The sequence below is a fragment of the Thermobia domestica genome, chromosome 7 (assembly GCF_964235325.1).
Source record: "Thermobia domestica chromosome 7, izTheDome1.hap1.1, whole genome shotgun sequence".
NCBI lineage: Eukaryota > Metazoa > Arthropoda > Insecta > Zygentoma > Lepismatidae > Thermobia > Thermobia domestica.
This window is the reverse complement of record NC_137460.1, coordinates 120,198,819-120,270,907: the sequence shown is the minus strand read 5'-3', so window position 1 is coordinate 120,270,907 and position 72,089 is coordinate 120,198,819. Positions and strand designations below refer to the sequence as shown.

Sequence of the window (72,089 nt, the reverse complement as noted above, 5' to 3'; positions counted from 1 at the left end):
ATTTTTTCACGAAGGAAGATATTATGAAAAAAATTAATTGGTGGAATGAGAATATGGAGGCTAATATGGAAACCTCAAGTAAACTTGCAGATAAAATATTATCGATAACACACATGCACACACACACACATATTAGATTATCAAATAATCTACAGACCTATTGCATACACAAACCTATTGCATGGTTTAATTTGAAATCAAAAATAAATAAATAAATAAATAAAAAAAATAAAATCTTTGAGTTTTCCGTCCCACGATTATGCCGGTAAGGCTAAAGGAGACGGTAATGATAAGAAATTAATGAAATGGTGGAATGCAGAAAGTGGGAGGAAACGGAAGAACCCCGAGAAAACTCACGGTGTTTGTCCACCACAAAGTCCACGCAGCACTAGCTGGGATCGAACCACGGACCCCAAGCACAGGATGTGGACGCTCTACCATTGAGCCACCGCGCCATCGAAACTAATATATTCCTTATAACAGAGTTTTATTTAGATTCTTTTAATAGTTTTGGAATGAGACTTTGATCGACAAAACATTAAAATAATCAGCCCCACCACCCCGAGTAGGGATGCACACAGTCGAGACACAGCTCTTCCAATAGAAAAGAATACATTTTTTGAGTCGAGACATCACTTTTACAGCACATTTTCGAGACGAGACATTCTCAAATCTTGTCTCGTGTGCATCCCTAACCCCGAGGACCCAATGACTAACACATGTGTTAACTTTACTCATGTTAGCGGGTTTAATTCACAAAGAGTGTGCTTGCTTAGAGTAGATAACCGTTTACTTCTTGATTGAATCTATTTCAAATGGTCCTACCTCACATAGATCTGCAACAAACATGATACATTATATTCTCACCATTAAGTCAACGATGTTAGCATAGTTAATACATTTTAAATAACATATTCTAGGTGTGACTGATATACAGTGAAATTTTGTTTTTCACGGCATTCAGAAAGACAGTTTTTTTTTTCTTTAAAGTAAATATGAATCCTTAATTTACCAAGGAAATAGCACTTTCCTTTCAAATGAAAACACTTACATACAGACTTCGTGACTAAAGGTATGTACTTCTTATGAACGATCTTTCACATTGTTTTTACATCCATACTTATCTAGTTCCATGTAAATTTTTGGTCAACCACTTTTCGTGCAAGAGAGAACACATGCAAATTGTACTATTTGTGAAGTGAAAATATCAGGCGATTTGTTTGTTTACATGTGAATTTGCATTGTCAATATGAACCATGCAACTTGGGAATTGAACAATTAGACATATATTGTCTTCACTATTAAACGAACCATAGGCGCTGCAAAGTGGAGGTCATTTATTTTAAATAATGAACATACAGACACAAACACGTACACACACACAATTGATTCCTACGTTCCTTTAGAAAGTAATTTCATCAATAAGGATTAGTTAGTTTACTTTTCATTTAATAAATACTAACACACTGAAAGTAATTTTGAAACTGGCTGTATGTCATAATTTAGTATAATATTTTTCGTGTTACTACGATATCTCAATTTTTAGTAATGTTTATCTTGCAGTGCCTCGTAACTCCTTTGTCGTAATTACGGCAACTACATACCGACAACATCGACCATAATGAATGGTTATAGAGTAGAGGGGGGCAAGAGTACGTGGGGGGTAAGAATACGATTCCCTAAAATCAGGTGAATATATTCGCGTATCGCAATAATGCGTCATGTGGAGTTTGATGTTAACGGCGTCTAGAACCTAAACAAGTTTGAGTGTGCTGCTGAAAACTACAAGCTATCTAGGTAAATATTTATGTTTTTCTAATAGTTTGATATAATATTGGGACATAAGTACTTAAGGAATAACTTACACAATTTTTTAACGATTTCAAAGTACTGTGATGCATTAGTTTCTAACATATCCATTGTTTGACAAGATGGAGTAAATTGACTTTCTTCCAACAGTTGGCTGTACAACATCACGGGAAAGTCAATTGTGTAGTGAGGGGGCAAGGGTACGCAGATCCCGACGGGGCAAGGGTACGCGTGCGTACTCATGCCCCTCCTGTTCTATGAAAAAACAATTCAATTTTATTTAGATCTAACAATCAAAAAAGAATGTAGATACCATTGTAATAGAGAGTGACGGCAAACTTTACTAATACTGGTTCCCATATGTAGCCTCTAACGTTAAGAATCCTGAAGAAGCCTGATATTTTCTTATGTACGAGGGATAAATTGTTATTCTAAATACCACTCCTTACATAACAGTATCTAAGGTGGTGTTTGAGTTTTCGAAACAGATAAACGTGTGAGATAGTTAAATCTGCAGTTATTGAATAACATTACTCTTGCTTATTTTATTCAGGTTTCAGAAATGCTACGCTTTGTCCTCTTTTATCTTAAATGTCAGTAGTTTTCAGTAATAAATTTCAATGGGCCTTATGCAGAGTCGTTCTGACGCGCGATTAGCGCCATACTAAAAAGTTCGACTACCATGTTTCCTGTAGTAGTCAGTCCTTTAGTAATTATACGTTAAAACGACTCTGCATAAGGCAGTATTAGTCCAATGATTGGTATGGAGTCTTATAAAGATATACGAAGTTAACCTAACCTAACATTTGACAATATGTAGCTTCACCAAGGATAGCTCGAGAAGTTTTCAAGTTACCCTCGTAGGTGACAAGCATTCTGTAACTGATGGAATAAGCTGGAAATATATTTTTATAAAGGGTCTAAATATTATCTGATTTTTTTTGTATCCTATGCATTGCCATTACTGATATAAGGAGAATTAAGAATTTTTCTTTCTTTTTCTTTTTCTTTTTTTTTTTTAATGAGAATCTGCAACGTCTTTAGGCAATAAAGCCAGTAGGTCTATTTACCGAAGAAATGGAGAACGAATTAGTGGAATATATCATATTACTGGATCAATTCTTCTATCACTTAACTTTAAAAGAACTAAGAAGAATGGCATACAATTTTGCTGTTGCCCAATATCCTTTAGCCATGTGAATCGAACGGCAGGAAGAGATTGGACAGAGTCTTTCCGTCGTAGAAATTTAACTATTGCTTTGCGACAGCCTTCAAAGATTGGTCTGGGGGGAGCTCGTAGTTTTAGCAAGCCACAAGTTGAACGCTTTTTTAATTGTCTAAAAGATCTTGTAAGAGAAAACGGCTGTCCTCCACGGGATATCTACAACATGCACGAAACTGCCATAAATACTGTTCCTCATAAAGTTTCAAAAGTCGAATAAAAATCAGTTGTGAATAAAATTGTATCTAGTGATTTAGGAGTTAACATAACAGCTGTTTCCTGGTGAGTGCATCTGGTTCCTTTATTCCCCAGATATTTCCCAGAAAACGAATGAAACAAGAATTATTCGATGGCTCACCGCTGGGTTCTGTGGGAATGATATCTGATTCCGGTTCATCAACTCACAACTTTTCGTAGAATGGTTATATTATTTACACTAACATGTGCGATCAAATTCGGTTACGAAAAAGGTATTGTTACTTTTTGACAATCAAACCTCTCACATTTCAATCGAGGCGATTGATTTCTGCAGGCAAAATGTGATAGTGATGTTGAGTATACCACCCCATACTAGGCATAATTTGAAACCATTAGATCGCTCCTTTTTTGACCCACTGAAATCCTGGTATTCAACAGTCTGTGATATATGGATGAAGAATCATCCATCCCGCCTAATTCCAAGTTGCGAGTTTGTCTACTGAGGCTTGGTATCCAGCCTTCAAGAATCTGGAGTTCTCCCAATGAATCCAGATGTGTTCAATGAAGAAGATTTTCTTCCTTCTATTGCGGATGTGGTAGACTTAAATGTAGAAGCCAGCTCTGAAAATGAAAGCATTCCTGAAGCAACAAATCAAGCATCAGACCTGAATAGAGCCCGAAATCGTTCATTGGATGATTCACTGGAAGTAAAAATGGGTCCATGTGGCGCATCCAGATCAAATACTCCTTTGCCAGTTGCTCGTTCTCCTCCATCTGTTGGGGGGCGCGGTGGCTCAGTGGTAGAGCGTTCACCTCTGGTGCTTGGGGTCCCGGGTTCGATCCCAGCCCCCGCCAAGTGAACTTTGTGGTGGACAAACACCGTGCTCGTGGGTTTTCTCGGGGTTCTCCCATTTCCTCCCCCTTTCTTCATTCCACCATTTCACTCATCTCTCATAATCACCGTCTCCTTTAGCCTAACCGGCATAACCGTGGGACGTAAAACTCAAAGATTTCACTTCATTTCATTTCATTTTTTTCCTCCATCTGTTACGAAATATTCAACCAGTAACCTAGATCCTCACTAGAAGCAAGCAAGAGCTCAAGCGGACTGCCCACTTCAAACACTTTTCTGCCGGTTGCTCGTTCTCATTCATCTGTTACGAAATCTTCAACCAGTAACGCTAAATCCTTACTAGAAGCAAGCAAGGGCTAATGCGGACTGTTCACTTCAAACACTTTTCTGCCGGTTGCTCGTTCTCATTCATCTGTTACCAAATCTTCAATCAGTAACGCTAGATCTTCACTAGAAGCAAGCAAAGGCTCATGCGGACTGTCCACTTCAAACACTCTTCTGCCGGTTGCTCGTTCTCATTCGTTTGTTACCAAATGTTCAATCAGTAACGCTAGATCCTCACTAGAAGCAAGCAAAGGCTCATGCGGACTGTCCACTTCAAACACTCTTCTGCCGGTTGCTCGTTCTCATTCATCTGTTACCAAATCTTCAATCAGTAACGCTAGATCCTTACTAGAAGCAAGCAAGAGCTCAAGCGGACTGCCCACTTCAAACAGTCTTCTGCCGGTTGCTCGTTCTCATTCATCTGTTACCAAATCTTCAACCAGTAACGCTAAATCCTTACTAGAAGCAAGCAAGAGCTAATGCGGACTGCCCACTTCAAACAGTCTTCTGCCGGTTGCTCGTTCTCATTCATCTGTTACCAAATCTTCAATCAGTAACGCTGGATTCTCATTAGAAGCAAGCAGGAACTCATGCAGGTTGTCCATATCCAACACCCCTCTGCCGGCTGCTCGTTCATCGGTTACCAAACCTCCAACTAGTAAAGCTGGATCTTCACTGGAAGTAAGCAGGAGCCCATGTGGACCGTCCACATCATGCACTCCTTTGGTGGTTGTCAGTTCTCCTCCGACTGCCACCAAACCCTAAAACAAAAAAAATCTTGATCTTCCAGAGGTCAATCAGAGATTCTGACATCCTCTCCTTTCAAGCAGAACTTACTTCTGAAACGGCGCCCTCCAAAGAGCAAAGGCAAACATCAACTTGTACCAAGAACGCTACAACCGAAGGTAACTCCTCAGGTCAGTGAGGAAATAGTGTACTAGTGTCCATTATGCAATATCATCTACAGTGATCCACCAATAGAAGACTGGACCAAGTGCGCAAGATGCCATGAATGGTGGCATGAACAATGCACATCATATGAAGGAGTAGGCACTATCATGTGTGATAATTGTTAATGCTCTTTTGAGTGCGTGCTCTTGCCCCTTTGATTTCGTACTCTTGCCCCACATATCGGGGCAAGAGTACGAATTTGAATGTTTTCATTTTACGAATTATAGTTCCTCCAAGGACAGAGGTGTATAAAAGTTTAGTTCACATTTCGTAAAGGAAAGTTCAAGTTTTGTGTTCCATGTAAAAGTTTTCCGTTGTAACTATTTTTTACCAAAATATATAAGTTTAATTGAAATTTGCGTACTCTTGCCCCCCTTTCCTATATACGGAGTAAATAGGACAAAACATTAGCGGCAATGCTTTTAAAATCATTTTCGTGTGATTTATTATTCCATAGAGAATTTGTTATCACTTATGACAGAATTATATATATATATATATATATATATATATATATATATATATATATATATATATATATATATATATATATATATATATATATAGCTAGCTAGCTAGATATTCAGTAAGTAGCCTACATACATATACACGACGGCTTCTGTATATCACGAAATTATGCAATAGAAATGAATGTTCAAACAATAAAAAAATGAATAGAAAAGAACACACTATAAAACATGGGTGTATTTCTTCTATAAATACACATATAGTTCATTTTATATCTATCTATATAACATTTTTTCTTTTTACTGCTATTACAAGGTAAAATAGAATATGAGAGATAGTGTCTAACTCATAAACGAACATAAAATGAATGTTTCAACATTCATTATCATTAAGTATAAATATTACTTTTCTTAATTTTTATTTTACTTCTTATCTTCCTGTTGCATGACGATACGAGAACAGTGGTCACCAAAAAATCAAGATTTCAACGGATATTTAAGTTCTATCATTCCTTATATGATGATCTGTCTATTTGTTCGTTCCAATTTACAGAGTGGATCATTTATCTTAAAAACGTTCTTTTTGTACAACAAAAGGCTGAAATTTTGTGCAATGCAAAGACCAACGAGCATGTCGATCGATGATAATATAGATCAATTATGTATGTTACTGCTATATTGTGTTAAAAATTAAAAGTAATAGAAGAATAATTGGACAGTTTAATTCGTTTTCAAAATCAAATTACTTTAAATTCATTCAAATTATTAATTCATCCCATACAACACATTTAATCTTTAGTGTACATTCTCAGACGTGTGTAAGCTCTCGTATTCAGTACCGCTAATAAAGGTAAGACTAGTATACTTCCTTTCCCCATAAATTCCTATGCAAGAACTTGGTAGTTGAATGAACGCTAGCCTCAATGTTCCTTCGGAAGAAAACTACAGGAAACACGTCTCAACAGGGAAGTTGTGTGGCAATTTTGACAGAACATCAACATCGAAAAAGATAACAGTATATAATTAGATAAGTTCGCTCCAGACACTTGAACCTTAGGAGAAGAGTTTCATCGTAGCAGAAGTAATCTACAACCAATGTCCAAACTACCATCCAGAGATTGAGAAGAACTCACTTGACAATTCCACTCAACAACGCCCCTGACGGTTTTGATGGGATTTCTATCCAGATGTAAACATCATTTGATTTCATCAATTTCCAGCCAGAAAGTGAGTAGACATAGAGGAGAATCCATTCGTCATTCTAGGTGACTACTTAATCAGCAAGGATCGAAATCGAGTGCTCATTCTTATCATTTTAGTTAATCTTTCTTTCTTCCTCTTTTATCTTCCACCTAACTAGTCTTTGTGTCGTCAATTACTGAATTTCATTTATATTCAAACATAACCTCCTATTCTATAAGTACATCAGTTCTCATCTTGTATTATTATATTCCTTTGCTTAAGGAATTTGTAGTGAATTAGCTTAAAATCAACATTTAAATCTAAGCTAATAAAACTGATGTTCGCACAGACTCATACTAAAGAGAGCCCACGGCACAATACACTGTTATAACTGTAGATTGATATTGATATAATAACAAATAGGAAAAAAATGCAGGTGTAAATAAACATTTTTCTACTACTTTCAGCTTTCCTTATATCTATTTGAACAAGATAGTGTGTGATTCTTGATGTAGAATCAGTTAAGCGCGTAGCTAAAAGACGATAATTACATAAGATGAATGACAAATTTATGCAGTTAGCAACTCGAATCTTCAGTTGCCAATGGCGTATTTACGATTTTGTTTCGGGGGGAGGGCTTTGCCTGTAAATGTGAAAATTCTACAAGATATTTCATATACTTTACTATAGTAAGTAAGATTTCGGGGAAGGCTTAAGCCCGGAAGCCCCCTAAATACGCCACTGTTAGTGGCCATAATAACATTGTCAGGACCATCAATTTTCGAAATAACATATTGCAGGTATACTTAATTATATTGAATATGAGGGCGTTGAAACTGATTATGAATAAGCACTTTGTGGTTGCTGATGTTCATCGTGATTCTGGAGATCAGTATAAATGTTTTCTAGTAAAATTGGCTAACATAAATGATTGACGAATTTTTCTAATGACGACAAATGTAAAGATCGAAAGATTGAATCAGGGAATATGCACAAGGTTGATTGATTGTTACCTGTATCAATTTACCTGAAATTACAAAGAGATTTTGTTGATGAAGTGAAAATAAATTTAAAACCAGACAGTATTTAGTTTTAACTTGCCGAGAGATACAGTTATTCTGCCATAGTTCGGAAACATACTTTTAACTTTTTCGGGCTTTGAACAAGTAATATCGCCTATATGTTTCGGATCAGATTCTGTTGCACATGGAGAGCAAATATGCTACTTGATTCAAATAAGACAATATAAGTCAAGAGAGAGGTTTACTTTCCATGGAATACAATGGGCTGCATTGTGTATGAAAGTGGCATTCAACACACTGATTTCACTCTGATAATCGTGTATCTTTTACCCATACTAGATAGTGCACGGTCTCTATGAATCTGATAATTAAATCAAGATTGGCTAATATTTAGAATTTACGCTGGTCGATCTTATCAGTAAATTCAATATCACACGCTATCCTAGCATTTTCAATCTTGTATTACGTTCAAGCTCGCTATAGGTTACATAATGCGTAACTTTCCGACTAATAGTCTTTCTAACAGCCTTGATATTCGAAACACAGAATACGGCCAGGCTTTGAAATCAGCCAATCCAAACTCTAGATTTATACACGCTCATCGCGTTATACCAACATCATGCATGCTTAATAGACGACTCTTGAATATTACATCAATTACACTCTGATATACTCTTTTACTTCCTCACATTGACTACCTTGTTAATAATATTCCCGAAAACGACATAGATAGCTTCGGTCCTTGACCTTCCAAAAGTGATGTGTTATTGTTTTCAATGGCCATAGTTTATTTTTACCTTGTTTCAATTTCCTTCTTGACACAATTGAAAGGAACATTGCCTTTATTTATATGATCACTGAAAAGTCATAAATTGGCTTGACATTGATAGTTCCCTCAGAAGACATTTGCGCCAATTCTTCATCCTCCAGAATTTCACTAACAGTGGCGTCTTCAAATTTCGTGAACAAACTAAAAATGATGTTTGTAATCTCCCTTTCCCTGTGAAAAGTATTTTACGTGATTAAGGAGGCAATTCAATCCGAATAAGATCTCTAATATCTTTATTTGCGTCAATTTTCATTTTACTAGACGTAAGCACAACTGTAAAATATCAAGGAATCACTTCTTTTAGACCACCATATATACTCACAAACTATGAAGTCAGGCAAAATAGCTTCTGTTGTACTACTTCAACAATATTGTATTGCACAAACTTATTAAGGTGGATCACTAGGTGTCCTCGGTGCTATACTAAACGCTGCTTGAATAGCGCAGTGTTGTCGAGTGTTACTGATGCCAGATAATAAAGGAAGTAATGATGGAATTCTGCTTGGATACTTACTGGAGAAATTAATTTTCGACCCTAGTTTCGCTTTTCAAACTGCAACGCTGGGTTCCAGGAATTTTCTTATTGTGACTACCACAATTCAAATTTGGCAACAAAGCATTATGGCGTTCTGCGCAAGTTTCTTCTCAAAATCAATTTCCTTGCATGCAAATTAACATTTAAATAAAATGTAAAACAACCAGGGGCGTCATTTAGGGGAGCAGGGAGGGGCATTTCCCCCCTGAGTTTGAGATGTATATAGATTTTATCAATAGAATAGTATTAAGTCAGTGAAAAACGCGAAATTTTACTTATATCAAGGGGTCTTGCCCCTCCCAAGCAAAATCGGAAATGACGCTCCTGGAAATAACACGACAAACGTTCTAACAAAATAGCCTTTTCGTAATAAGATCGTTACTTTAAAATACTTTACACATACAAATAAACATTTTATAAAACTGAGCACTTCCAGTAAGATCTAACAGCAAGTTCCATCTTGTGTGCTCATTATAAAAATATTTTCAATCAAATGTTTTCTTTTATTTGTTATCTTTTCAATATCAGAAGACACAACCAAATTAATCAGTGTCTTGTGTCGTTGCTGAAACATAATTTTATCTTATAGTACAATATTTATAATATGTAACGTTTCATTGCGCAATAATCAAGGGAATGAGCTAAAATACTTATTGACTTCCGGGTGGTGATCTACCTTACAAGGTTTGTCCAAGAAATAATGAGACTGGACACCGAGCTGCTCTCCAATCGCCACCTGAGCGCTCTCAATGGGGGGTATCGGTGGTAGGGATCTTACCCAAGCATAGCACCGCGCGTCGATCCTGAGCAGTGAGAGAATGAGGATCAATTGTTGCGCAAAGTGTGTTTTTCCATTTTGATCACGGGATAAAAGGTGAAAACTGGAGCGGACGATAGAGCAGCGATAAGCCATCAAATTCTGTGTTCGGTTGGGCAAAACTGCTTCAAAGACTTTTGCCTTCATTGAGTAGGTCTACGGAGACAATGCAATGTCGAAAGCCCAGGTTTTTCGTTGGCATAAGGACTTCAAAGACGGGCGGGAGGCAGTTGAGGACAAAGATCAATCTGGACCCTTCGACGAGTTCATCGGATGAAAACGTGCCAAAGGTGAAGAATCTCTTGGACTATGACAGTCGGTTGAGTCTGCGATTAATAGCGGAAGAACTTAACATGTGCAAGTCAACGATATACAAGATTGTAATTGAGAATTTGAACATGAGAAAAATTTGTGCAAAATTGGTATCAAAAGTGTTGAGTGATGAACAAAAACTACGACGGGTTCACGTGTGTCGTGAAAAGGTGAAGTTTGTGGAAAGTAAAGCATACTCTTTCCTGTTCTCCAAAGTGAAAACCGCTGTGAAAGATCGTCGTTTTGATGAAGTTGCCCCCATCTAGAAAGCCGTAACCAAATCTTTAAAAGGCATTTCGGAAGCTGACTGCCAGGGAGCGAATGAATCACAGAAATCGCACTGGCAGCGGTGCATCGACGCCCAAGAGGACTAGTTTGAAGAACGTTGAGGAGTTGTTAAAATCGGATGAATAAATTCCTGTTTATAGACTCAGTCTTTTTTTTGGACAAACCTTGTAAACTGCTACCTTTTGACTACCTTGAGTCAAAACATGAGGCAGATATGCGCTAGAAACTTCTCGAATGTATTTTGTAAACACCTTTTTCCTAATGGAGGACTTTTGAGAAACTACAAATTCTCCTTGTAACTTTTCCCTATTTATTCGAAAGACATGGTATTACGATCATAGTTTTCGATATTACGGCTAAGGGAGCTATTTCAAATGTACATTTTCTATCACCGTTCCTATTACCTACGTTATTATTAAAGAGCGGATTTTAAGTTTCAGCACCTTCTCTAAAAATGAAGTTGTTATAAGAACCAAAGTTCAAAATATGTATTTCCGGGCATAAAGTGAACTGAAGTGAACCCACTTTGTTGCACCTTTTTAGTGAATGTTGAACTTTTTTTCGCTAGATTCTTAAAATTTCCCTTTTTAAAACTTCTTTTAACCTTCAGCACCTTTATTGTCCCTTTTTTCTATCTTTATTTAACAAATTGGACATAACAATATGTTTTATTTTCAATCTAGTTTACACATAATATTCCATAAATTTAGAAGCAATCTTCACGGATTTACTAAGGATAAATTTGAACTGAATTTGCTAAACAATCCTGACATAGAAACCTTTGCAATGTTAACTTAACTTTTTATCCATGTGCTTACAAGATATGCACCACCGGTTTCTGTTGATGTCGAGCATAGTTTCTCCACATACAAGGATCTTCTGAGCCCCAAGCGACAGAAAATAAGATTCGAAAACATAGAAATGTTCTGCATAACCAACTATAACCAGTTTCTGAAGGCCCAGTAGTATGTAATGGTTTCTCAAGCCACAATATTGCTAAATTAGTTTTCTTTTTTAAAATACCGAGTTGTTTTAACCACAATTTTATTACAAGAATGTTGGATGTTGTACAAGTTTGGTATTAAATAAAACAATTTTTCAATGTATGTCCAATGTTTAAAGCCAAGCTTTTAACAATATTTGCTAGTGTAATTAATAAAGAATGTTCACGTAACTGTATAGTATAGTACTTAATAAAGCTATCCTATTAACACCTCTTTTGCACCTTTTTCAATGATTTTTCAACCCCTTTTTTTCTACCACATTTTTGCACCTTAAAATACTGTCCCTAGTTATTACTGTTATAGTGGTCTCAAAAAGGCACGCACGTTATGTTGTAGTGCCTTTAGTTTGTAACAATGAATGATAAATATAGTATTGTAAATGTTCGTTTAATATTAGGTTTTAAAAATGTCATTGTCTGATGTAGTACCATTTGAAAAAAAAAAAAACACTTTATGCTGGGTTGCCAATATCATTAGTATGGTGGTACTGTCGAATATATCAAGAAGCTTTCTTCTGTCTATATTGCATCGTGGAAAATATTTTATTTTTATCTACTAGTTCAAAAGTTAAAAGGGTATTTTAACACAGATGGTCTGTCTCATAGTAAATATTAACTCAGTTAGAGGTTATATAACATTGAAAGTATCGAAAAGAAATTTTAAACTTTACGTTGTATAAGATTTTGAGGACTATTTTTGGATGTTATTTCTAGCCCTAAATCTACGGGCAGCTTGCTACATAGTGAGAACCAGAAATTGGACTTTCTTGTTGATGGTAAATGATTTCGGATGATTTTCTTGGAAACCGACTGAGCTAATTTAGTTCATATTTCATGAATACATATTCCATTAACAACAATAAAATATAAGTAATTTGTTATAAAACTTTCTAAAATGGGTAATTTTCTCTTGAGCCTGGAAGTAATTTCATTGTTAAAGGTGTACAAGGGTAGTTTAGTCTTGCATTGATTTTTTGTTTCGGATGATTAAAACAAAATACTCCATATAATTTTGTTCACGTTTCAAAAAATAAATGTTTCCGTTATGATTCAAGCATGAGCTCGTATCTTTTATTTATTTTTGAGTGACAATTAGAAAGAAAAAAACGTATCTTAATTCTGAAACAAAATCGTATCTTGAGATTTCAACCGATTTATAAATTTAATAGCCCTTGCATGACGAAAAACTGATTTTTGATGCTTGTTCTACTGTTCATTCCGACGAATACGTAAACACTTAGATATCATGCAACGTATGAACCCGAAATAAATTCAAACTCAATGCTTTTATAAAATTGAAGGGTTAGATGCAAGAACCAGATATGTCCACTTTTAGAAATTTTTGAGGAACTACGAAAAACTGTTTAAATCATTTATGAATTCTACATTGAAAGATGTGTTTGTTATACTGTATGAATTGTATCAATTCCTAATAGTTGAAATTATTTGTGCAGAGAAATTGCACTCACACTGTCTACAAAGCAAAATCAACTGTTTTGGAGAAACCTGGTTCTTGGAACAATATATATATATATATACAGGCCCGTGCTGGCCCACCGGGACACCGGGACATGTCCCGGTGCGCCCTCCGAAACATCACATTATATATAAAGATACATTTTTAATAATAAATTCTTTGTATTATTGATATTATTGGTAAAGAATCCATAAGTACAGTGCGATCTTTACATAAGACGCCCTTGAAAAAATACATCAAAGATAAACGGTTTCATTTATTCTTCTGTATGGCACAGTTCTGTACCATGAATACATACTGTTACTGTTGGTAAAGAACTCATGAAGAGTACAGTGCGCCCTTTGCAAAGGCGCCCTTGGGAAACCACATCAAAGATAAACGGTTTTATATTTCTGTATGGCACAGTTCTGTACAATGAATACATACTGTTGATGAAGAACCCGTGAAGTGTGCAGTGCGCCCTTTATGTACGGCGCCCTTGTCATGTGATTATTCCTGTGTGTTTTAGAGCAGTATTGGAATAATCAGTGCCTATTGTATTTCTAAAATATAGCTATATTGATTTATTAGTATTTATTTAGCTTCATTTTGTGACAAAAAATCTTACAAGAACTAAAAAATGTTTCTCTAGTAAGGAAGTTTTCACAGTTTAGCTATTTACGTTAATAAACAAACTTTGGGTTTTAATACATAAAATGGCGCCCGTATATATACAAAGCGTAACTTAATTAACATGAACTTCAGGAGGTGACTCCTGACACGGATATAAAACGAAAAGTATACACCAACCTGGGTGCAAAAATTCCTCCTTATGACGCCTTGATCACACGAAAATTTGTCGGAAAAATGTAAGAACAGCCGTAACTCAAGAATAAAACATCGGATCGAAGTCGGGTAAAAGAGAATGCCCATTATTTTTAGTCGTAGATCCAATTAGTGCACAGTGGCGACGTAAAGGTGGCTCCCAAAGAAACTGGAGTCGACTGTTTTGTCAAAGGTTGAATGAGGACAATGAACAACAATCAAGTACAAGATTTCAACAATCAAAAGTAATAGTACATCGTTCAAATTAGAACACTTAGAATTCGAAAGAAAGAGATATACACATGTGTGATTGATCTATTTCGTCTCAGCACAGAATAAACTCTCGGGAGAATAATATAAACGAAAAGAATTTTTTAACGTATGACGGTTATATCTTCTAGGCTATTGATAATGGATGATAAATAAACGGCTTTCTGTCCAAGTTACGAGTGTGTGAAAATGGGAAAAATAACTTTGATCCAGATTAGGTTTAAAAAGATCGTGCATACGGCGGTATGTAAAGAAATATAACATGTAGTATTCAAAAATGCAAAGATCATATGTGATCAACGAGTGGACAAGGGATTTTTCAGATACATATTGGGCGAAACTAAGCTGCATTAAAGGATTGCCTCCTCGTAATATGTAATTCCGTGGAATATGATACTTCTGTGCACAGAAGCAACAAAAATGGACGAAACACGAGATGTTGTATATGTTGCATAATGATACAGAGAAATGCACTGGAACAGTATACTTAATTTATCCGTTAGGTAAATCTTCTTCCAGGGATACTTTCGAGGGGCTTTTCCCCTCTCTTGGAGTTAGAAAAACGCCCCTTTATCCTGACTTACGAAAAACTACATTCCTACTGTGAATATACCAAAATAGTGTCGTAGTGTAGCCCACTTATATTTTGATTTTGTCACTGGTGGAACAATGTTTTAGAAGAAAATTTTTCTAGAAGAAAACACATGCAACAAATGGTGGAAAATATTTTTTCGACGTTCTCTATGTACTTTGGAGGTGGATGAAATACCAACACGGAGGAAAGAGAATGTGGCACTTTTGCTTAGACGTAGCAGCACTTACGGAATTATCGTCCCTTGTGTGCCACTTGCAAGTGGCTCGCGAAAGGCTGTATTGCAGTTTTGATGTGGATGGCATAAATTAGCGTGGCTGTGTTATAGTAGGCATCTGACGCAACTTGTGAGTGGTATACAGTGTCCGATGCTCTGATGTTACGTGTTGAATTCCTGTATAACAGGATAGAAAGTGTTGTGTATGTGCCTGCGCAATAGCAGATTACCCTGTCCACGAGCTGGCAGATATGCACCTCATTTATGGAAAGATAAGGGAAAATATCCCAGTGGCAAGGCGTTTATATCGTAACCGTCGCCCTCATAGGAGAGTACCTTTTCCTGTATTTTTCCACGCCTCCATATTCGCCTTCGGGAGATAGGGTCTCTTCAAATTCCCCTACATGAAAACGGAGGAAATTGCACCATGTGGACAGTTGAATTTGAACACAGCGTACTGGGAATGATGAAAGACCGTCTTGAAACTAGCAGTAGCCATGTGTAGGGCCTAAAAATCCACATGCAACTCTAGTGAACGATCAGCAGAGATTTAGTGTAAGCGCGCGATGCAGTATGGTGGATAATTTTGTGGTAGGACCTTATTTCTTACTGGCCTGCCTGTGTGGGAGTACGTATAATTTATTTTTACGTAATGTTCTTCCAAAATTGTTAGAACATGTGCCCTTGAACATAAGACAGCAGATGTGATTACAGCATGACAGTGCATCTGCATATTTTGACAGAAATATACAGACCTACTTAATTGAAACATTCCCAGATAGTTGTTATGACCACCTCTTTCACCGTAACTCACGCCCCTTGATTTCTTATTTGGGGCGTTATGAAACGCGTTTTGTATGCAACACTAGCCACAACAGCCGAAAAACTTGTTGCTCGAGTTAACATAGCTGCGGCAATCACTTCCAAAATTTCAGGTGTGTTTGACCGCACGCGGAAAAAATTGCTTCGGCAATGTCATCTTTGCAATGCGGTCAACGGTTGACAATATCAGACTGTGAACTGTTATTCTTCACAGCTGTTTCGTGTACACATACGTCTGATAAAATACTCCAAGGAATATTACTCCAGTTTCTTTGGGAGTCACCCTTGCACCGCCACTGCACTACATCTGATTGTACACTAATGGAATCTACGACTAAAAATAATGGACATTCCCTTTTGCACGATTTCGATCCGACATTTTGTTCTCGAGTATGGCTGCTGTTGCATTTTCTCGAAAATTTTCGGGTGGTCATAGCTCAGAGGCATTCCGACACCCAGGTTGGTCTACACTTTTCGTTTTATCTCCGGTGTCAGGAATCACCTCCCGACGTATATTAAGTTACGATATATATATATATATATATATATATATATATATATATATATATATATATCGGGTGTTGCAAAATAAGTGTTACAACGCTTGGAAGGTGACTCCTGCCACTGAGAAAAGAAAAAAAGTTCTCTTGAACTTTCGGCTATCGGACATAGTGTCAGATCTACAAGATGCCGAAAGCGTGGAAAAATTACATTCGGATGCGAATAGTTCGGAAACTATCCAACGTAAAGAGGGCGGGTAAAAAATTCACTGAAGAAGTCATACATGCTGTATTGAATTTTGCATGTTTCACAATCCTACCATGCACGCGCAAGGGATTCCCCAAAGGAACGTAGGGAGTCCCGGATAATGTGCTAAATGAAAGGTGGTCTAAATGGATATGAATTGATGGGGTTTCTACCAGGAACAATAATTCGTTTGTAAAGTCGATATCTGGAACAAATACAAAATGGTGGACACCTTCATGCTCGTCGTGTGTGGTTGCATAATCGCCAGGTACGGATGATGGGCAACAGTGAAGTTCTGGGTATTAAGTGTTGCGAATTTGTACTCAAATGCTCTAGAAGGACATCTGGAGTGTCGGTAGAGCACAACAGATCGAGCAGGGTGATTCACATGTGTGGAACACGTAATGAAAAATGCCCAGAAATGCACTCATACTCAGTAAACGTGAGTTCAAAGCGTCGGAAATGTAAGGATTAGCGTCAAGAACATGAAAACCAATTCACCAATAATATTCCCTCAAACCGACGCAATATGATGTGCGCGGTTGCATACCAATAAGGATGCAACTTGAAATTGTGCAAAGAAATTGGGTAAACTAAATGAATGTGTCTAGTGGGATCGCATGATCGATATTGAAATGTGGCCAATGTGTGTGTTGATATCGACTTGTAGCTAATGGACAAATGTCAACATGTGCCACTACTGCTGGGACACCGTCTCACATGCGAAAACTAGGAAAATAACGTTGTACATTCTGCTATTACATCTGGTGCACTTTTTGGTAGAACGTAACTAGAACAAAATTGTATCAATGTCCCACTTTGTTTGGGACATTGTCCCACAGTCGACACATATGGAAAGAAATCTCTTAATCCATGGTTCAAATTGTGATAGAGCGTGAAAATAACAAACTTGTATCATGTCTCACGTCTTCTGGGACATATGACGTACTCGATATCAAAATACCTCCAGAAATATGTATCTTACACACAGTACACATGCCAAGAAAAAGACGAAAATGAAGCAATTTGGCACATGTAACACTACAGCTGGAATACCATACACATGGAAAATAAAACGACATGAGAAATAGGAAGAAACGTCTTAAAGCTCTGATTGTTTACAACTGTTCAGTAGGAGTAACAAAATGTAACACACAAGCATGTCGGGATGCTGTACAAGAGCGCATGCCAAACAAAGTGGGTACTTCTCAAAGAAATGTATACAGAGAAAGTCAGGCTCCCTCGAGCCTCAGGGCTAGAGCGCTCGCTTTCACTCACGTGGTCGCAGTTTCCAATCCTACTGGGAGCCCACAGCCTCAGATTCAAGACCCGAGTAGTTATTTTCCTATTTTTCCCACGTGGGACGGTGTCCCAGCAGTAGTGGCACATTTTAACATTTCTCCACTAGCTACATATCGATATCAACACACAAATCAATATCGATTATGTGATCCCACTAGAGACATTCATTTAGTTTACCCAGTTTCTTAGTGAGACCCCTTGCCCAATTTCAACTTATCCTCAGTTGTTGCATCCTTATTGGTATGCAACGTTGCACATCATATTGCGTCGGTTTGAGGGAATGTTATTGGTGAATTGACTTTCATGTTCTTGACGCTAATCCTTACATTTCCGACGCTTTGAACTCACGTTTACTGACAGTGAGTATGAGTGCATTTCTGGGCATTTTTCGTTACGTGTTCCACACATGTGAATCACCCTGCTCCATCTGTTGTGCTCTACTGACTCCAGATGTCTTTCTAGAGCATTTGAGTACAAATTCGCTACACTTAATATTCAGAACTTCATTGTTGGCCATCATCCGTACCTGGCGATTATGCAACCACACACAACGAGCATGAAAGTGTCCGCCATTTTGTATTTGTTCCAGATATCGACTTAATACAAACGAATTATTGTTACCTGGTAGAAACCCCATCAATTCATATCCATTTAGACCACCTTTCATTTGGCACATTATCCGGGACTCCCTACGTTCCTTTGGGGAATCCCTTGCGCGTGCATGGTAAGATTGTGAAACATGCAAAATTCAATACAGCAGGTATGACTTCTTCAGTGAATTTTTTACCCGCCCTCTTTACGTTGGATAGTTTCCGAACTATTGGCGTCCGAAAGTAATTTTTCCACGCTTTCGGCACCTTGTAGATCTGAAACTATGTCCGATAGCCGAAAGTTCAAGAGAACTTTTTTCTTTTGTCAGTGGCAGGATTCACCTCCCAAGAGTTGTAACATTTATTTTGCAACACCCGATATATATATATATATATATATATATATATATATATATATATATATATATATATATATATATATATATATATATATATATATTCACGTTTGTATGGGCGCCCTTTTGGTAGACTTGTCCACCGCCCTCGTTAGAGACCCAGCCCTGTATATATATATATATATATATATATATATATATATATATATATATATATATATATATATATATATATATATATAAGATGGTCTAATTTGTTGCTGTAATAGCCTGTATATTTTAAAGAAGCGAAATAGTGAGAACACATATTTTAAATGAATCGAAAAAAGTATGTGACCTTTTGAATCTGAATGTGTTATGGTAACTCATTAGATGGTTACAAAACTGTGAGTACGAGATTAATAATATCGAATGTTCGGTCACTCACAGATAAGACATCTTCTCCAGCTGTGAACATTTTTGGTATTTTGTCATTATAGTCTACCACCTGTCACTAGAAGCTACAAAGCGCTCTACAAAGTGATATTTCATTTTTAAATCCTTGATGGTAAGTGGCTGGATATACAGTTTCTGTGTATCACCCGGTAATGATGGTTGAGAGTTCTTAAAAAAAGCGAAAAAAAAAACATTAGACACATACTTGAACACTTGAAGACAAATACTTGAAGCAAGCACTGAACACTTAACTGTCCCTGGATATTCTGTGCTGTGAACGAGCAGACGGTATTTTGAAATGGAGAACTACTGTTTGTTTCTGCCAACAACATTCTTCTTAAAGGGTGGTTCAGGAAACGCCTTTATAATACCGAAAAAAAGCTTATCAACAAGTTTCATCACAAAATTTTTGCTTGATCTTTTAATGGGGAGAAGCAAAACATTGCAATATCTGATAACATTGTGTGCGTGGCGGCACCTACTGAGACTAGGCTCAACTCCCTCGGTATGTTGGGGCAAGAAGCAGGTGTTCCCGGATCTGACTTCACTATGAACACTGTATGTAGGTATAACCCCGCCGTGGCCGGTCCCAAGCCCGTGCTGAGAAAGGGGGAGGGACCCCCGCTGGCTTTGTTCCTGTGGCGTGCATTGTAGCCACAGTGTGCCAGCGGGGGAGATCGGTTCGAGTGGGGCTTGGAAACAAGCCTTCATCTCGAGTGTCGTGTAACAAGGTCGGACACTGTTTTATGTGCTGGTTTAAAGGCAGGACAACAACCTACCGGCAGAGGCTAGCTCCGGCATCCTCTGAAATGGGCGACTAACTCGTGCCATTGGATCTGGGAGAGTACGTGTGACCCCATCACGTTCTCAGTGGGGTAGGCAGTTCGCTGCTGTACCTACCGGCGGGGGTGAGCCTTCGGGTATCCCCCAAAATGGGCAACTAGGCCGCCCTTGGGTCCGGGAGATAAGGCTGCGTGGTACCCCAACACGCTTAAAAAGAGTGGGTAGCTGGTGTGTCCAAGAGTGTGGGCGGATCCGGCGCCCTACCGGGAGGAGATGGGAGTCCTCAAAGGGAGTGCTATGCGTTCTCTTGGGTCCGGGAAGGGATACTTGTATCCTAACGCATACTCGTATCTCAGGAGTGCTGAGGAAGTGACTTGCCACACGACCCTACCAGGGGAGCCGCCGCTCCCAAATGGCCTTTGTCTTTAAAGGTAGACAGTCTACATCAGCCATTAGGTCTGGTAATGTACGGTTCACCTCTCTCGTAAGAAGAGGTAGTCCCGTATTGTTTGGACGACCCTACCGAAGGAAGGGTGTGAGTGTCCCTTCTAATGGTGGCTTACACGTACCATTGGGATTCGGACAAGTAGCATTGCTACAACGTGTACGTGGTACCTAAACACGTTAAAGATAGGTAGCCCCGTATTGTTTGGGCGGGCCTATCAGGGGAGACACGGCTCCCTCGGGAGACACGGCTCCCAAATGACAATGTCTGCCTTGAGCAAACGGTCTACATCAGTCATTGGCTCTGGTAATGTACGGTGTACCTCTACCGTAACTAGAGGAAGTCCCGTATTGCTTGGACGACCCTACCGGGGGGGGGGGGAGTGTCGGATTCCAGTCTGCGGGAGGACCAACCGGAGGTGGGGGATGGGCCAATCCCAGGAATCTGGGTAACGGTTCTGATCCTGCTAAAGGGAGGAAGCTCCGTGGAACATGGGCCGGCACCAAACTCAAATGGTGACTTAACACGTACCATTGGGTCCGGGATGAGATACGGGAGTATCTCAACGTGTGCATGGTACCTCTACATGACAAGGCGGTTGCCAGTTGAACGATAGAGGAAGGCAGGGCCGGGATTGAACAAGCCTCCTCGGGCATTTGCCTGGGGCCCCGGATTGGGTTGGACTCTGCCGGGCTGTGGTCATACCGTGGGATTTGGTAGCTTGTGGGAGCCTATCCCAGGAATCTGGGTAACGGTGAACACGGGCGGGAGGTGAGCTTGCCTTATAACGCTCGGGCGCCATGCCTGCAGAGCATGGTAGGACTGACTCGCTAGCAGTCTGCCTCAACCAGTAGGTCTACTGGTAGGCACTCAGGAATTCGGTCTGGCCGCGCAGTGGGCGTATCCCACTCCCTCAGTGAATGGGGATGACACACTTAGGTGTCAAGGTTAGGGAACAAATCTTGACGGTGCACTTCGTGCACGTGCAGATAGCGTATATCGAGCAACTACGGGCGGGGTGCATTGTAGGCGGAACCCGTCCATCAAATAGACCGAACGGTCGCGGGCATGCTCTCCATGCATGCAATTAAGCGTGGCATAGTAGACCACTAGCTCACACAATGTATGTAGGTATCTCCTTTTACATTATAACACTTAATATAATCATGGGATCCACATGATTCTTGCACACGATGTAGAGTGACTTTTCCTCTACTGGAACAGGTGAAAATCCCAATTTCATTAAAAATGGGACCTACCTGATTCTTGTACCGAACCCTTCAATTCTCGAAGAATTTTATTTTAAGTTTCTTCCTAATCCTACAAATTGATTGTTTACAAAAGGGTAAAAAATGAAAATTTGCGATAGGCAGGAAAATAGCACTAACGGTTTTGTGAAACCGATGTTCCATTAATATTCGTATGTGGCATAAATAATTTTAATGAGAAAATCCATAAGGACTTGTATATTCTGTTCGAAAATTTATTATTTCATATTTATTTCATAAACGACTCAGTCAAATTTGTTAGTAGTAAAAATATATATATTTCATTAGCAATCCTACAACATGGTTTGAGTGAGGATAATATCCTTATCTTTATTATTATCGGGATATAATTGTACAGTGCTAGATCACTCATTTCTGATGCGACGAGTTCGTGGTTCGATCTTATGCATAAGTCCGTGAGCATTCCTAGTGTTCTCATTCCATACATAATTTGATCCTTTAGCTTTAACACGGTAATAATTGTTGTTTCCTATTGTTCACAGGTACCGTGACTTGGGGTTGCCGAGAAAAGAAAGGAAATGTGTGTGATCAAAGTTATACTTGGTGTGGGGATACTTTGATCATTCTTGATTTTGTTATGCAATATCGAAGAAAACCCATCTTAAAAGCTAGAAAAAATAAAGGAAATGTCCGTTAGTATATCGTGGGTTCATATGTAGAAGATGGAGATAGTAAATAACCAAAGTGAATGACATTACAAATATGTAGGAACTGTTTATAGCGAGAATGTAGCTGCAATATGGCACATTGGATGGTTCGAGATCTAAAAACATATAACGATACTAAACAGAGAAATATGTTAAAAAGAAACACGATGAGGTGTTCACAAAGCTTGTAGTTCCATCTACTGATTTGGCTTTTCACTCAAAGTACACAAAGGCGCCGATCCTGGGGGGAGGCGAGGGGCCCGGGCTCACCAAAGCCCATGTGGGCCTCCCATATATTTTTATGAATACCAATTTTATATGTATTCGTTATTGTTATATGTATTGTTATGTTCATTTCCATATGTATTTTTATTGCTATATGTATTGTTGTATGTATTTTTATGCCTAGGTAAATATCCAATATTTGTCATAATATGAATTTGTCTGATATATGCCTTCTTAGACTCTTTTCTGCAACCATATATATCTAAATGAACCCCCAAACTTACAGAGAAATCGGAGTCCTTGAAAGTACATAATACAAAACATGACAAACAAAAGAAGAAAATGTAAGGAAAGTGAAAAAAGAACTTTAAACTTCAATCACTTGGACATGCGTAGGGTCCTATAGGAAAAACATAATGTATGTTCCCATAACAGTCTACATCAGGAGAAGGGTTCGAAAGGATCTCAACTATATCGTCTGGTTGGATGACGCAGACATAATCAGCAACAAGCTTAAACTCTCTTTTATTTTCGCCAATCCTTTTGAGGCCTACGACGATTGTTTCAGGTTCAGTATCTGTTATTTGGCACAAATATTTGTTTTTCCCCTCGCTGAGAAACAAACTTTGCTACAATATACTGACCAATTTCGTAAACCTGCTGGGAGACAAGTGTTACGTTCGCTGCTGGGAGACAAGTGTTACGTATGCGGCATCTCCGAACAAGGGATGTTCTTATATCCCAGGCAAATCAATGGGGCCGTCACTCTCAGTGTCTCCTTCTGCCGCAGTTACAGCCATTGATATGCTACATCCAGGTGCAACATCCACTCTTTTCTTCTTTCTGGGTAGTTTGCTTGACGTACCGGTATCGAATCGATGCTCCTTGAGCAGACTGGTTAAAGCATCTTCGACACTATGGATGAGATCTTCTGCAGCATGTTCTCTGGTCAATCTGTTAAACACTTGTTCACAATCAATGGGATATATCCCACACGTTCGAAACAATTGATCAAATTTATCTTAATTGCTGATGTCATGTTGCAGTTGTGATCGTGAGTATGTGTGATACGTGGTACTACTGCTTGATCAATGTTGCCCCTATGGGTGATCAAAGTTACACCTTCAATTTTAATCTTTTCTTCAACATACATGAGCACATATATTTTGCATTCGTTTTTTTTAATACTCCCAGAGCTACCAAACACAATTTATACTCAATTTAATTGGTATATATTTTACACATACCTCTGCAGGTGGGAAGTTTTGCAGATGTTAGTTACGCTTATACATATTTGCACTGTAGATAAAACAGTTCCAAGTAGGGACACGTGCGAACTGGTCGATAGTTGTGCCGTCAGTACGTGATGTAATTCTCAGGGCTTCCACATTCGCAGAAATAACTACGATATATTTTGTATTGGTACCGCTAGCTGACTTTCTATTCACTTTGGAAGTTTTGGTGAAAGTATTCCCAGAATTTAAAGTATCCCCATGTCACGGTATACCACAACGGACAGTGAAGTAGACATCTATACTCGATAACGGCCAGTAATGAAATTTCTGCTCAAAATCGGTGATGAATCAGCCACTTCAATTCATAGGAAGGCTTCTGGTTTACTATGTTCACATATTGGACCACACCAGTACCGAACATTGGTTCCAGTGGTCTACCAAAACCTAGACTTTATAGTTCAGGAGGGGCCACGGTGGTTCAGTGGTAGAGTGTTCACCTCTGTCGCTTGGGGTCCCTAGTTCAATCCCAGCTCGCGCCAAGTGAACTTTGTGGTGGACAAACAACGTGTGTGTAGGTTTCCTCGTAGTTATCCCGTTTCCTCGTACTTTCTTCAATTCACTCATTCCTCATCATCACCGTCTGCTTTAGCCTCCGGGATAAGCGTGGGGTGTGAAACTCAAAGTACAGATCAGGGCAGAAAATTATGCCTTCTTTTTCCTAGGATCGGTGCAGTGCCATTTTCATAATCTTCTTGGAACATGGCTTCACAACTAAAAAGGAAGCTATTTCTTCTCCCTCGATAAGATACGATGTGCTCTCCAGACCAAGACACAGGAGATGCAAAATTAGGCAATCAAAGTCCGTAATGACATTACAGAGCCTCACACAACCATGACCATACTGCAAAAAACAATGAAAAAGGGACAGGAAATCCCTTAGCCTCCCTAGAGGCCGTACTTGTCTCCTAAGGATTTCTTCCTGTTTGGTCGTCAGGAGATCTACCTATGGGAAAGCACATTCGACAGTGACGAGGGTCCTTATTTCTTATATGAAACAATGGTGTAAAAACGAGCCACTTGAATTTTACCAAAGTGCATTCAAGGCATGGAAAAAAAAAGGTTACACGAGATTCGTCACAGAAGATGGAAGGCTATACTGAGTGAGATGGTCTTGTAGCCAAAAGATCAAAGAATGTTTACCTAACATTTCATCGTTATAGTGCAACTAACAACAATATGATAATCATAACTATTCTATCAGGTCTTGTTTCCATTTCGTACTAACAATGAGCAAGGCTATGTGATAATATGTTAAAAAAAACAGTATCACATAACGGTTTCAACACACTAACTGTGTCTTCATCAGGCTTCCACTCCTTCTCAAGAGACACAGTTAGTGTGTTGAAACCGTTACGTGATACTGTTTTTTTTTAAACATATTATCACATAGCCTTTCTCAGTGTGTTATTGTGTATTAGTAGTGTACAATATGATAATCATCTGCGCAAATCTTATTGAACAGTCGTTGTACATAGGTGACAGGAAAAGATCGGTAGATTAACCATACAAGAAAACAATGGAATACTACAAAACAAATTATCCATCCGTTTCCTATAGCCTATATTATATAACTTACTGAAAGTTAAACAATCCACTACATTTCTTTTAGTTCCACTTCTAATAATACATATTCTCTTGAAGGGATTTGTTTCGTATAGCAAGAAAACCAAATGAAATATCTTCCAAATCAGCTAACAAAATTGAGTAAATGCTATTAATGGAAATATATATAGTACGATAGGTATATACTTTATTTGTAGGTAGTAAATCCAAGAACCATACTGAGAAAAAAAATGTAGGTGGCGTACTTAAAAAGATAGGTTACATGCGTAATTCCTGTAGTTTTTTGACTTAACGTACAGCAGACGTATAACTGAAAACGCATGTTTTATAATAATTTCTGTATAAGTGTTCCATCTATACATACTTTCTGTATGAAACAATGTAGGTGGTAGGGATCTCACATACAAATGGACATATATAACCTATAGCTGAGGAAAGTAACACAAGTATATGCATGTGATATACGGAAAACTGTTAGATGTCAAACATCCTGCAACGGCATGATGTAACATCTAAGGGCAGTGCCTACATAGCATAAGGATAACGTATGCTCTGTACTGATTTCTATAGTTAGCAAGAGGATACCGTATATTTGTACAATATACCAGTGTCCGGAGAACGGATTTTTCTCTGTGCACGTGTAAATGAAATAAAATGAAATCTTTCAGTTCAACGTCTCACGTTTATGTGTCTCAGGCTAGGGAGACAATAATTAAGGCAAATGAATGAGTGGGAACAATTAATTGATTAAGAATGTGGGAGGAAACTGGAGAACCCTGAGAAAACCCACCTGCATGGTGTTGTCCACCAGAAACTTACTTGATCGGGGATCAAACCAGGGACGCTATGCATCAGAGGTAAGCGCTCTACGACTGAGCCACAATGCTTCACTTGGACAATGTGTACTTCCTACAAATCAGATAAAATAGAATATCATTTAATGCTTCACACTATGATGGTTGACACTATGATTTAACCTTATACTATTTTAGTTATGTTATACATTACATTTATATTTTTTCTTATTACCTATTAACATTTTTTTTTTAAATTTACGTATGCCTAACCTAAGTAATGTATCACTTAAAGTCTCATGTTTCAAACTCATATTAGGAGTAAAATTAAACAATGTTGTTGACAGACGAAAAAATTTCTGACGGAGGGTACATTATAGTTAATATGGAGAACTTCAATGTGAAAAAAAAAAATATACTGTGTTATTTCGTCTACCGCACGTTTTCCATATAAATAGTTTTCTTTTAAAAAATCTGCTAAATTTATTCCTATGTTATACTAGAAACTACAATTAAATGCAAGCACTGAGGCTTTGCATACATCGAACATACGTTCTTTGAGTTAGGGAATGTAGGATTTAAATTTCTGGGGTTTCGGCATCAATGGCCATTTAGCCAGTCACGTATGAGGGATGATGTCCCTCGGCGAGCACACTATCCGGGGAAAGGGAAGGAAGAATGGATTGGGGAAGGTAGAAAACGGCTTGGGACCTATATGTTAGGTACCACACCGGCATTTGCCTGGTGTGATGAGGAAAGCTCAGAAAAACCTCATTCAGGATGACTGGCCTCAAAAAGCTATTTATACTCTTTCTACCGAGTGCCTTCACCGGGAATCGAACCCGAGACCACTCGCAGAGAAAGCGTTAACGACTATGCTACGCGGGGACACCAAACGTTCGTTGAGTAGAGAGCCACTATACATCGCATAAATATACTTGTAGTAAACGAATAGTAGGAATTTCAATAACAATTTCAGGGGATACTGAAATGATATGCAAATATCAAGGGGCCTTAAAAGCCACTCCAATCGTTGAACAAGGTATTTACTTAAATTTCCATAAACCTAAACATTCTTTTTTCAGAAGGTTAGGCAGACTATTAAGTCCTGTTCTGAAAATAATATAAAAAAATGTTCTACAAAGTCCAGAAGAGTCATTAGACTGAACAGGATGACATTCTTTTGTATTTATTGCTCTGTGGAAATCAGCATTGAAACCAGAAGCACTAACACATTTCAACAACTTTTAATTTTGGGACAATATTGCAAATGGTGATGACATGTTTCCTTCAGACGGTGAATCGGTTGTAAAACAACGTTCATCGTTTTCTATTGTATCATCTGTTCTACGGTGGAAAAGGTTGACACCAAAAATGGCTAAGTTCTACTACTTCTGGTTTGAATAAGACGTTAATGGAGGACATGGGATCTTGCTACGTTGAATCAATTAAGAAGAAAAATCTCTTGATAAGTCTTATCTTTTTTACTCTGATACAGACGGAAAGACGGATAGACGGAAAGACGGATAGACGGACATAGCCGTTCCGTAAAACTTCTGGCATTTACGAATAGCATAGTTTGGAACTCTAATAATAATAATAATAATAATAATAATAATAATAATAATAATAATAATAATAATAATAATAATTCTCACTAGTTTATATTTATTTCCAACAAGGCTTATGCATACTATTGTAGTCCAGTATTACTTTTCTTATCAGCTTTTTGTTTCTTAATACAGCCAGAGTTCTAATTCAATAGTTACTTTATATTTATATGGTACTTATGTAATCTATCACCTTCTTGTTAAACATTCGTAACATTTGTGGGTATTACGAATTTAGTCAGTAGGTTGCTATGAATACAATTTGTCAGTAGCTTGCTTCCCCTTGCTTGCTCTTGAGAATCCTTTCCATTATCGGGGCGCGCCCACACATTGGAAACTATTTTAACTGGGCTTCATAGAAAAAAAAAAGTCACAGACGGAATGAATTAAATTTATTGCAGGAACTATCTATAAATCTTGTGATATTTTTGTTATCTCCGGTAATATTTAATCAATATGACAACAAAATTAATTATATCTTGCTGAGCCTGAAACTTTAAGAAGTATGAATATTGACTTTTAAATAAAACTTGAATTACGTTATTTACAAAGATTGCATTTTTCAAGGGAATTAATTATTTTCATTTGCGTCTTAAACCCTTGCGTTCCAGGTGTCATTTTCCTATGTGCGTGCTGTAATACCGGTTTCATTTACAATTAAAAGATTATCTAGACTGTTATATAAGGCATAGTTATTGTGCACGCGTGAGGAGAGCATTCACATTAATGATAAAAACAATTATTTGCATTATGTAACATTTTTACTGAAAAAGGGACGTTCTGTGTTCTGAAGGGATTTTGTTATTTCAGGTTGGTAACATTGACCGGAGAACAAATACAAAACCATTCCTTTACCGATCTCAAAATAGATCTCGACATTGCTCATTATTTGTCGTCAAAGCAAACACATTTGTGTTGTACTTGGATGCTCTCTTAGGCCTGCCATCTATCGAGACAACACATTTTTTTGTCCTTTCTATCAGTAAGGCGCTGTCATCTAAGGAGAAATAGTAAAACTAAGTCTTGCCTCGCATCCACTAACAAATTTCAGCATCTCCAGGATTAATAAGACCCTTTCATGATAATATGTTTTCATGACATTTACATGGATGTCACCCGTACGCAAGGTATTAACTTTAAGATAATCATATATATATATATATATATATATATATATATATATATATATATATATATATATATATATATATATATATATATATTAACATTTGATTGTACCCGTGCCACTGTGCTAGTTAATACGTATGAAGTATGATAATAAAACGATATAAAAGTTGAGAAACCCAAATTTAAAGTATAATAATCCAAACGTCCAGTTAATCTTCTTTAATAAATATCTCTGTGAAGGGTTTCCTTCTATTATACTTCTAAGTTACGTTTCTGAAAAGTTTGAACTCAAACTATTTAATTACAATAAAGTTTTGAAGAGAACATACATTTGATGATCTATACTATAAGAAATGTATTTAGTTTTTAAATTCTATAATTTTAAGCTACATATGTTACCAATGCTATTTGAAATTCCTGTACAACATAATCTTTACTATCAGTCTTAGAATAAAAATATTTAACTTCTTTACACATTGCTGCTTTGAAATGACATATTCTAAGTTTCTGTCAGGAAAGAGAGTGCAGTTAATTCGCACACACGTTTATTCCACATACACTCCCAGAAACTACGCATATTTATTCACATCTAACACAATGTCTAAATTGCATTAGGAAAAAGTGAATAGTTGTAATTACACCAGATGGAAGTTATGGAAGTATTATTCTGGCCTAATTGATATTCATCTGTTGAAATAGCGAATCTGGGAAAACAGCAATATGTTTAATTGAAAGTCATTCCAGCGTAATTGCGAAACCCAAATGTGCATCATACAAATACAATGAGCAGTTAATCATTGTCCTGTTAACATCTGGAACTGAAGGTTTAGAAAAAATGGTGACAAAATCTATTTTCATATTTCCAAGCAAATTATAATTGCTTTAATTCGTTTGTCGAAAGTACCTTTTCAACACTGGTTATGAAGCATATACAATTGCTTATGTTTGCTTCCGTTGTATTTGATCTTATGTTTATCGTATTTGTTATAGTGAGTTGAAAGCTTCTCTTAGTTGCTATACATCCGTTCAATGTTCGATATATATATATATATATAAAACACTGAAGATTCAGATCAACTTTCAAAGAACTTAAAAAGTTCGTTATTGAATTCTCAGTGCCTGTGTGTCTGTCTGTCTGTTCTTTGCGATTTTTTTCAGTGTTGATCCCTCCATTCGATAGAGTATCAAAAACTAAATGAAAAAGTGATGGAAGTTTTTGCGTCACTTTTACCATTCGCAAGATATTGGCCAAAAAATGGCCAATGTCCGGAGATTTAAGGAGTCATATCTCTGGAATAGTAAGTAATAGAGAGATGATATTGGTGTTGATGAATACCTAAGAGGATGGTGGATATTTTGGTACGAAACAGTAACTGGTGGCCACTAGCCAGCTGGCCACCGTTCTCCTGGTATTGGCCAGAAAGTTCGAATTTCGAGAGATTTAAGCAGCCATATCGCAGGAACCGTAAGTCATAAGGAGACGATATTTTGCGATAAAGAGAAGGTACCGATAAAAAGATTTACATGTAGGAACAAACACAGCTATCCTTCCCGATCCATCCCTCCGTTCTTTTTAAGTTCGTTCTGGCAATGCACTTGGAGTATTCTCAAGTGGTATTTTTTAAATTCTTGCAGAGTACTTCTTTCAACATTTTCAAGTCATGCTAGAAACATGACATAAAATAATTTCGCGTTAACTCAATTAGCAAGGACTAATAAATTCCCGTTAAAATGTTTTGGTTTGTTTTTATGGTAAAAATATATCTTTTAGATCTCACGAATCTTCGTAATTATCAAAGTGTTCTTGTACCAAAATACATGGATGGTTATATCCAAGCAATTGCTCTAATGTAATTAATCATGTACTGATAGGGAGCAATATTATCTAATTATGGTCAATTATAATGAGGATTATTTCTCAGAAGGAGTAATAAGCAACAGTTCCCTTGAAACATCTTCCTCCATAACAAGAAATCACAAACAAAAACAACTTTTACGAAATTCAGGAGACAAAGCATCTGTAGGAACGAATTTTATTGGCCCCTGTTGACGAGAATTACAAATATCTAAAGAAGTGATTCGCGAATCACGTATATGAATATTATATGAAAGTATAAATGCGTATTAAACGGTCACTGAAGTTATCATTGGTGCACATGACGTAATAGAAAGCGATGTTACTTCTAAGCAACACGATCTAATAAAGTGTTATGTAATGTGAACTAAGATGTAAGATATTTCGAATTCTAATCTCTAGACAGCCAGATAATATTTTGTTATGCTAACAAAATTAAGGAAATTACAGACCAACTTAACTCCAGTATATTTGATTTGATTTGTTTTGAATTTTAAGTTAACGGCTCTTTCAACAGCGAGGCAATATAAGACGTGGACCTGCAGCTTAATGTGGGATTCGAAATACATGAGCTCCAGCTGGGAATCGATTCTGGATCTCCCACTCTAGAGCAGCGTACGCTAATACTTTAGTGACGTTGGAGGTCTTCATTGTATTAGTGTACGCTTTTTAGGCGCCGGAGACCCGTGTTCTATAGTATTCGCGGTTCGAAGTCGTGTGTTTCGGTTTATAAGTTAAGCTGCAGGTTCACGTCGTATATACCCTTGCTGATGAAAGGTATGCTAAACGCTAATGAATAACAGGAAGAACTACATAACTTTATGTACTTTTTGATGAGTTGGATTTCTTATAATTCTGAAAGCGTTACGTCAAACTGATAAGAATAAATAAGAAGTATATGTTTCGGCCGTTGAGGACCAAAATGAACAGAGAAAAACAACATAAGCTTAAGGCAAATGTTAAAGTGAGATCATCACAACGAGAATCATCTTAGTAAACTTCAAGCCTGAGTCTAAATTTTCCAATTAAAACTTTCTCTGTGAGATACTGACAAGGGATATCACCCAATTGTCCGGCTCCGATTTCAATGAAATTTTTCTAGCTGATAGAGGACATATATGTATTATTTGTGATGACAGAAATTTTTGCCATGGTGCAGGTTTTCTATTTTTTTATAATTTTTAAAAGTTGTGATATTATTAGTGATTACTGCGGAAGTCCCTTACTAACCTTTGTAAACGGAACGTTAATGAAAGAACAACCATGTAGATACATATAAGGTCTAGGTCTAGGGGGTTCTTTCATTAACGTTTCGTTTATAAAGGTTAGTAATTGACTTCTGCAGTAATCTCTAATAACCACATCACGACTTTTAAAAATTATAAAAAAGTAGAAAACCTGCACCATGGCAAAAATTTCTGTCATCACAAATAATACATATATGTCCTCTATCAGCTAGAAAAATTTCATTGAAATCGGAGCCGGACAATTGGGTGATGTCCCTTGTCAGTATAAATTGAAAAACTTCTCAGATGTTAGAAATCATTCATTATTTGTTTATTCAAGTAATTTATATGTTATTCATGTCTTAGTTAAATGACTATTAATTATCCTCCATTTCTATGAAGCAGTAATGGTATGAGTCATGGATCACAGAGTCACTTGGGTCATAGTCGCTGGGTCACTCAGATCTAGGTTTCGCTTCTTAAACACAGCCTGGAGTGGTGATTATATTTGACCCGGTGACCCGGACAGACCAGGTGACAAGGAAATATCAGCCCTGAAGCATAACGTTAGAATTTCATAGTGAATTAATGATTTCCACAGCTAAAATATTAGTCTAATATATTTCCTTTCTTGTGCAATATTACTTAGTCAAGTTACCATTTCTTGAACGTATGAAATACTATTTCATGTTTATTCTTCTTCCTATACTGAATAATCATGCAGTAATTTCGAACACAGGCTAAACAGAAAGCTTTAATAAAACGCAATACCAGCCATAAGTTGCTAGATTACATGTTATAATACACGTGACTCTTACTTACGTGATTCTAGTATACACTGAGAGAGACCTTGTATTTACCTTTTAATGTAATGGTTCGGCAACACACAGAAAGAGAAGAATTAAATTATAGATTTAGTGGGAAGACAGAGAAAGAAAGAAAGGAAGAAAGGAAGGAAGGAAGAAAGAAAGAAAGAAAGAAAGAGAGAGAGAGAGAGAGAGAGAGAGAATAATATGATTGTTTAAGTTCAGCTTTAAACTAAAATAGCTGTTCTATCCTTTTTTATCTCTTTGAAAAAGAATGTATTCATCAGACTTACAATGTCAACAATATGCCTATTAAACGTGTGACATCTCAAAACGATCTAGGCGTTGTCTTTGATGAAAAACTATTTTACGGATCACTTCTCACCGATCTCATCCAGATCTATGAAATTACTTGGTTTACTTTGTAGATTTCCCGAAATACAATCTCTCCCTGCCCTTACAATGCGTTATAAGGCGTATATTTCCCTAATCAGTTCCGGCCTTAAGCCAATTGGACCGATTGCTCCCAATAGGGCCCCGCGCCTAAGGGGGGCCCCGCGCTAGTCTCGTCTACTCTACTCTCCAGTGCCGTTTTAAGGATAGTTTTAGACGGAAGCATTTATCATAGCATTTCTCGTAGCAAAAATCTTATCATCGATATCCTACCGTGTAAAGTATCAAATGCTATAGCATTTCTCATGCCATGGCATATCCTATGGAATTTGTTGTCGATAGAACCTGCTCTATTTCGTAGCATTTTGCCCAGCATTTGTGGTCCGATTGCAGCGCCGTGGTGTGTTAAAACGAAGCGAAAGATTTTGTGCCAAATGTCCATGCTCTTTGTTTTGTGTGGGAAATTCAATTGTAGTAAAGAAAAATGAGTGCTGATTGAAAAATATGAGGAGCATCCTTGTTTGTACAAAGTTAAAAGTCCTTTGTATCATAATAAGCATATGCGACAAAGGGCTTTAGAAGAAATAGCGACTGATATCTCTGTTTTTAGTTTCGGAGTCATAATTGTGCTATTCTCCAGTGATTTGTTTGCTACGTCACGAGAAGATGCTTATCAAAATGCTACCATGTAAAATCACTATACACTTTTAATGCCATAAAACATTATAGGACATTTTTGGCACCACACCTGCTACGAGAAATGCTACGATAAATGCTTCCGTCTAAAACTAGCCTAACAGCATATTAGACCCAGGAGAAAAAAAAGTATGTTGTGGTCCCTATGACTAAAGTTTGCTCGTAATACAGTGTAATAAAGTAATACTTGCCATTCTGCTCCCGGAGCCCTCAATGATTGCGAGGCCCCCCAGCGAAGGGGCCATGGTACCATAAGATGGCTATGCTCTCTCGGTTGTCAAGTACACACAATAACATTACAATATTGGTACATCAATGGACTCCACGAGGGAGGGTATGTCCACTCAATAACATGTAAATGAATAGTTTCTATTAAGTTTCCGAGCAAAAGCAAATATTTTCTCAATTTAATGCTGCAGTAGTTTCTTTTTTACGTTTACAACTACTGTTTTAAAAATATATGTTTTGCACACTCCTAGAAGTAAAAATATTATTTTCTTTGAGTTTGTGTAAAAATGGCTGCGATAATTATTCTGGGTACGCACTCTCTTTTTATTTTGAACACTCCACTAAGTAAAAGTTCCTGGCGTTCTTACTGAATATGTCATCGTATATAGTACTACCGTGGATACCGAGATGATATCAAATAAATCAGTCTCAATGCGACCTCTTTGCATATCCTTTCTCTTATTATAGCAATATTAAAAATCCAAACCAGAGAACAAACTTTGCCCTCTCCTGCGAAATATCCCGTGGATGTAATTTTATCTTTTTATTTTATTTTATTTTACAAGTATTTTTTTTATTTATTTATTCCTCTTTGAAAACAATCAAGTCAGGAAAACAGATTGTACGTATATTAGTGCGTACTGAAAAGGTCGCTGCTTATGAAGCTTTGTCTTCTAACTAGAATAATCCAATGGAAAATATGTCATCCATCTTCCATCCGTTCCTTAAGGTTTGTGATCGTCTCATTACATTTTCATTTTGTCTGCAGTGGATAACGATTTCAAGCTGTTTATGCCTTTCATAAGTACCGGTAGCTACTTACGATGTTCTCACTAGCATACATTAGGTTTTCCTGATTTGACTTAAAATGATACAGCTGTTAAGAAACCTTTGAACCAACGAATTCATATCAATGTGCATTTCATTATGTCTCATAAATATAAACGTGTGGAAACATAGACTTCACTGTTGTATTTGTCGTAAACTTCAAGCCCAATTTTATATATTACGTGACTCACTTCTTATTTAGAAAGGTCGAGCAAGATACCATGATAAGATGGATGGTGGCCATGATAAGCGTACCCTCAAATAGATCTCTACTTCCTCCTGATGTCGGTTAATGTCTTTTTGTTTTTCATCCCTTCACCTGTTTTATTAATAAAATGAAATTTTCAAGCTTGAAACACATTGTTATGGCTTACTTTGATCAATCAGGTTTTGGGCATTGCGGCCGTCTTTAAGGACGGAAGCACTTTAAATTTTGTTTATGCTCGTTTCTTGAAATTCCACACTTTTCTGCCAAGTTTGGTCAAGAAATTAAATTTCAACATCGATGCTGGTACAGAACCTTCCTGAAAAATTGCTAGGCACAAGGGTGAAATATGTATTTTAAAATTCAACTGTTTGCATTTCCATTTGAGTTATTTCTCTGAAAAATTAGCTGCTATAAGCAATGAACAGGGTTTAGGGGGGGGAATGGGACTCGTCCATGATGAGAGATTACTGTTAGTTCCTCCTGAAAGAGGATTCCACAACACAGAAATGGGAAAATGTTTCGAAACTGTCTTTGCCGTTAATCATTTTCCTTAATCAAGCTTACAAGTAAAGATGTAACATATTCCGGGGATAAATTTACCATATATGTTCAGGATCTCGCTAACCACTAGATAAGCAGCGAGAGCGCAATATATATATATATATATATATATATATATATATATATATATATATATATATTGGTTCTACAGACCTTGGTGCAAGTTAGTTGTAAACCTGGGCCCCGCAAAATGTTTCCAAATCGGGCCCCGCACCACCTAAGGCCGGCCTGTCCCCAATCATTGAATATTGTTAACCTGTATGGAAAATGGCTGTAGTTAGTAATCTATCATGCACTGACTCGGTCTTCAACTTCTTTGTAGCCATGATTAGATTTAGAATTCCCGAGTTACGTGACCACACGAAACAAGAAATAATATCTTTAATGGACTTATATGCTCCAGACAAACGAAGCTGAGCTGCAGACCTACTTTACCTATATAAGATAATCAATGTTAAAAATGATTCTGAATTTTCACTATCACAGATTAACTTTAGAGTTCGCGGCAAACTCGTTCTCTTAATCTGCTAACTCGCGAGACACCTAGATTTTCAATTGTAAAATGTTCCTTGTTTTATACATTAGAGCATGGTTACAATACATTGCTAACAGGATGTAATATTTTTACTTCTGAACAAAAATTCTGAACTCAGCTAAATAAAACATTTAAATGTAGAGGCGAATCTTCTGTATTTGTATTTCTGTTTATTTTTTATTTTATTTTATTTTATTTGTTGTTATGTTGTTCAGTTTCAGTTAATTGGGTCTGTATAAAGCTCTGTATGAATACTGTATGGAGCTCTATGAATAAGTAAATAAATAAATAAAATAAATAAAAACTCTTTGCGGATACAAATGAGTGGTTAGTATCAGAACTGTAAATAAGGTATATGGTAATTTTGGTGTTTCCAGCGCCATAGCTTGTATCTTTTTTCTGGGGGAGTAAGCATTAACAATTGAGCCTTCTTAGGAAAATACGAAACTGGTCCCTTAGAAAAAAATATGAAATATCAAATGTTGGCCTCCTAATATAATTGGGATCTGAATAAACAGTCTTGTTTACTTCTAGGGAACTGCGTTTGCGATTTTCTAAAATATACCCTGCAACACAATTTTCGATCATCCTGAGTAAAGGCAGTTTTTCAGTTGATGGCAGTGGCGTATTTATGGGGGGCTTCCGGACTTAAGCCCCCCGAAATCGTACTTACTATAGTAAAGTATATGAAATATCTTGTAGAATTTTCACATTTTCAGGCAAAGCCCCTCCCCGAAACAAAATCGTAAATACGCCACTAGTTGATGGGGTACCAGCAGCAACAGAAATGATTTCTAGTTGTTTTGCAGATAATATTAGACAATGATTTATCGAGTCCCTGAAAGCTCTAAGTGAAAATTATATTCACTAACAACATACTACAACTATATCTTCAGAATTTGTCGGGGAATTGGGAGGAAATTTCACCAATTTTCCTAAAATGGATGACTTAGACCACATTTTTGTGTCATTTGTGAGTTTTTCTGAGAAACATATTTATACGTTCATGTATCATAATACGGAGTAAGAACGTTTTATGTTGAAGTGGGCCCTTAGCATGAAGGAGAACTGAAGTGGGAGAGTAGTATTCCTCTTGTACCTTCCAAACGTTTTGGCACTGTGTCTCTCATTTGTGTTCTTAATAACAATATTTATTGTGCATATGAATACGTCAATCGATACACTGAATCGACTGCGAAATTCACCTAGCTTTTGATAATGAATGTTTTTTTTTTAAAAAAGCTTGAAAATAATGCTTTTATATAATCCACTAGAAAGAGGAAATAAATTTTTAGGTTGTGTAAACTGAAGAAATAGAACTAAGACTAAAACGTGTGAGCATGTGTCCTCCCTCACTCCAATTCCATTTGTTGTAATTCCCCAGTCAGCCTCATCTGAAGTGGAATAAGGCTCTATGCACAATACGTTGACGCAAACCTTGTAATATGGTGTCGTTCTAGAACGTGTTGGCAACGCTTTACCGTGATGACTTGCCTTACGTGCTCAGAAAACAAAAGGATGTGAAGTGGCTATGATGTTTTAAAAAGTAGTTCAGTAAAACTCAATGCCATCGACGTTTATTTCTATTGTTTTTGGTATTTTGATTACTTTATTCACATGGCAAATAGGTATAAAATTTAATAGTATATATATATAATCTATAAAAGAATGTTTTCTAATAATATTTTAATATTACTCACTACCATTAATAGGCGTAGGAAGACAGACACGGTGTTTCGGAGGCGCGAAAGATTACATTGCGACGCCATCACACTGACCAACACGTAATTGCAGTGTACAGAAATCTACGATTAATTAAGCAATCGCCCACTGTTTTATATAGTTAACTTCAGAAAAACTCCCTACAGTTAATGTAGTTTTACGACGAAATATTCTAGTGAAACTAGTGATATGATGTGGTAATGACACGACTTAGTTAAAAACCAAGTGATCACACATCGTGAAAAGTATTGCACGCTAGCCTGGTCAATTAACAAAATGAATCTTTGTTGTTAATTACATGGAAAAATAGCAAAAGTGATGTGAAAGGCAAATTCATTCGTTATCCTGTTTTTCTCGTATTTCAAGTAACTTTATCAGGGATTCTATAACAGGAGGGTGCAAGTCGATGTAAGCCGGATGGAGCCTTAAATTCATCGTTGGAATAAGAAGACAAAACCGAAAGGATTTGTATTCCACGAAATCAAACTAAGTCCCTCCCAAAATCCCTTATAATTAATGTAAAAGGTGGTGAAGTGATCCGTGAGCCAACGTGTGCTAAGTGGCCGTGCATCACCAATCTTAATATAAGCCGGCAATAAAATGTAACACCATTTTAAAATCAATTCTTCGTTCTTTTCATTTTTTTATTCTATATTAAATGGGCTAGAAGGTTCAGAAAATATATTAAAATAAATACGTATCAATAGAAGTATACTAGTAAAAGATACACGTAAGTAAGTGCTAATTGTAATTTACCTAGTGATCAAGTAAAACTTATACTATGTACTTATTTTGTTTTCAGTCATGCTTTCCATGTTTCTTACATAAATCATTACAGGAATTCTTAGTATTTTGTGTTGGTATTCATAATACTCTGCACGCCTCAATGATTGGCGCGCCCAGGATGGTGGGTAGATACAAAAGCAACCTCCGTGTGAGTTCAGCTTGGTTTATGATTTAATTAAGAGCCACTTTTATCTCTTGTTCTAACCATCGCCGCCTGCATTTGTTCTTACCGACCAATAAATCCACTTTCGATATAATAGTTAACAGCCCGAACATGGGAAAACTAACCCGGCCGGTCATAAGAATGGCGCCCGAACAGGGACGGACGAGAATCGAACCCCGTCCGCTCATAAGAATGGCGCACCGAACAATGACAGAATTCCTGCACCGTTAAATTGAAAGTAGTGATTTATGTTCAGAAACGTAAAGGTAAAAGATAAGTCTGACTCGTGCTTAGAATTTTTTAGGTCGTGCAAAATGGATGAAAGTAATGTGAAGTTATTGTTGGACGCAATTAAAGCAAATAAAGATGAAATGCAAGTTTTACTCCAATCTTTAGAAAATAAAATAGAAAAGGTTAATGAATTTTTAGAAAGCAAAATAGTTGAACTTAGTGAACAAACCAATACGGTACGCGAATCTTTAGAAAGCAAAATAGAAAGGGTTAATGAATCCTTGGAAAGTAAAATGTTAGAAATCTCTGAAGCAACAAAAAAACAAAAAACAAATTGACGATAAACTTGAGGCACAATTAGAATTAGTAAGGAAAGAATGTGTGGGCAGATATGAACAAATCTAAGGAATTAGACGAGAAATGCGAGAAGATAAATGATAAGTGTGAGAAAATATGGGGAAAAACTGTTCAAAGTTGTAAAGAACTTGAGAGAAAGGCTGATTTGGGTCAATGTGAGCAAAAGGCAGACCGAGCATTCGAAAAAATTGAATCCATCGAGGAGTCAGTAAACAAAAAAATGAAATGAAATCTTTAAGTTTTACATTCCACGGTTATGCCGGTTAGGCTAAAGGAGACGGTGATTATGACAGATGAGTGAAAGTGGGATGGTGGAACAGATGGTGGGACAGATGGTGGAATGAAGAAAGTGGGAGGAAACAGGAGAACCCCGAGAAAACCCACGAGCACGGTGTTTGTGCACCACAAAGTTCACTTGGCGGGGGCTGTGATCGAACCCGGGACGCCAAGTACCAGAGGCGAACGCTCTACCACTGAGCCACCGCGCCCCCACCGAGTCAGTAAACAATATTGAAAGTAATTTAGAAAAATGAAGAAAAGATGTTTGTAGGATTAAGTGACACGACTCAAAGAAATGTCGCTATATTGCACCATAGGGTTGATAGTTTGTCACAGAATATTATTACTCAAGGCATTGACGTAATAAATATGAATCAAAACGTTGCTTTAATAAGTAATAGGTTGTCAGGTTTGGAAATAAAAGTGGAGAAACTCAAACGAAGTTAACTTCTTTATCTGAGAGCGCTAGCAGAGGGGAGTGAACGTTATGTGCGTAGATCAAGTGTATCGGGCGATGATAGGAGTATCTATAAGTCAAAACGCAGCAAGAAAGAAAGTAGTAGTTGCAAACCAAACAGATTCTACGAGATCAAACGAGATAACAAAATTGAAAAAACGAGTAAGAAAATCAGATAGCGACAAAGTGAGAAATGCTAAACGGCGAATATTACGTCACGGTGACATTGAAATGTTTCCAAAGTTTTCAGATTTAGAAGATGATGAGTCATCAACTTCGTTTTTAAAGCAGTTTGAGCACGCGGCGCATGCTGTAGATTTACCTAAATCTCAATATTTAGATGTACTAGGATTAATTTTTACCGGTAATGCTCGTTGGTGGTATAAGTCAAAATTAGGTACATTTCGTTCATTCCAGGACTTTACTGAAGAATTCAAAGCACACTTTGCTTCCGAACAAGTTATTGCGAGTAAATTATCGGTGTTGCAATCTCAAGCGTTTAACCCAAAAACGGACGGTACCGTTACCGACTTTGTTTATAAAAGATTCAACAAGATGTGTGGGTTGTCATCTGGTATACCGGAAACATTTATTGTGAACACGATTAAACAGCTGATACCCATTTCTTACCGACGACAGTTGGCATTGTTCCCAAATTTAGATTTTAATTCATTTTTAACTGCCATACAAAATCTTGAAGCGTTGTATTATGATAGTAGAAACATTACCGATAGGAACAACTTTCACGGTAGGATTGTACGTGTTAATCAGATAGATGAAGTGCAAGACAGCCACGAGAAGTACAGTAAAAAGGGAAATTAGAGTAATGAAAACCGTGAAAATTTAAATAAAGGGAAGTTTAAAGGACCGAATAAGAAGGGAAATTCTAACAAGAAAAGGTTTTATTGGAAGAAAGGTAAGAATAGTCATGCTGGGAGTAATGATCGTAATCAGGGCCAAGGCAGGAATCACAAGAACTATGAAAGTGATCATGACTATGAAACTTCGAATCAGAATGAAAGAGTTAGTTTTGTAAATAGTAATTATGATGAAAGTATGAACCGAGCACAGTCAATGCCTACATATGGTCAATCTGCACCACAATTTCCATACTTCAACCCAAAGTTTATGTTCCCACAAAATAAAAACCAAAATTTAAACTAACGTCACTCTCCAACGCGAGTGCGGTTGGCAGAGTTGATAATGTAAATGGTAAAGAAGGTACTCAAAGTGGAAATGCACTCAAAAATGATTCTCAATGCGAGTTTGTGATTGGAAAAAATGTAGTTAATGTAGTAAGCTGGGACATCGATTCATCTGAGAGTAGCGATGAAGACCAAAAGTTTAATAGTCAATGTAGGTCAGCTGAGATAAAGGTACAGATTTTAAATCAACCAATAGTGGCCTTGTGTGACTCTGGAGCATCAGTTAGCCTTTTGTCTTTAAAGGCATGGAAACGGTTAGAGTCAACATTTTCCCATGCTCACTTGCAACCAGCCCCACACCACTTCGAAATTTATTAAAACAATCTTAATTAATCTAAGTAGCTTTCTTGGTACTCTAAATTTGGTAAGAATGTTATACAATCTCCCCTCCTAAAAGAGTCGTAGGCCTTTTTGAAATAATAATAAAAAAAACATTTGATGTACCGGAGCATTGTATTCCGATTTCTATTCGAGTATTTGACCAATCAAAAATATTATTTCTGTATAGTTGATCGATTTCTCCTAAATCCGTACTCTTCATTCAAATCCGTCTGTATAGTCTTCAATAATTTCATCTGCATATGGTGTCAATACTCCATATATTTGAGTATATTTGAGGGGATTTTATAAATGTTGACAAGTGAGAGATTCCTTGACAATTATTACGATCAGCTTTCTCGTGTGTTTTGTGAATTGGAACAATGATTGATTCTTTTCACTCTTGTGGCAATTCATCCTTGGTCCAGTTGAGAAGAATGAGATTGAGTATCTCGTTCCTCAACTCTTCCCCTCCAGCTAAGATTACCTCAACGGGAATTTCGTCTACATCTGTTTATTTATGTTTGTTTAATTTGTTTATACCAATCTATGCTGATTGGCTACGCTCTGGAATATGCAGTTCTGCTCTATACATTATACTTTCTTCAGGTAGGGTAAATGATTTATTTGATGCGCGATGAGCAAACTGTCAAAAAATCTTCCTATTTATCCGTATTCGTGAGAATTGTGCCGTTCGCTATATATATATATATATATATATATATATATATATATATATATATATATATATATATATATATATATATACAGGCCTATGGTGGGTAACCTCAAATTTGTCGTTACCTTTATACCTGTCCCGAATATTTTGTTTTAGGAAGTTCCTACCTACATCATGATAGAGATGTGCTAGTAATGACTTTACATGTAATGTTGAATTTAGTTTACAGACAGAAATCTTGGCAGAATGTACAAAATCGAATAGCGAGCTGTGATTAGATTCCTCCATCTTTAAGGAAAATCGGCACAGACGATACATGAGAAGATGACAGCTATGTATAGGATACAAACATTAGAAAAAAGAATTCAAATGTGGTAGAAGGATGAACCAAGTTAGCGCTCCTCAACGTCTACACCCAAGCATGGTGACAAAAGTTACTTGTTAGTGCTTCAAGGTAGGCTCTCATCTCGAACTCTCGAGAACTCGTGCGCTAGCCACGAGACAAGCACAGAGAGCTCATGTGCATTTATTTACTCTCTTTTAATATCCAGGATGCGTCTTTGTGCTATCTTTGAATAAAGAATAAGATAAAATGGCTTATCGGGTGTACTCTAGGATTCAGAAACTTAGACTTTACCCTACAAAAACGATAAAAAAGTATTCAAAATTGTGTGTCCACTCATTTTAATGTTGGATCTAATGAACAGTGAGATTCTCACTACAGTGTGTGATACACAATTCTCTTGAATTTAATTTTTCTATTGTTTTGGATTTACAGTGGCATCGTTTGAGAAACATTGCTCTAAATAGTGACGTAACTTCAGGGCCCGCAGGGCCAGCAGTGCCGGGAGGCCCACAGAGTTTGGCGGCCCACCACGAAGAAAATGTCAAAAACTGTAACCAAGAAAAAAGTGAGCTGAATACGGAATATCCATTTCCTGAATAATATTATTTACTTTAGAAAAGGAAAAATATGCTCTGGATGAAATTTATCTATTCGAGTAATATCAGTTTAAAAATAATCTTGGCACTCAAGGATTAAACAAAAAATAATTTTGCTGCCGACTGTACAGTGTGCTGAAAATGTCTTTTTTGGCGCAATAATTAAGCAAAAGGAATACATATCCTTATTACTACATTCTGTTCAGAACTTTTAGAATTTAAATTGTTGCGATTTCAAATTGGTATTACACAGTGAAATAAAGTTAAACACAACAAATGGGGAACTAGCATATCTCCTATTAATAGATAACTATAATTAGCTTCTACCATTCCCGGTCTATGCACAGCTTCTTTGTTATTTCTGACCTTAATAATGAGTTTCTGCAGCGGTGAGATCTTTTTCAAAATTAAAACTGATAAAGAACTATTTGCGCAGTTCCATGTCTCAAGAACGGTTGACCAGTCTCGGTATTTTAAGTGTTGAATGTGAGGGAACAACAGCAATAGACGTAAATAATATAATAGAAATATTTGCAGAAAAAATGATATAAGATTACGCCGCTTCAAATGAACTTCGATATTCAGCATGATAAATTTTAATTGTAATTTAGTTATATTCCTGGTCACTATGTTAATTATGATTTATGAACCAATGTTTTCTACAGGGACATATTATAGTAGGAAGTTAATGGGCATGGGAAGGGGGGCCCCGAAAATAATCCTGCGGGGTGGCCCGACAGTTTTGCCTTACGCTACTGGCTCTAAAGCACACTTGGGCCACAATTGTGAGAATGTAAAAGAGAGGCTTGTCTCAGATGACTATTATAGTAACTTCATTTAGGTCATCTCTGCTAGTAGACAACTTTTGCACCGATTTTCATCAGAATAATAGGGTCATCTCTCACATAGTTTTAACCATAACCATTATGAGTACTGAAGCCTGATTCGATCTCTTCATTCTGCGGTTGATACCAAGATCAAGAAGCTGTCCACAGACGATGAAAATATGTCAATCGATATGATAAAAACATGGGAGGATATTGTTGTAATAACACACACACACACACACACACACACACACACACACATATATATATATATATATATATATATATATGTATGTATGTATGTATGTATGTATCACGTATCATGTACCTAATACTGTATATAGGCTATATAATATAGTTTAGTGTCGGAATAATCCGCTTGTTTTTGTTTCATGTACTTTTCTCAGAACAAGAGGAAAAAAAACATTCTCTACGTGTTCTGAGAATGCAGATTATGAAGGTTAATGCAGGAACTTGCAGATTGCGCATACCCAGCTTAATCTTCTGTCTTCGCTGATGGAGAGAAATAGAACAAAACAATCTCAGGTTTTGTTAAATTGTCAACTAAACAAGTTACAAACAAAGTTCCAGAGGCTGGTTTATGTAATGAGATCAACTTGCTTAGGAGGTTAGTTGTTTTCTCTTTCTAGTTTGGAGGAAAATTAGGTCACTTGTATTGTAGGATCGTATGTGTTCTCTCTCTATATATATATTCACACACACACACATAACACACCAGTCTGCCTTGGGTCACAATGATGAAACTAAAAAGAAATGTATCGATTTTTGTCTCCATTTTAGTAGTCTCTTTCATAATAAACGCTTCTCTTGTATATAGAGGGCACGGTGGCTCAATGGTAGTGCGCCCTCTGGCTTATGTCTAGTGCGTGGGGTCTCGATCCTCGGCCAAATAAGTTTGCGGTGGACAACATGGATTTTCTCGAGGGTCTCCTGTTTCCTCTCACATTCGCATTCCACTAATTCTTCCATCATCATTCACTTGCCTTAATTATCCGTCTTCCTTAACCTAGAAAAGTGCATAATCGTAGGACATTATACTGAAAGATTTCATTTCATTCGATTTTTTTTCTTGTATATAAGAGTGTTGTAAATGACATTTAATTTTCCTTAAGACTACCAGTTATAATTCTACAATACTGTTAATATTTAACGAAAAAAAATAGTCCAAAATAAAACAATCCAATTGATAGATCTGATTAAGCTGAACAAAATGGCATTAATATATAAAAATCCTCATGTGTAGTTTTTGAGAAAATAGGGGCGAGGGATACCGAGTTTCATTTTTATACCTAGATGTTTATCTTGTACGAGAATCATGCTAATATCGAGATGAAACTTACACCAAATTATGGCCTCATTAAGCTCTTTATCAGAATGATTAACCCCTTGTGTTCCAGGTGTCATTTTCCTATGTGAGTGCTGTAATAGCGGTTTCATATACTGTTTAAAGACTGTCAAGACCGTTATATAGGGCATAGTTATTGTGTGCGCATGAGGAGAGAGCATTCACATTACTGATTTAAAAAACAACAACAATTATTTGTATTGTGGAACGTTATGGACTGAAAAAGGGAAATTCTGATGACCTGAAGGAATTTTATGCTGCTTTAGGTTGGCAAACACTGACCGGAGATCAAAGACAAAGTTTCACTTTTCCGATCCCGAAATAGATTTCGAAGTTACTCATTCTTTATCTTCAAAATAAACACATGTTTGTTGTCATTGAATGCTCCCTTAAACCCTCCAGCAACTGATACAAGACTTTTTTTTTTGTTTTTCGTCAGTAAGGTGCTGTAACCTAAAGACGAATAGTAGAACTAAGTCTAGCGTTGAATCCACTAACAAATTTCTGCATCTCCATGATTAATACAATGCTTAACAAGGGATACGTTTTCATGACTTCCACATGCATGTCACTGGTACGCAAGGGATTAATGAGATACATCCTAAAAAAATATCATTAACACTTAAATGTTAATTTTTTTGTTATCTAAAATATTGTCAATATAATCTTATCAATTGATGGATAACGTTGAAGTGAACGAAATAACATTCTTGTGACAAACTTAAAATGAATAGGTTTTGAGTAAATCGATGAAAAGCGAACATTTTAGCTCTGCAAGCATACTTTTCATTGCCAATAATAAGCTCCAGCTTGCTATTGTTATTTATTTACATATGCTGTGTATGTAATACAAAATACACTGTTGTTGTATGTAGTTGTCCTTGTAGTTTCCTAGCGGTATGAAACAAATGTTTCTTACCTACACATTACTTGTAATAGCATAAGTATTAAATGACTATTGCCAAGTTATTTGTCGAAGTTGAAAAATTTCTTTCATTACTCGGTCCTGCTAATTCAGTAATTTAAAGCTGAATGCCTGTGAATGTGGAGTTTGATACTCCCATTCTAAGTAAACTACACGGAGAAGGAAAGGAGCTAATAGGTAACCTGAATTTGATATAAAATGCTAGCTAATAACTCCCATACTCCTTTTCCTTCCTTACTTGCTTAGTTAAAAGCGACATCGTGCCCACGCTGCATAAATATCGCAGCATTCGAATACAGTAAATCAAAATCCCACTTTAAGTACGTATGTATGTAATGTAAATTTGGTACATGAAGTTTCAAATATGAAATGGTTAGTATTTGGTGTTGTAATAATGCAATAGACAACATATAAGAATGCTATATTAGAATTCTATCCAATCGTCAGGATATTCAGATGCATGTATAAGAAGCTAGCGTTGTTTATTCACAAGCACACCATTTGATGATATGTTTGAACATGAGCTCAACAAATATTACGAATAATTAGTTAACCACCTCTAAGATCCTTTATCTCTCTATTTAAAACACTAGCATCTAAATAGTCAGATAATAAGAAGCATGGGAACAGCTGCCAAACGAATTTGGATTATGTGCGATATCCTGATAATATATATATATTCCTCTTACCATTTTTCAATTTCATTTTTTTAACAATTATACCACCCTGTTAATTTGCCAGCCTGGGTTCAGGCTCCTGTGACCCATGCGTAATTATAGAGCTGTGTAAATAAGATTTCGTCATACTTTTGTTTTCTCATTATAAACATAAATATTCTTTTAAAAAGAGTTGTTGCTTCATACAAATTCAAAATATTATTTCTGTATATAGTAATTTATTTTCTCAGTCAGTAGAATAATTAAAATTCAAAATATTATTTCTGTATATAGTAATTTATTTTCTCAGTCAGTAGAATAATTTCCACACTAAGGAATATATCTAATATTCACCCATTGGATGTGTAAGTTTCTGGTCTATGATAAATTTTATTAAACGGAAATTACCATTCATCCTTGAGTCATATACGAGCAATTAGAAATGCTAGACTACATGTATTTTAAAAATTAATTCTCTTGTACTTTCTTTACTTCATCCCACTACTTCCTTCCCTTCCGCCACAACCTTTTATATTCTCTTATGTATTAGCTGGTTTCCTCTCTTATACATCGCTACCACATCAGAAGAGGTTATTGCAGTATTTTCTCATCTCTCTGCTTGTTCAAAGAGCAATATCCTCGGAAGACATATAATAATATTAATATATTTCGTTAAAATACGACTGTTTGCGCTGTTGTGTTGGTGTATTCATTATGTAGGCTATTACATGTTTTTCAGAAGTCAGTTTTGTACATTCCTGGGATGACTCGAATATAATTCATATACATAGGAAAATCCATACATGTGTACATAGAAATGTCAAATGTCTTTCTACCTACACGCTTAATATCTTTATTGTCAGCTAGTATATTAATAATAATAATAAAAAAATAAGGAAGGAATTTCTAAATTTACCTTACCAGCAAGTTCGTCTTCTTCTATTTCAATGTAGTAATGGTTGATTCTTGTTAGTTCAACATAACAAAAATGTGTCTTAATGACATTCATATCAAATTCTACAATATTGCAAGCATATGACGAAAACAAATGTCCAAAGGTGGAACATGTACAGTCTGGTTCAGAAAACATGATCATTCACTTCTTTGAAAAGTTCTGCAATCTTACCTACAGTTGAGCTCCTTCGAAGCTAAGCATTTAGCGTACGCGCCTTTGACGTCGGAGTCCCGGGTTCGATTCCGTGCAGAAACTCACGTGGTTCGGATTTTAAGTTAATCAGTAGGTGTACGTTTCATATAGCCTCCCTGCTGAAAGGCACGGCAAACTCAAAATCAAGTCAAATCAACTCTTACTTACAGTTTAAATTAAATCAAGTAAATGTATATTTTCGTTGACCAGTTATTATCTATTATCTATTTTACCTTATAGCGATCAACTTTTCTTCGAATGCTAAATCGATTCCGTAAAGTCATCGTTACACCTGAAGATCTTAATGAGTTTACTTCATTAACGAATTCAGCCGAGATAATTAGCCTAGCTATCTATTGTAAAATCAGAATTCTAAAGTTCCCTTTCGTTCAACAGTTATCGTGTGGAGTGTAACGGACCAAATTTTTGGCCTCGCTCCGTTACAGACATTTCAGCACTTCAATAAATAGTGTCATTTCATCTCCCGTAATAGTTATTTACATAAGAAGAAAAAATTAACTTGGAAAATTATTGTTTATTTCCAAAGATCTTTTATATTCAGAAAGGCCATAAATCTATATCATTTTAGAAGAGATTTCGATTATTTTAACATTTAAAATTATACTTATTATTTAATCTATTTCTTTAAAATTATGAATATCTATATAAATCTGATTATTGTACTACAATATAATTATGTTTTTTTTTTTTTACTGTTGTAAATATATTTATGATGTTAGGATTATAATCCAACATACGAGGGCTGTCTAAATAGTATCCGACCTTTGGCCAGAAAAATAGTTGCGAATACCTGACAGATTTGGGACCCTAATCCCCTTCAAAGTAGGTCCCTTGTGCTTCCACACACTTAGCCCACCGATCCTTCCACTGCTGGAAACACCGCTGGAAGTCTTCTTTTGGAATGTTGTTCAGCTCCGTCGTCGTGTTCCGCATTATGTCTTCTCTACTCTCAAAACGGGATCCCTTCAGAGGCGTCTTCAATTTTGAAAACAACCAGAAGTCACAAGGAGCCAGGTCTGGAGAGTAGGGAGTTTGGCGAACGGTTGTAATTCCATGTTTGGCTAAGAACGTGTGGATCAATTGGGATGAATGTGCTGGGGCGTTGTCATGATGGACGTGCCAGTTCTTCGCTGTCCACATGTCTGGTCTTTTGCGCAGGACTGCGTCACGGAGTCGCCTGAGAACATTTTGATAGTACTCCTTTGTCACTGTTTGTCCTTCCGGTGCCTACTCGTGATGTACAATTCCACGGGCATCGAAGAAAACAGTCAGCAACACCTTGATTTTGCTTCGCACCTGCCGCGCTTTCTTCGGCCTTGGAGAATCGGGATGCTTCCATTGACACGATTGTTGTTTTGTTTCTGGGTCGTACCCGTACACCCATGACTCATCTCCAGTTATCACGGTATTCAGATACCCAGGATCAGTGTTGGTGGTGTCCAGAAGGTCCTGTGCAACGTCAAAACGGGTGTCTTTTTGTTCCTGAGACAACAACTTGGGTACAAATTTAGCAGCCACTCGTTTCATGTTCAAATCGTCACGCAAAATTGCATGTGCAGAATCTTTACTCACTCCAACATCTTCTGCAATCTCCCGCACTGTCAAACGGCGATCTGCCGTCACCAAATTTCGCACCCGCTCAACAACAGCTGCATTCCGAGCAGTTTGGGGTCTGCCGCTACGCTGCTCACTCTCGACTGATGTGCGGCCATCTTTGAATCGGTTGAATCATTGTTTAATTTGTGTTACACCCATCGCATCTTCTCCAAACACCTGCTGAATCTTACGAATTGTTTGGCTTTGAGAATCACCCAGCCTTTGACAGAATTTGATGCAGTATCTTTGCGAGAAACACTAAATCCGACGAACACTACCAACAGCACCTCATTTCGCGACCACCAGCTCACGACTGGCACACGCGAACGCGGTGAAAAAATTCAAGCATGCGCATTAAGGTTCCTCCTTCCACAGTGCACGGTGGCGCCGCCTGAGAATCACTACTTTGCGTGGAAAACATTAAGGTCGGATACTTTTTAGACAGGCCTCGTATTAGTTAAGAATGTATACTGTTGTTGATTGAAAGTGTATGATCTATGAGATCTAATTATATAACGACGAACTGAAGATAGTGGAAACCGTCGTTAAATTTATGTAGTTCACTGATTGATAAATCTTGAGAAAGTTTGTATATTCCTGTTAATGGTTATTATTGATCAGTGTCTTGTGTATTTTTTGTGATATGAATGAGATGGAAGCTATGTCTGAGTAAATAAATTTGGGGTCTCCTCAGCTACTTCATCTCACCTTACGATGTGCTATGTGATCATCTAATACTTACTTATATATGCATGCGTTCGTCTGTAAATTAAACAACAAATGCAATTAAGTTAATAAAATGCATATAATATGATCTATTTGTGATGACGTCAAAACTGTATTTTATTTTGTTAGTTGAGGCTTGAAGTAGTGTACCGTATATTTGTATATTGTCTGATATGTATGAGATGGCTGATATGAATATAGAGTTGACGAGTGGTTGTATATATGGATTAGGGATGGGCAGATCCGGATATTTTTGGATCCGGATATCCGGATCCACTTGGGTCCGGATATAAGGTATCCGGATATCCGGACACTGGATCCGGATCCGAGATTTCGGATCTTGGATCCGGATCCGAAAAAACGAATCTTGGATCCGGATCCGAAAAAACGGATCTTGGATCCGGATCCGAAATTTCGGATCTTGGATCCGGATCCGAAATTTCGGATCGTGGATCCGGATTCGAGAAACCGAATCTTGGATCCGGATCCGAAAATCCGTGTCAGAAAATTCGGGTGTTCCGAATCAGCAAAATTTTCGAAATTATTGACAAAGTGATTTTCATTCCTATGCTTAAAATAAGATTTTAAGACACTTTTGATATCTGATCGTGTGACAGCCTTGCGTTCTCTTCATTCTGTTGATATTTGGTTTTCGTGCCTTAATATGTCACAATTACTCCAAATTTGATTGAGTAAAACTGTCGACTTAGGTGAGAGCAATCTCATTGTCAGATTCGATTCTAGTGGAAATACTTGACCGAAAAGGTAGTAAATCTTTTTTAAAGCGGTCGTCCTGATGGAAATTTGTCCTTTGTTTTCTGTAACACTAGTCAAATGCTGGAATGAAACCTTAGTCTCAAGCCCAAACTTCTTCATTAGACTCAGGCTGCTTACTTTTCTAATTCTTTCTGAGTTATTGTGGTCACTGAATGAGGCCATTTCCTAGTCGTGATGGGTTAGAGCATTGCTAATAGAACAGCCCATAAAATATAGATCAAATCAAATTAAGGAGCAACTTCCTTTTCTTGCTCTTGATGAGCTTTTTTTTCTTTCTTTAAAAATACGTTTCTCTGTGACCGTACCACTCCAGTTAGAATTAAGAATTGTAGTAGAGATGAAGTTCTAAATGGCAATTAATGTATCAAAATCAATGTATTAATGTACTGTATGTGTATACAAAACTCTGCATAAGTTGTTTAAGGAGCTATATCATTCATGTAAACACATAGGCGGATGCAGGGGGAGGGCGAAAAGTCGTTCGCCTCTACCCAGCGCCACCATTAACAGTGTACTTTAGTGGCAATTTGTGGCAATTTCAGATCATGTAAGTAATTTTTCACTGCTAGCATCCCCAACCGCCCCCTAAGAATCCATCCGCCATCTCCAGGAGTCCATTCTGGATTCGCCCCTGCGCGCAAACATAATATACAACTCATTCAAGAGTACATTTTGGTAGCTTTTTAAAATTTTTATCTTAAAGGATTGTCATTTCTCGTGGCTACTTATGCAATTTTGTCCACAGGCATACATGCAATTTCTAGTCATTACGCAAATACATTTATATACTTAATAGACCTCGGCTAGTTGGGGGCTTCGCCACTAGACCCCCGTTACTAGGGCCTCGCACCACAAAAGCCTCTAATCATAATCAATTTAAAAATAAATGTTTGGGGATTTGCCCTTAGACCCTCTGATATCTCATTTGATCGGCCTATGACCTCGTACCTCGTAAACCTACAACCATACCGAATCTCAGTTCAAATATCAAATTGTATGAAATAACATTCCGGTATCCCGAGACATACTGAATTTCAGTGCGAGTACATGGGGGCTTTCCCCCCAGCCCACACATTTGCTCGGTCTACGGCCTCCCACATCATACGCCTGCAAACATAACGAATTTTTAAGGGGTGCGGTGGCTTCGTGGTAGAGCGTTCACCTCCGGTGCTTGGGGTCCCTGGGTCGATCCCAGCTCGCGCCGTGTGTACTTTGTGGTGGACAAACACCGTGCTCGTGGGTTTTCTCGGGGTGTTCCCGTTTCCTCCCACTTTCTTCATTTCATTTATTTCTCATAATCACCGTCTCATTTAGCCTAACCGGCATAAGCGTGGGACGCAAAACTCAAGGATTTCATTTCATAACGAATTTTTGTTCAAATAGCAAGTTTCATTTCTCTAACATTCCAGGATTCCGAGATATAAAAGTCTTTTCTTACCCTCTAAGACATACATCGAAAAGCGCTTAAGTACATACCTAATTATTTCAAATGTAAAGTCCAAATACCAAATTCTATGCTCCTAACCTTCAGAGGTTCCCAGATATCGACATGTTATTATAATAATTACAATCCCCACCCTCTTTCCTTTCCATCTCTTTTCTTTTCCTTTTTACTAAAACGTCAAAAAACACTGAAACACATATCAAATTATTTTCAATGATAAATGCAAATACCAAATTTCAAGTCTCTAACCTTAAAGGATTGAACATATTAATACAATAATTGTAATCCTCACTTAATTTTCTTCTCGCCCTTTTTCTTCCCTTCTGGGCCACATATCAAAAAAAAAAAAAAAAAAGGTGGGATTTGCAACTAAACATCGCGATGCCAGACAGAAACAGACCCCGCAACGCGTGCTAAACAACTGCGCATGGGACGGTCCATCGGTGTTAGCAAGCATTACTCGGATAATTGTACATGATTATTTGCTCGTCTCTGCTATTGCTGGCAGGGCTACTTTTATGTTTTAAAACCTAGATTTGTAATAGTGTGTAAATGTTACTATTGTGTTGGCTTTCAGTAAGATGTAATAGATTTTGACTGTTTTAAGTATATTTTTACCCCTGAGAGATAAAAAAACCGTTATTAGTGCAGATTGAATTTTTAAGTGCTATTACGAAAATTGTTTCTAAATTTTCTAGATAATTTCTCTACTCTTTTATGTTTGTAACGGGCATGATTGATCAGTGGTGAACAATTCATCTTTGCACTGCAATGGGTTCCTGGATTGAAACCCAAATCTTGTAAGTTTTGTTATTAACGATACCATATCCGTTTTACTTTACTTTTTTCATTTATATTTTTTCCCCTCACCAATCATTGCACAATTATTTATTTTCAATTTTTATCCGTCCCTTTTAGACTAAAAGAATAGCCTTAAGGCATTAAATTATAGATTTAAAATTTAAAACTTTATTAAATATTGCTATTATTCTACGTTTTATTGTAAGATGTCAAAGTATATCATGCATAAGTATGGGAAGTGTAATAAAAAGGCTGTGTCTGTCTGTCCGTCTGTCTGTTGACAGATATCAGTGCAAAAACTGTAAGTGATAGCGAGGAGCATGTTTCTGGAATAGATTGAACACCCCAAGGATAGATTCAATTCCCCTATTACAACCGGAAGCTATAGATTTACTGCTTCCGGTTTCAATACTAAATTCACATACTTTGGAAGAATTTCTTAACCCGCTATTCCAACTGGAACTTTTAGAAATCAACCAATTCTGGTTTTAACCTTCAACCATCATCATAGAGCAAAACGATGATAGCTAGTGAAAAGTTTTTGTAATTGGGTCGGATTTTCAAGAATAAATTCCATCTTCTCTTTTAACACTATTCAAACCTCAGGGCCGCGGTACAGCGTTCACCTCTGGAGATCGCGGACTCTTGTTCGATCCCATCCCGCGACAAGTGAACCTTGTAGTGGACAAACACTGTGTGCGTGGTTTTCTCGGGGGTTTCCCACTTTCTTCATTCCATCGTTTTATTTATTTCTCATCATCACCATCTCCTTTAGCCTAGCCGGTATAATCATGGAATGTAAAACTTATAGATTTATTTCAATTATTTTTGTCACTCAAGAAAACTGTGAGTGAGTAGGTAGGGGTCACTTGGCGCTGTTTTTTTCCTACTGCGCATGCGCAAACCCTGGACGCTGATTGGCTGGCGCAGGTCACGTGACCCCGCCCCCTTGGCCACGCCCCTTGACGCTGATTGGTCGGCTCCGGCCACGCCCCTTGACGCTGATTGGTCGGTGCCGGCCACGCCCCCGGCCACGCTCTTTAACGACCTCCTATCTACTGCGCTGACTGGCTGGCAGCGGACCCCCTTCCGATTGGCTGGCGTCGGACCTCGCCCCGTTAACGCTCTTTTATGACCTCCTATCTACTGCGCTGACTGGCTGGCAGCGGACCCCCGCCGATTGGCTGGCGCAGGACCCTCCCTCTTTACGCCGATTGGCGGACCACGCGCACGGTCTGCGCTGATTGGCCGGCACCGGATCACCCTCCAGGCACTCGTTCCCTTTTATGAGCACTTTACGAACACATAGCAGAGCACATATAACATAAGACTATCCAACATAGCAGGGGTGCACTCGTTCCCTTTTATGAGCACTTTTAACATAGCAGAAATTACACAGAGACTACGAACACATAACATAGCACATATTACACAGAGACTCGTTCCCTTTTATGAGCACTCTTTTTAAACATAGCAGAGAATAATGGGGGTGTATTCGCCCTCCATTTTGACCTACTGCGCATATGCGCAGAAACATAACACCCCGTTCCCTTTTATGAGCACTTCACAACCACATAGCAGAGCCGATAACACATTCTCCATCCACCTATTTAACATAGTACATAGCAGAGTATTGCTTATTTTCTTTTACGGGGTAGCAACACCCCCAACCCTCCTCCTTTCTCATCCAGGGCTTGGGACCGGCAATGGCGGAGTTTAAAAAAATAATACCATCATACTCTCATAAATGAATAAAGCATAATATCATTAGCATCAATAGTGGTGAGTGAGAATTTGTTTAAAAAATCCTGCAACGAATAACCAGATGCACGACATGCTAAATATGGGAAACAGTAATGTCCACAAAATTGAGATAAATCACCTTGAATACGTCTATTATTCCATGTATAATACAGACAGTTTCGTTTTAAAAACCTTATATGATGTTGTATATAGGGAGGTATACCATAGCTATCGAAATACTCTCCCACACACATATTAGATATATAAACAGCAACCCACTGTTCACCAGGCTTATCACTAGAATCAGTGTTTATAATTATGGCGGCTGGAAATGTATGAATAAACAGAGGTAACTCATTAGCAGCATACACACCAATAAAATGATCTTTAGGCAAATTTTGTTGTAATGCTTCATAAAGCTCAATTGTATTTAACATTTTTTCCCTTTAATTAATATATATTTTTCTCTGGAAATCAATTTCTAATTCTGAAGAGAAGTCACCATAAATAATTGTTGTTACAGGAGATGGCAGTGCTTCTTTAAAATGAACCTCTAGGCGTACACTTCCTTGCCGTTGTGGACTAGTATGAAATCCAGCACTAGCACTAGAATCGGGAGTTAAATCAAACACCAGTAGAGTATAACCATTAGGATATTCGGCGAGTGAAATATTATTACCTTGATTAGAATAATAAATACCTGAACCTGTAAATAACGTGGAATATGCTTGTATATATAGCTTATTATCAAAATCAGGTTGTAGCGGTTTGGAAGGAACAGGCGTTCCATCAACATACAGTGTAAAAAATGACATATTAAAATGCTGAAAATTGAACGGATTTGTCTGATAAGTACCATTAAAAGCAGTATTACTAACAAAACCAATAATAATACGTTTAGGCACTAGGCCTGAAAATAGATCTGGAAGTGTACTATCCATAATTCCTTGTGGCAGCGTTTCAGTCTTCACTTGCACTTTTGTTATAGGATATTTTACTCTAAATTTAGGATTTTGTAATACTTTATTTTGTGCTATTTTAACGACCGGTGACACATCAACCTTTCTCACAAGCAATGTTGCATCTGTAATTACAACTTTTCCGTCAGCATCTGCGTCACCCATTAGACAAAATGTAGGTTTAGCTGGAATTAGTTTAATACGCAGTTGTACACCACTCAGTAAAAATTTCTCCTGATTAAATATATCGGCATGAATATAACCCAATAGTTCAAATGACTGACTTAAAGCAGTGAGAAGAAAACGTTGTTTAAATCCTACATTACTATCGACCACACTGTCCATATGGCCTGCAGTATCTTTAAACCACATTGATGTTTGAAGATGCGTTGATTTAGCTTCAGCATTATAATTTAGTAGTTTTTCAATATACGATCGATATGGATATGTATGTGAAGAGTAGGAAATAAGTTGATTATTTAAATATAATTGCAATTCACTGAACATTGCATTGAGAAAATCATTTACAGGGCCGATTTTCTTATCGGCAGAAGTTAAATTAGAACCATCTGATTTAGTAATTTTACCTTTAATATAAAACATTGTGTGCGGTAAGTCAATATAGTCATCCCCATGACCGGGGACAACAAATTCTATTGGAGCATTATCAGCTATCGAAGCCACAGGCTTATATGGAACTATTTTATTACCTATAATACTGGTTTGAGTGGGTAAACCAGCAAATAAATCTAATTCTGATTTCATACACTCACACTGCATTTTTCTCTCTTTTCTTACTATTAATATTCACACACAGTAAAATTTATAATATCGTATTACGTTTGCGAAAATGTAATTTTACACATACACTGCCATGTTGGAAAGGAAGTGGATTACCTGTACTATCTCTTAAATCAATAATAATTTGATCAAATTGTTTACGTTGCACGGGGACATAGTGAGGATTGTCAAAAATATGTACATTATTAATACCATACTCTGTAATATTTGTATTTATAATACGTAACAACGGAGCTACGGTGTCACCCACCATTTGTGGTTCTACAATATCACTGTAAATATACATAAGTGTAGGTAGCGATTTTTGTAAATCAGGTGGATAACGAGCATGATGCACAACTGCAATATCTTCTTGTTGTATGTGATCAAAGTCTAGTATTCTGGCTAGTTCAGGAGATAGGCGTACTTCTATATGCTTCTCTTGATCTTTTATTACTCTACTGACTTCAATTCGTTTTACTGATGCTTTAACTTTTAATTGTAAATTTAATATATCACTTTTATGATTAATTTGAGATAGAATATCATCAACATTATAATAGTGTCCTGGTAAGATTTTAGTTATGTTCCAGCTTTTTGTATTCATGAGACGGTAATAAATATTATTAGTATATTTGGAAACATTCTGAAATGAATTTGTATAATGTACTTCAACAACGGCCGTCTCCCACTCACCTTTCTCTAGCACCAATGGATGATATAATTTGGTAGTATAACATGACAAAGTATTTTGTGGAAAATACTCCATAGAACTGTTACTCGGTAGTGTAAGATAAAAGCTAGTAGTACTCTGTTCCATATTAATCAATAATATCACTCTTCCTTTTCTTTTTACCACCAGTCTTTGCAAAATGAACTTTTCTCCATTTTCTTCTTCTTCCAGATCCTTCCAACACTTGATTTATTTTATTTTGAGCTTTAGTTTTTAAATTATTTTTAGCTTCTTGCCAACGTGATGTTAAAGCTTCGTCAATAGGTCTATTATCACCTAATACATATCCAGCTACATTAATTCCTGTACGTAACAATTCTTTACCAACAGTTTTTGCTCCTTGTTTAATTAACGGAAATACACTTCGAAATAAACCACCTAAAAAACTTCCAATACCATAACCTTCTTGATATGGTGCACCTCTATACACGTTATAACCACCTCCTGCTTGGTGAGTATAGTATTTAAAGTATGGATCATTCATTATTATTATTTTTTCCTATATACACAAATATAACAGTTGTTTATAATATAGTATTGTGGCTAAATGTTTTTTAAATGTGACACAGGAATCCATGAATTAAAAGAAGGGGGATATCCCCGCCAACGAACAAGTACACGTTTACCTTTAACTTCTAAAATTTCATCTATTTCATAAACTTTAGGCAGAGGCACTCCTTGTAATTCCTCCTCGTAAAATGTACCATCAATTACTTCACCATGTAAGTCCTCCAACACATAAACCACTTTCTTTTCCTTATGTATCACCTGTTTTATTTTAAATATTTCTACAGTCCACTTTTCTTTGTACCCTTTTTCAAAATGCCGTTTTGCTTTAGTAATGCGCACAGTATCACCTTTTTTATATTTTGCAACGTTAGTATGCGGCATCGGTTTTATTAATTTATTCCAAACTTGTTGAAAAGTGTCCTGGTTCACACTGGCGGGTGGTAATTGATGAGCTCTATGTGGTCTAGAATTATATGCCTGAACAAGTTTCGATAGTACATCTATGTATCGGTAAGTCTTCTTGGCTGTAAAATATTTCCACATTCGTTCTTTAAGAGTTCGATTAAAACGTTCCACCACACTTGCCTTAATATCGGAGTTTTGTGTTGTGAAGAATTTAATATTTTGCTTTTTTAAGTATAACTGAAATGGTCTATTAACAAACTCTGTACCTTTATCTGTTTGTAGACGTAAGGGTCTACGACGAGTAGATGCAAATATTTGCTTAAATGCTTTTATAATGTTTTCACCAGTTTTTGTACGTACAGGCACTGCCCAGACATAACGACTAAACGAATCAAACACTGTTAAAATATACCTATTGCCATCATTATACTTCTGCAGACTGTGCATATCGTTTAAATCAGCTTGCCACTGATCGTCAATATTGAACACTAAATAGGGATTACGTGGAAACTTTTTACGTACTGGCTTATGCAGAGTATAAGTCGGCTGTTCTTTTACCCACTGTTGCACTTTGTGTAAAGGAATAGATTTCTTCACAGCTCTCCATAATGACGTAGCAGTTGAAAACGAGGCAGGGTGTGAAGGGTTATAATAAATATCGGCCAGCTTCTTCATATTTTATAATCACACCATCTGTTGACAACTTTACGTTTACGTGGTGGCTCCTCCTCCTCCTCTTCTTCTTCCTGTTTTGGATCAGCAGCAGCGCCAGATGATGATGATGATGTCAGCTTACGAATATATTCTATACGCTGTGGGTTGCCTATATACTCTAAAGGTATATTGGATTTTGCTAACAGTACAGCAAAGGGTTCCCAACCTGTAGGGGGAATATTTTTCTTGCGATACCTGACAAAATCTGCTATTAGATCTACTATATTAGCTCCAGGAATTAATTTATTATAAATATTAACATTACCATTGTCATCCCAATGAATGTTGGAATTTTGTTTTAATTTACGTAATAAAGGTCTTGCTTTACGCACACAATTTTCGGGGAGAGTAGATAGTATTTCATCGTCCTCTCCGTCCTCATCCTCCTCCTCCTTCTTCTTAGTACCAACACTAGTTGATGTTGTTGCAGTAGGTTTTTGCACAATGTGTAAATATTTTTGTAACACCTCTTTATAGCGTATCCATTTTTCTTCAACACTCATATTTTTATTATTTAAAATATTTTTCATCTCATCATCTAAATTAGATATAGTTTGATATTGGTGCAATTTTTCTGGTGCAATTAAAACAAGCTTTTGTGTATGCTGCATAATTATTTAATTAAAGTAGATAGTATACCTCCAATAATAGGTGCAAGCAAAGCAGTAAGAAACCCACCTTTTTGTACAATTATTCGTTTTTTCTTTTGTTTTAATGATGGACCTTTTTTCGCTAAATACCTCAATTCCTTTCTATATCTTTTTAATCTATTTTTCTCTTTTTTATTTAACGGAACATTTCCTTGTAATACGTTGCTTGGCGTACTTTTGGTTTTGCCTTTGCTAAAAGTTTTAGTAAATGTGCACTCTCTCTGCTAATCATTTTTTCTTTTTGTAGCTATTATATTAAAATTGAGTATTAAAATATATCAGTTATTGAGATTATTTTTTTACTGGTACATAAACATAATTGTAAGAATCTGAGGGGAAAATTTTTGTTCGAACACGATGTTCGTCCCTGTTTTAAATCAAAAACCAAATAACTATGAGGATCTCGTGTTGCGTCCTGATAGGCCTCCTGTACAAATTTTGTGTTACCAGGATATAATTGGCGTGCTAGATAATTAATTTGAGCCTGGTCTCTGGGGTTTTTAAAACATTATATAATGGCAATTTAATGATATGTCTCGCATACCTTTAGCTTGATGAAACATATTTTGTGTTATAAAAATAACACTTAAATCTCGGTGGTGGCTACCTTTAGTAAAAAAGTCAACAATTCGTGTATCACATTCTCGCATTAAATCGTCAATAATTACAAGATGTGGGCCAGCTTGTGCTGGAAAATCATCTATTTTGGGGAGCCCTTCTTTAAATGTACAACCTGAGGATAGAGTTTCATACAGAGGTTGCCACTCACCATAACACCATACTATATTTTTCCATTTTTCGGCATAATGTTTTAAAAACTCTTTTACAAAATATGATTTACCACACCCAGTGGGGCCGGCTATAATACAAGTAAATGGATGTTGAAACTCCATATTCTAATACACCACAAATAATTATGAATATAATAGCATATTACAATTCAAAATGTGAATACTTTCAGACATGTTTACAATTGAATGCACGGCAAATGAAGCTGGAGTTTTCGCCATGTACAGACACAGAAATTTACCTGACCATTACTATGATCATCTGACAATGATATTTTATAATATACCTCCCTCATCATCGTATGCTAGACCAACACATCGATTTAAAATTTGATTATCCATTTTTTTACTCTCTCTCTCTCTCTCACTCTACTTAATTAACCTATTCGTTTTCTTTTATACCCGTAGGGAAGTGTATCAAAATTTTCTATTCGTTTCCTTTTACTAGCAGTAACCTGATAGATTTTATGCGCCTCCGGCTTAGTAATCAATTTATAATCTTTAGTACGTACAATTTGTCGACCGAGAGGAACGCTAATAGAAGGTGAATTATTTAAAATCATATCTTTCATCTGTTCAAAGTTTACATATTTTAATGTTCTATTATTCAGTGTGATTCCCTTGATTTTACATATTGTCTTTGTTTTACCATTAAGAGTGTTAACAACGGAATAGCCGTAACATTTGGGACCACCAGCACAAAATTCTTCGATATATGCATCCGGACCATATTCTGCCAACTCATTCTTCCATTCCCCTAAATGCACTCCTATTTTTAACTGTTGCTCGCCAGGCGATTGAGTGTAAATAATACTATCGGTATCATAATATAACACACGCTCGCCAAGTAAATCCAAATAACGAAATAACTCGAGGCGAGCGTGTGTCGTGGTGTATGCTGCGATTATCACGTTAATGTTTTTAGCAGGAGCAATAACGCTCTCATTAACACTCCAGTTGAGCACACGGAATTTGTCGCCGATTGGAATACACGAATTAACCTCAATATTCGGATTTGTTAATTTATCGAAATACTCCTCGGGAGTTTTAATGATAGCGATTTGCTCCATGTTTTCTCTTTGTGCGAACTTACCCCACAGGCTGTTTACTCCTAGCTTTGAAATTCGTTTCTTAGGTTTGTTGTGCATAATCTTTTCCCGGTCTAATCGAACACCCTCTTTCTCATAATACTCCTGTATGAAGTGGTCTTTTTGTTGTTCGGTGACGCATCCTGCAGGCCAACCGTTACACTCAGTCTTGATCTTCATAAACAGGTTAATGTATTCCGTGAAAAGACCGCCCTCTTTCTTTTCAGCGTCATACATTACAACCTCATAGCTCCATACCTCGTGTTTTTCTAGCACTCTATATCCTTTCTCGACAGCTACCCGCACTTCGTCTACAACCCACACTTCAGTCAAAGCTCTTTCCCTCTCCGAATGCGTGCATTCTTCTTCTTCATTCAGAGTGTCCGCGCACGTTCGGCATAAGGGGAATAATAATTTTCCACCACTCCGATAGGGCAGCACCGGGTGGTAGAGATTGGCCGGGGGTAAAACCGAACACTTTATTATTCCCTCAAACGCTGAAATATCGGGACACACGTCATCACCCACATAAACTTTCGGATGACCCACAGGATATTTTTTCACCTTACAACAGTAAGGATAGAGGGAGATTATATCTGTATACATAATACGTTCTCCCTCTTTCGTCTTTCTGTAGAGTTTCACGTTGTCGACTCTACCACCATACAGGGCATCCCGCGGGTGAATTGGGGCCTTTTTAGTCATGATGTGGTTTTTTACAAATATACTCACCGGCGGGTGGTCTTTTAGAAAATCCCGTCACCGGCATTCCCACATTTCATGAACTATATACCCCAGCTCTTTTAATCGAATAATTTTGTTTACACTACTTTCATAACGCATATTGAAAGTAGTGTACGCGTCATTATATATGGGGTTGTCACGGCCTGTGGGGTAACACTCCCGGCATCCGTGGAATAGACACCCTTGGTACTCCCAAACGTGTTCTGCACCGTTATAGTGTGCATATCCATCCACTTTATACCCACCTCTCACCACAACCTCTCGCCCGTTACCAGAATGCTGGATTCGTGTTTTCAATCTGTCGGCCTCGTACACGAGGCACTGAACGGCGCCGACAGATTGATTATCACGCCACCTGTACCCACTATGCGGGATAATACCAATGGTGTCTGTTCGCAGGAACTTTTTTCGATACATTAAGTTGCACGCGCTGGCAATGCTTATACTCTCGAGGAACGGGTTGACGCCCGATATAGCCTCAAACTCGTTCATAAATTTTACGCAAGCATTGCGCAGCACGTCCACATCGTTCATACAGTATTTTATAAGTTGTTCTTTTAAAATGAAACCCGTCTCTCCAAGTGTTTCCTTTTCCTCATTGTACCAACGCAGAAACTTCTCTTTCTGTTTCTTTTTCAAACCTCCCACATCGTAATACTCGATACCGGGTAAAGCACCCCTATACTCCTGATTAGCTTTTGCGTTAAATAAATGAGGGAAATGACCCTTCGAGACGGGCAAATCGAACGCGTCGCCTAATTTGGCCAAAGGCATCGGCAAGAAATTTAGACTATCGATAAATTTTAAATATAAATACTCCATCGATAAAATTTTGCACCCCCGCATAATTATTCGCGGCGTCCACTCTTTATGAAGCATCATTGCGCGTAAAATAAAATGGGCGTCGTAGCCCTTTGCGTTATGAGCTACAACGACTATTTTATTTATTTCAGAACGCCTTTGTGCTAAATAGTCTAAAAATTCGCCAATGCATTTGTCCCCATAAAATACATGTGTTCTATCGCCGCATACACCACACCGTTCAGTCTCACTGTTTCTACAACAGTAGCAAACTTGTTGGCTGACTAACAGGTTGGGCTCATGCTCAAAAATACCACCGGCTACTTCTTTATCTTGGCGGCACTCAATGTCGTAAAACACTAATAACCATTTCTGTGGGGTACGCGTTCGGCATGGTTGTATATAACATAAATGCCCTGACGGCATCATATTATTACACCCTGTGCAGAATACCTCCCCACAGACATGTGGATTCCGCCCTTTCTTCACCACGTAGGCTTTACGACATTGAGGGCACACTTTCAGAATAGCACACAATGAAGCCTTATGGTTTTTGAGACACTGAGGCCCATAAAAGCATCTATTGCATTCCCGGCAGTATATTACACTTTTCGTAATTGTGCATGGTGGTCTGTTCCGGCATTTATTGTATAAAGCTTTACACTTCCCCACGTGCCTGTCTTTGGACTGAAATTTTTTGTGGCATTCCTCGCAATAGTAAACACATGAAAAGGCTGCTGTTAGGCTAGTGATCACGTTATAATGATTGTTAATATATAACAAATTAATCTGTTTGCCATGACCGTGACCCTCAAAAAATATTTTTTCTCCCGATAACCCATCATACACTGTGATTTTATAGTCCACTAAATATGTCTGAAATTTTTTTAATTCCGGTATCCCCCCGCCATTCTCTAGGCTAACACCAGCCTTTTCACTTAACTCGGATACCTTTTGAAACATATTTTTTGGGCGTTGATTTCGATATCTATCTCTTTCTTTTTTATCATTTTTATGTTCAATAAGCCCTATAGCCACCACCAGAGCTTGACCCAAAAAATAGTATTCAGGGTTTTTAATGACTATAATACCTTTGTTATGTTTTATGTACTCGTTTATGTCAGAAAAATTCTGTTTCACTCGTCCCATACCAATAGGTAATTCGACGTGGTGAAAATAGAGAATAAAGCGATCTTGATATAAGAATGAAGTATTGGATTGAATTACTTTTTCTAACGCACCCCACACATTTTCAGCAGTCATATTATTAGCAGTTCGAAAAGACAAATAGAATGGTTTATCTGGGTGATTTTGGTTTATAAAATCAACCCTACACGATGATGAGGGAGCACACCTCTCATTACATACCGTACCAAATCGTTAATACCGTTTTCTACCCATTCAAGGGGGTTTTCTCCCTCTGGGGGAGGAGTTAATTCAATTGTCAGTAAATTCCCATTATCTTTAAACCGTCTATAATATTGCTGAGATTCGGATATTATATTAAACCGCTCCATTTTTTTGCTGTTTATCTAACTTTTAGAATATTGTAAAATCGTTAATGCTTGCTGTTTTATCTTAATTGCTGTCTTTCAAATATAGAACACCAATTAGTGTTTTTTCTAATAGCCTATTATTCTTAACGTTCAACAATTATTCACAGTAAAGCAATGATTATATATATATATATATTTGCAAAATTCTTCTCAGAAAAATCAGCTGTTTGCAAGAAAAAAGTACTTGGGACTGTTCCAACTATAGAACACCAATTAGTGTTTTTCCCAATAACCTATTATTCTTAACGATCAACAATTATTCACTGTAAAGCAATGCTTATATATATATATATTTTTGCAAAATTCTTCTCGGAAAAATCAGGTGTTTGCAAGAAAAAAGTAATTGGGGCTGTTCCAACTATAGAACACCAATTAGTGTTTTTCCCAATAACGTATTCTTTCTAAACCTGTAAATAGAAAAAAAAACGAATTTTACTTTGCAAAACCACCACCGAAAATTTTGACAAAGTTAAAAAAATTCTTATTTTTAAAAAAATCTATATTCGGCTTATTTTTTGCCCCTGTGACACCGGGTTTTCACGATCGTATTCAACACAACGTATATTTCAAAAAATAATCGGTTTTGGGTGAGGTTATGAGGAACACTTAAAATCCACCACCGAAAATTTTGAGTTAAAAAATGCTTATTTTTAAAAAAAATCTATATTCGGCTTATTTTTTGCCACTGTGACACCGGGTTTTCACGATCGTATTCAACACAACGTATATTTCAAAAAATAATCGGTTTTGGGTGAGGTTATGAGGAACACTTAAAATCCACCACCGAAAATTGAGTTAAAAAATGCTTATTTTTAAAAAAATCTATATTCGGCTTATTTTTTGCCACTGTGACACCGGGTTTTCACGATCGTATTCAACACAACGTATATTTCAAAAAATAATCGGTTTTGGGTGAGGTTATGAGGAACACTTAAAATCCACCACCGAAAATTTTGAGTTAAAAAATGCTTATTTTTTAAAAAAATCTATATTCGGCTTATTTTTTGCCGCTGTGACACCGGGTTTTCACGATCGTATTCAACACAACGTATATTTCAAAAAATAATCGGTTTTGGGTGAGGTTATGAGGAACACTTAAAATCCACCACCGAAAATTTTGACAAAGTTCAAAAAATACTTACCATTAATTCACACAAAATTCACTTCACTGTTCTCACACACTACACACGATGTTATCTTTTTGCAATCCGACGAATAACTGACTGAGAACTGCTTCGAACCTCACCCCTTATATAGTGTTCTGCTTTCCTCTGATTGGCTAAAATAAAACTTTTTTCATTGGAGCAAAATCTACAAGTCAAGTATCTCATTGGCTAACTATTTACTATTGGCTCCAAACAAAAACGACTAAGATATGTGCTAATATTTTCTAAGTTCATTTTTGGGTATCCAAAATTCATAAAATGGCCCATATCTCGAAAACGGTCAAAAATATCGAAAAAATAATCGAAAAAATCCCCCCGTACCTCACACCTTGTCGTTTTTAGACATGAAGAACCCATGGAACCATGTTTCAATCTTGTACGACAAGAGTGGGGGGCCACGGCGGGTCCAAAAAAACTTCTCTTGAAAACTGTAAGAGATAGAGCAAACATAACACATTGAAGCGCTGTTTCTCAGCTTTCATGGCGTCATTGCTAGAAATACTCCAGACAAATCGTCTAAGGCCATTTTTGGGTGTCCAAAAATCATAAAATGGCCCATATCTCGAAAACGGTCAAAAATATCAAAAAAATAATCGAAAAAATCTCCCCTTTATAAATCTCCTTGCCGATTTTACACATGAAGAACCCATGGAACCATGTTTCAAACTTGTACGACAAGGGTGGGCCAAGTTGCTAAAAAAACTTCGGATCGTCATATCTCAAGAACGGTGAGAGGTAGAAATAAAATTTTAACGGCATTCGATTTAGGATCATCAAATGTATAATCTACCCAAGTTTGGTAAACAAACATCGCCCAACTTTCAACTTTTTCGAAAATCAAAATTTTTTGCCTCTAGACCGTCATATCTCGAAAGCGGTAAGAGATAGAGCCACATTTTTGACCGGTCTTTCCAGTGGAGTACACATATACAGAGTTTCAAAAACTCAGAAACCAAATGGGTCGAAATTTTAAAAAACTCAAATCGTTATATCTGGAAAACGGTGAGAGATAGAAATAAAATTTTAACGGTATTCGATTTAGGATCATCAAATGTATCATCCGCCCACGTTTGGTAAACATCACCCAACTTTCAACTTTTTTCGAAAATCGCAATTTTTGACACGGCTTAAAGAACAAGTTTTCAAGGGGTTCCACCACTTTCTGTTCTCATGTTGAATGAATACACTCCCTTATTATAGGGGGGGGGGTGGAAAATAAGCCATACTCTTTTATTAATTCTGCTATGTTTAAATTGGGGTTGGAAAATATGCCATACTCTTTTATTAGCTCTGCTATGTGATTGTAAAGTGTTCATAAAAGGGAACGAGTCTTTGCTGTTTAAAAGAGTGCTCATAAAAGGGAACGAGTCTCTGTGTAATATGTGCTGCGTTATGTGTTCGTAGTCTCCGTGTAATATCTGCTATGTTAAAAGTGCTCATAAAAGGGAACGAGTGCGTGGAGGGTGATCCGGCGCCGACCGATCTGCGCGGACCGTGCGCGTGGTCCGCCAATCCTCGTTAAGGGGCGTGGCCGGGGGCGTGGCCTGCACCGACCAATCAGCGTCAAGGGGCGTGGCCAGCCAATCAGCGTCAAGGGGCGTGGCCGGGTCACGTGACCCGCGCCAGCCAATCAGCGTCGAGAGTTTGCGCATGCGCAGTAGGAAGAAAAATGCCCCCAAGTGACCCCTACCTACTGAGTGGCCTAGACCCCCAGCCCCGAACTGGATCTAACAATGTGTTAATTGTATAAACAAATGACTAAAATCTGCAAGTTACATCAGAAATATTAATAAAATCTCCAAATACTATTTGAAAATAGAAAAAACATTTATAAATAAAAAATAATGTGGCTATTTGAATACGCTTAGCTAGACATCAAGCTAAGTTCTTCTCGTACTTTTTTTTCATTTTTGAATGATTATGCAATCTAAAGTAGTTTATACTACGCAACCATAGTACTGTTTCAACAAAATACATTAGCGTTCTGTCATTAGAGTTACGCCTAATGACTATGTGATTAGAGCAGATAACGGTCATCTATGCATGCACTTAGTATAGACTATATATGTACGTTTGTGGTTACTGTCTAATTATTGTAACATAAACTACTTGAAATTGTCTCCCTAATGAGTACGTGGTTATGCGGCATTAACGTCACCGACATAATAAGGAGATAGTTACGCGATTTCTAATATACAGATAGTTATCAAAATAATGGAATAATTTAGAATAGAAACAAATCAGACATCTAGGTTGGCAATTGTCAGGCGGCGACCGCAGCTCCATGCTGCTGGTGAAGGTTGTGTTAGGACAAATTCCATACTGCGTGAAGATCAGTGGAACATCCGAATGCAGTTTACTAGACAGATGTTGATATTGAAAATTGGCTATTTCTCTGATTTACAATTAGGGTAAATTGTTGATGCTCGGTTATGTAAAGCGAACGACGAAAGTAGCAAATGTGTTGGGTGGGTCGTGAGGGACAGTGTCCTAGGTAATGACAGACTACAAAATACTTCGAAATCAGAACACTGAAGAGGAACAGTGGTCCGAAGAAAACCCTTAGTGACAGGATTATTAAAGCACCTTGTCACTCTGAACCTGAGGGTTAGTAGTGACACTTACAGGCAGCAAGAAGATTGCAGTTTGATGCGTGTTCGTTCTTCCTCTCTCGTGAAGAACCTGTTAGACACTTCCATAATTTACAAGTAGCTCGTGTCCTAGGTGTCCGTGAGAAAGCGTGGTACTTCGACACGTAAATATTAAGTAGTTCGGGGCATTGTTGCAGTGTTTATAGATAACTCGAACGATCCTACCGGGAGACTGGAAGGCCACGAAGTGCCTCCCAAATTGGAAAGTAATGCTTGTCTTCAGGTCCAGTAAGGGGTGGTTGACTGCGTACATGGTATCTTAGTACAGAGTATTAAAAATCAGAAATAAATGGGGCCAGGAGATAGTAAGCCTTCTCGAGAATTCTTGGGATTCAATGATTAGGGTTGGTCTTTGGCTGTGGCCTTGTGGGATTCGGTACTTACAGATCGTGTAGTCCAAAGGGAAGATGAGCGTGCTCTATAACTCTCTGCCAACACTGCTTATGCTGGTTGATTGCTAGCTCGCTAACGGAGTTCCCCTACAAATAGGTAAAACTGGAAGATACAAGGCATACAAGGACAATGTAGCTCCAGACTTATACTGTCAAGTTTAAAGGGCATGGTATACCCCATTCATTACCTTGTTTGAAAATTTGAAGAGTGCTTGGACGCCCTAAGAAGTTAACAACATAAACGTAAAGATGAATGCTATTACCCGTCATATAATATTTTCATAGAGAACCGTTTAGCAAATGAGGTGAAGTGACAAAGGAACACTAGCAGTACCTCCCACAGCCTTTCTCAACAATCACATAAACTACATGATATGGATATGCGTGGTCTGATTGCACGGGCGAAACCACTGATAAGGGACCATCACGCTTTAGCACAACTCCAATAGTATCACGAACATTCAACATAGACCTCTGATGACTGGAAACATGATGGACTGGTCGGGTCAGTCATTGTTCAATTGATTTCAAATAATGAGCTGTGTTCATGGCTGGTGGATACCCAAAGAAGAGTTTAATTCAATGTTTCTGCCAAACTGTGAACATGGCGGCGACTCTGTGATACAGTGGGCAGCAATATTCTGTTTTTCAGTTAACCATGTGTTGTGCTTACCAATCCGTTATCTTATTCGCCATTTTAAGGAACCATGTACATGTTGTGGTCGAGATGTCTTTTCCGAGCTATCATACCATTGTCTAGGATGATAATGCACACATTCACACGAGTAGTTGCGCGGCGGTAGGCACTCCGAGATAAAATTAAACACATCTTCTGGCCGGCGCAATTCCTGGACCTGAACATAATTGAACATCTATGGTCCAGTGTGGAGACAGCTCCGGCGCAGGATATGATTGTACTTACGCTCGATCACGGCGTATATAAGCACCTGCTGTTTGTATTGTGGAGATATTGCAAGTTTAATGATTCAACCTTTTATTTAGTAAAGTTATACGTAAATAACTTATTTTGTAACTGGACAACAAAGAATCATGTAGGCCAATAGAAAGTTCGACCTATTCGGGATTCTCTTCTCTGAATATCAGTAGTCACTGTTAAACTAAGGATAATGCATGAAATTCAATATCTAGGGTGGGCGAGAATAACTCTACCTAAAAGGCTGTTCGCAGACTACCCGACTTCGTGTGTCGAAGACACGCGTCAGGCTGTGTCGTCTCGTCATTCATACTCGACACACATCCGCGACGGACGCTAGATCTAACTTCACATGTCTCGGAAATGTGTAATTTTTTTTAGCCAGAACAATGGGACAATGCACTTTATATAGTTTTATGAAATTGCCGTAAGCACATTCATAAGGAGGACGTATGTAGCCTGGAGTTGGCGATCCTCATTGAGTCCTGGACTAAATCCGGGGCCTAGTCAGTATGTTGCTAAATCCGCCACTAACTACATGAGGTATTATCTTCATGTCTCGCGGCCTCTCCTTATGAAAATCATTATGGAGTGCCACCGGACATCAGGGTTATGCCTAAGTGCTTATAAAACATTATTTTCCATATTTTTGTACAATATAATATTAAATACACAGAATATGTGAAAAAATAACGAAATATTATAAAATTACATATTGACCTGGGGGATCGCAGTTTGTGAGTGTGTAAAATATATTTGGGAATATCTGGTCATTTGTGCTATTTTTTAAAGTCTAATATGAAATAGTAAAGTGGAGCAATAAGCAATGTAGTTTGATGTTGCAATTTCCATCAAACAGTTCATTGGCTTGGTACTGAATTTTAGAAAATGCAAGAAAAAACAAAACGGCAACATGCAATGTACTTGCCGATACGATTCTTCTCTTTTGTTTGCATCTCTATGAATCCACTATGGAATGCACAATACACTGTTTCCCATGCTTTCGTCTTTTCAAGTCTGTTGTTATAGGAATCACTGCTGGAGTTCCATATACTAGGCTGTTCTTCAATTTCTGGAATGAAAGCGTCTGTGTCGAAAGCTTCCATTGAGCTCATCTTTCAGAATGAGTATCTGTTTGCTGAAAAGACAAATTGTGGTACTGTTGCGCGTCTTCGACACACGAAGTCGCATAGTATGAAAAGGTTCCCGCGACAAGCCTGCCACAGAAAAAAAATGTCTCGCTTCTTCGACACACTAAGTCGCGTAGTCTGCGAAGGACCAAATTGTTTATAACATTTTAAAAAATAATTAGCCAATTTTCAAGAAACAGCATTTTGTCTTAAAAATAGTAAAATTTATTACATTGTATTTCGGTTATATCATTACAGGAATGCTTGACAGACTATGGCGTAATGTCCAATCTTGCGTAACCGGACTCACTTGTCATCGCAGAACTCACTTGTTTCAGAACTTCCACAACTGGCACTTCCGCAACAATTTTTATAGAGATA

At 37.3% G+C, this 72,089-nt stretch overlaps 1 protein-coding gene across 1 annotated transcript; it reads right to left on the bottom strand.

Annotated features, from left to right (window-relative positions):
* Positions 1–23,547: 23,547 nt before the first annotated feature.
* LOC145689314 (uncharacterized) lies at positions 23,548–71,693 on the bottom strand. The gene is made up of 2 exons (XM_081763456.1): positions 71,503–71,693; positions 23,548–23,767 (listed from the first exon to the last, which is right to left on the bottom strand). The coding sequence occupies exons 1-2, from the start codon at positions 71,691–71,693 to the stop codon at positions 23,548–23,550; spliced, it is 411 nt and encodes a 136-aa protein (XP_081619582.1).
* Between the last annotated feature and the right edge of the window lie 396 nt (positions 71,694–72,089).

Coding starts and splice junctions, on each gene's coding strand:
- LOC145689314 (XM_081763456.1), bottom strand. CDS start 71,693: ATGAGCTCAATGGAAGCTTTCGACACAGACGCTTTCATTCCAGAAATT. Junction 23,768..71,502: donor GAGAAGAATCGTATCGGCAA/GTACATTGCATG, acceptor AGTGTTTAACAG/ATTGACCAGAGAACATGCTG.